At 39.3% G+C, this 72,089-nt stretch overlaps 1 protein-coding gene across 1 annotated transcript; it reads right to left on the bottom strand.

Annotated features, from left to right (window-relative positions):
- Positions 1-19,119: 19,119 nt before the first annotated feature.
- SLC30A8 (solute carrier family 30 member 8) lies at positions 19,120-50,990 on the bottom strand. The gene is made up of 8 exons (XM_032316463.1): positions 50,802-50,990; positions 42,714-42,913; positions 33,189-33,335; positions 30,733-30,886; positions 26,955-27,105; positions 25,270-25,375; positions 21,156-21,290; positions 19,120-19,822 (listed from the first exon to the last, which is right to left on the bottom strand). Exons 1-8 carry the CDS (start codon positions 50,870-50,872, stop codon positions 19,677-19,679), a joined length of 1,110 nt encoding a protein of 369 aa, XP_032172354.1. The 5' UTR covers positions 50,873-50,990; the 3' UTR covers positions 19,120-19,676.
- Positions 50,991-72,089: the final 21,099 nt, after the last annotated feature.

The following is a 72,089-nucleotide window of genomic DNA, read 5'->3' as shown; positions in this document are numbered from 1 at the left end:
ACTTTCTGCACCTATAAGACATTTTGCACTTATGAGGCTCTGCAAAAATGGGAAACAGTCCATATTTCAGCAGCTTCCATTAAGCTGTCATATACCTTCCCTGCGTTTCTGGCCTTATAGCAAGGCTTGGATTAATATTTTCTTTACTTAGTGGAAGTTCCTCCCACCCCCTACCTGCGCAGGCATCCTGTAGTCTGCACCTGATGGCATGGTCTGATGACCTTAATGTGAGATGCACAAGGTCAGACCCAGATCTTGGGCTCTTGGGTGGTTATGAGTCAGTTAGCAGCTACAACCAACCTTTACTGATGGCTACAATGTATGGAAAGTTTGGACTTTCTCTTTCCACCAAATGACTTGTACAAGAGAGCCATTATTACCCTCATATGGAAAGGTGTCTTTTTTGAAGTTCTAAAGAAAAATCTGCCTCACACAAATCCACACTATGAGAAACAAGGGGAATACCATGGACAGAGCTAATCATTTGATTTTGTTTTGCGTATTTTTGCGTACCGAAAATTCAGAGACTATAGTGTACAATTCTGCATTAAGTATATATTAATTAAGCATTTTAAGCCATTGAAGGTGATAGTTTTTCAATGTTTATTTTATAAAATAAGTAATAGGGGGTTCCTGGGTGGCTCAGTCGGTTGAGCTCCCAACTCTTGATTTTGGCTGGGGTCATGATTTCAGTGTGGAGAGATGGAGCCCTGCACTGGGCTCTGTGCTCAGTGGGGAGTCTGCTTGTCCCTCTCCCTCCCATTTTTCCGCTCACCCACTGCCCCTCCCCCCCATGCACCCTCAAGCTCTCTCTCTCTCTCAAATAAATAAAATCTTTAAAATAAGTAATATATTTACAACACAAAATACAATTTTCTACCCAATCTACTAAAAAACTATATACATATTTGTATACATATAAAATTCTAGTTCCCCATTCTTAAGTAGAATAAATTGAGGGCTTTTTAAGACCAACAAATGTCTTCTTTGGGGCCTGCTTAACATTCTCTCTCTCCCTTTCCCTCGGTGCCTCCCCACTGCTTGCATGTGTGCTCGCTCTCTCTCTCTCTCTCTCTCTCTCTCTCTTTCTCTCTCAGAAAAAAACAAAAAAGAAAAAAGGAGTCCTTTACTTTGAGTCCTCTTCTCCAGCCCCTACCTCACCCCCTTACCTTCTGTGACTACCAAGCAGTTTTGTCCCTTTGGTGCCAAATGAGCGAATTGAAGCCTAAATTCAATTGAGCCTTGTCCCTCAAGTTACATCTTCATGTTATGCATGTAGCCACGATGAGAAATAAGGAGTGCAGCATAAAGTTCTAGAGCATGTGTTTGGGAATGACACAAGCCTGGGTTTGGGTCTATGTTCCATAGTTTACTTGCTTGGACCAGTCCCCTCACCCCCCTGAGCTGTTTCCCATCTGCAACGTGGACGACAGCATATGTACCTCATGAAGTTTGTTGAGGGTTAAATAGGAAAATGTGTTTAATTCCTCATCCTGCACCTGACACCTGGCTAGCTACTGTTACCATTATTAGTGATATCATATCAACAATATATTGCTATCATGATTATCATTTATAATGAGGAAAAGGCTAGACCCTATTCTGGTCCTCTAGCAGCCAGTTCAAGAGAGTACCTGACCCCTGTCCAAGACTTCAGAAGGGACATGCCGACCTGGAGCCACTACTGCTATTTTGATGATTTAATATTCACTGAGCACTGAGAAGGTAGTGGGGGCAGCCTCCTGGCTCTGAGGAGAGCTGGGAGCTGAGAGCTGGCTGGGTGTGTGGCTGGGAACAGCACGGCCAAAAAAGACCATCTGGCCCAGTGCAGTCAGGGCTCCCAGGAAACCTGTGGGGCCTCTGACTAAACCAAATTATTTGGCTCCTAATCAGTTTAGCATTAAAATTCTCCAAGCCCTCCTGTCTAAGATGCTAATTTCTTATAAAGAGGCCTGTGATGTACAGGAGCCCACATCAATCAGGACGCTGCTTTTTCTTCTGCCCCGTCTCACTCCTGTCAGCTGGATTGATCCACTGGAAAACAAAGACTTTTCCCTTATAATAAATCAAAACTCTAATTTGAATAAACAGCCCTGCCAAACCCTCACTTGAAGAGGTCTGAACACATTTGGGAGTGTATGGCTTTGCCACTCCAGTAATACTTCCCCTGGAAGAGAGGCCACATTCTCTTTCTTGTCAGGAAAGAGGGGCTGGCTTTCTTGGGCCAAGCGTGCCTTCTAGAACCACCCAGTCCTTGACCTCCAACCCTTCCAAAAATTGTTTGAAGGCCAAGGGTGTCCTGAATCCCAGCATAACATCAAAACAGGTCTCCTCCAACATGTTAATTAGTAACAGGATTCTATTCTAAGTCACAAAATGTATCCTGTAATTGTTTTCCTTATTACCTGCTTCAGTCAGGTAAATGGCTTCCAAGAAGTCTGTGTCGACATTCACACAACAAGTTAAGCAAGACCGTCTATTAAAATCCTGTGTTATAAATTTGACTCACAGTGCCGGAGAAAACTTCTGATCAGACCCCCTGTCTCACGTCCCATTGAATTACTTTGGGTTCCTCAAATATAGTGTCAGGTGTGCAAAAGCTGCTCAGTCAGTGTTTGCTCAACAGAGTGCGGTAGTTACCACCTGAAAAATTATTTCTTGGCTTAAATGGATTTGAATTTGCAACCTCATAGTCAATGGTCATACGGGAAGATCTCAATAAGCCAATTCTCCACAATTCAGAGAAGCAAATAGTCATTGTGTACACAACTGTGTGTGTTTTAGATATGTTGAAGGTTGGGGAGCAGAGAAGGGGCAGCTATATGCCTATGAAAAGAGGAAAATCTATATAATACAATTTCTACAAGAGGGTTCCATATAGTGATCACTGCAGTTAGGAGTAGCAGTAATAATAATGACTAATAATAATAGCCCCTGATTATATGATAGTTTATAGTCTGCAAAGTGCTTTGGCCTGTGATTTCCCATTTGATCTCCGTAACAAGTGCAGGGGGTAAAAAAAGGTCAAGAAGATTCTTATCCCCATTTTACTTGTAGTGAGACAGCTCCACAGTTGGCTGTGAATGATTAACAATGACCGAGTTGGCTTTGTTGACACCTGTCTTGTTACACTTGCTACTCTCTATTCCCACCTGCTCCCTGCGGTCCACTTCCTTAAAGGCTCAGGCAGGGGTCCATGAGCCACTCCTATATTGTAAAAGTTAATATACTGCAGGGTGTCTGGGTGGCTCAATTGTTTGAGCATCTGGCTCTTGGTTTGTGTGTGTGTGTGTGTGTGTGTGTGTGTGTGTGTGTGTGTGTGTGGTGTGCATTTAATTTTTTTCAGTGTTCCAAAATTCGTTGTTTATGCACCACACCCAGTGCTCCATGCAATACATGCCGTCCATGATACCCATCACCAGGCACACCCAAAATCCTACCCCCCTCCCCTCCAAAACCCTCTGTTTGTTTCAGAGTCCATAGTCCCTCATGGTTTGTCTCCCCCTCTGATTTCCCCCAACTCATTTCTCCTCTCCAACTCCTAATGTCCGTGTTATTATTCCTTATGCTCTACAAGTAAGTGAAACCGTATGATATTTGACTCTTTCTGCTTAATTTATTTCACTCAGCATTATCTTCACTCAGCATAATCTCCTCCAGTCCCATCCTTGTTGATACAAAAGTTGGGTATTCATCTTTTCTGATGGAGGCATAATACTCCATTGTATATATACGGACCACATCTTCCTTATCCATTTATCCATTAAAGGGCATCTTGGTTCTTTCCACAGTTTGGCAACCATGGCCATTGCTGCTATGAACACTGGGGTACAGATGGCCCTTCTTTTCACTACATCTGTATCTTTGGGGTAAATACCCAGTAGTGCAATTGCAGGGTCATAGGGTAGCTCTATTTTTAATTTCTTAAGGAATCTCCACACTGTTTTACAAAGTGGCTGAACCAATTTGCATTCCCACCAACACTGTAAGAGGGTTCCCCTTTCTCCATGTTGTCTCCAACATACGTTGTTTACTGTCCTGTTGATTTTGGCCATTCTAACTGGTGTAAGGTAGTATCTCAATGTGGTTTTGATTTTAATCTTCCTGATGGCTAGTGACAATGAACATTTTTTCATATTCTTTTAGCCATTTGTATGTCTTCTTTGGAGAAGTGTCTGTTCATGTCTTCTGCTCATTTTTTGACATGATTATCTGTTTTGTGTGTGTTGAGTTTGAGCTCTTGGTTTTGGCCTAGATTGTGATCTCATGTATCAGGGGATGTAGTCAAGCCCTGAGTTGGTCTCTGAGCTCTGTGGGGAGTCTGCTTGAGGAGTTTCTCCTTCTGCTTGTTCCACCCCCACCTCTTTTTTTTTTTTTTAATTTATTTGACAGACACAGTGAGAGAGGAACACAAGCAGGGAGAGTGGGAGAGGGAGAAGCAGGCTTCCTGCTGAGCAGGGAGCCCAATGCAGTGCTCCATCCCAGGACCCTGGAAACATGACTTGAGCTGAAGGCAGATGCTTAACGACTGAGGCACTCAGGTGCTCCTGAATAAATATTTTTTAAAATTAATATATTCCATAACTATTTGTTCAGTAAACAATCCTGTGATTACTTAGATGCTAGGCATAAGGGTGGGTTCTAGGGGAGGATAAAAAGCTAAATGAGATAAAGATCACCACTTTTGAGATACTCAAAACTAATGGGGAAAGTCAAATTTGTAAATAAGGGTTGGTTGTTTTTTTTGTGTGTGTGTGGAATATGATAAATGCCCACAAAATGCTGAGTAACCAAAGTAAGGTGGAGGAACTAACTCTTCAGAGGGTGGAAGTCAGAGAAGCTTTGGAGAGAGGTGATCTTCTAGTTTTGTTGAGATACAATTGACATATAATATTGTATAAGTTTAATAATAATGTATAAATTTAAGGTGTAGAACATAGTGGTTGGGGTGTGTGTGTGTGTGTGTGTGTATAGTGAAAGGATCATCACAATAAGTTAATATCCATTACCTGACATAGACACAAATTTGTTTTCTTTTGTTGAGAACTTTTAAGATCTACTGTCTTAGCAGCTTTCAAGTATACGATACAGTATTGTTAACTGTTGTTGTCACACTATACATTATATCACTGGAATGTATTTACCTTATAACTTGAAGTTTATAGAATATGGGTTTTTAAGGAGGAGAAGAGAAGGATAGTATTTCAGATAGGGGAAATGAGCCACAGTGCAGAGCCGTGAATCAGGGTGGCCACTCGTGATGAGGAGCTAGGTGTGCTGTGAGTATAGGATGTTTGGGAAGAGTGTTATAAAATATCACTGGATGAAACTGGAAAATAAAATCAAGCCAGACGACCCAACCCATACTGAGAAGTCTGGTTTTTTAATCCTGCATGTACTGTGTATTCTCAGAACTTAATTTTTGAAAAGGCACAAGGTTTATAGAGAAGCATCATGCCTGTGTACTTGCTTAATAAACTTTAAAATTCCTCTTCGGGATGGAGGCTAAGATTGTCCCAGGTCAGGTCTGGATAGGAAATGGGCCTTGAAGTTCATGGTGGGGATGGTCTGGGTACCATGGCTTTTCCCATTTGGCTGCATGAAGGAATGGGACTGCTTCTGCAGACCCATTGGAGGAAACCATACCATCATAGCCAAAAAGGAAAGATAGCCAAGTATGGCTCTGTTTATTATTATCTTGTTTAAATAGTGATGGTAGCAGATAGGAGAAGGGCTCCAAAGAAGAGATGCATCCCAGGAGCATGGAGATAAGACTAACTAGTTATATCCTCTCCCACATCCACCTAGTGATTCTCCTGACCTGGAATATGGGCTGTATTTCTCTGAGAGTTCCCTGTGTGTGTGTTAAAACCAAAGAATTTTTTTACAAGGGGTTTTGGGGTGCTTGGTGCTTGGGTGCTCTTTGATCAATTTGTTTGAAAATGTGTTTTGCCAAAACATACAAACCTGCCAAAGAACAGCTTGCCAAACTTCTGCTGCAGTTCCCCCTTCCACCCCAGGGAGAGCTTTGCATTTACTAACATTCTAGCTCCTTACCACAGCCTACAAGGCTTTCACCCATTCCAGCCCAGCTCATTCCTCTTCCTTCAGGCTTGCTCACAATGCTCAGGCACAGCAACTTCCTTTTTCTTCCTCAAGCATGTTAGTTTCTTCATACCTTGGGCCTTTGCTCATGCCAGCCTCCCTTTACCTCTGCCCCTTCATGCTGGTTCCTTCTTGACCTTCAGGCTCAGCCCGTAAGTCATCTACACCTAAAGGATCTAGGAGACCATGCTGTGTGCCATACTGTGACCTCCTTCTAATGCATCCCCACTCATTACCATATCCTCTGGTTTGATTTTCTTCTTACCACTGCTAACTTTAAACAAAATGAAGAGTAATCTTATTTTAGTTAAAAAATGGGTTTGGGGGGATATAACAGAGGAATTACAATTCAGGAAATGCAATCTATGGAGAATCATAAAAAAGTCCAAAGAGACAATGGAAAAATCTATGGAGAATCATAAAAAAGTCCAAAGAGACAATGGAAAAGTCAGCTTTTACTAGGTTTTAGTAGAAAATTGGAGAGGATTATTCTGAACAAAAGTTTTTTGGAGAACAGGAATTTGAGGTTGTGTGACTTCTGGTTGGCTGTGGTGGCAGATCCTGTGTTGTTGCTGGCACAGGGAGGGATGGCAGTAGAAGAACTCATATGTGAAAAGAGCCCTCCCTTGGAATATTTATTTTCCTCCTGCCTGTTGGCTTTGAGGAAGGTGAGGTCTCCCACTTAGGGCTTTCTGACTCTATTTTAAATTAAGTTTTCTTAATTTATTTTCATACCATTTATCAATATCTGAGAATTTCTCATTTAAGTCTTTATTTATTGGTCTGTTGCCTATATTCCCCATTAAAGAGTGAGTGTCATCATCTTGGATGTCTGTCTTGGATGTCTGTGCCTACCACAGAGCCTAGCACTTACCAGGCAGCCACTAAACACTCATTAAATAAACAAGTGGATGAAAAGCTAAGACAGTTTTAGGGTGACTTAAATTCTGCCCTACATTATCATTAGTATTTCTGCCCATTTCTATTTGATATCATGAAACATGGAAGGAAATTCCATCTCTTCTTATGCTTGCATCATGTTATTTCAATGTCCACCACCCAGGGTGTGTGTAATTTGTGAGTCAGTTTTTCTATATTATCTCCATCCTCTTTAGCTTCCAAGTGTTTGAATTCCTATCAAACTTTTTCTTGTGGTTGAGTTCCAATTTCAAAGCATTGTGGTCTGAGAATAAGCAGGGAATAATCTCAATCTTTTGGTATCGGTTGTAATCCAGTATGTGGTCTATTCTGGAGAAAGAAAGTTCCATGTGTGTTCAAGAAGAATGAGTGTTCTGTTGTTTCAAGGTGGAATGTTCTATATATATCTATGAGGTCCATCTGGTCCAAAGTGTCATTCAATGCTCTTGTTTCTTTATTGATTTTCTGCTTGGATGATCTGTCTGTTACTGAGAGTGGCATGTTAAGAACCCCTACTATTAATGTATTCATATCAACTTGACTCTTTATCTTGATTAACAGTTGTCTTCTATAGCTGGCTGCTCCTGTATTTGGGGCATAAATATTTACAATTATTAGATCTTCTTGCTGGATAGACCCTTTAAGAATGATGTAGTGTCCTTCTTTATCTCTGACTACAGTCTTTAGTTTAAAATCTAATTCATCTGATATGAGAATCACTACCCCAGCTTTCTTTTGAAGCCCATTGGCATGAAAGATAGTTCCCTATCCCTTCACTTTCAGTCTGGATGTATCCTTAGGTTCCAAATAGGTCTCTTGTAGACAACAAATGGATGGGTCCTGTCATTTTATCCAGTCTGCAACCCTTTGCCATTTTATGGGAGCATTTAGGCCATCCATGTTGAGAGTGATTATTGAAAGATACATTTTTATTGACATTTTATTGCCTGTGAAGTCCTTGTTTCTATAGATGATCTCTGTAAATTTGTTTTATGACATTCTTGAGTTCTTTCTTCTTACCCTTCTTTCTTATCCCATACTTCATCCTCCTCCCCATTATCTCTTCAGTCTCTGAGTCTAGTCTGTTTTGGTACATGAAAGGAGAGGAATTTATACTTATCTTGTATACACTTATTTATGTTGGGCATTTTATATGCATTATCTCAATGCAAATTGCTGTAAATACCTTCCAAATATTGTCAGGTCCTACAAATTTACATTATAACCTCCTCTTTTTTTAGAAACTCCCTTTTCCCTTCTACTTTTTCCATTTCCTATTTATTTCGACCAACTCCTTAAAATACTTGTATACTCAACAGAATGAATCTAGTTTTTAAAGGTCCCCTGGTATGGGCCGAAGGTCTTTTCTTGGCATATTTTGATCATTGAATACTTCAAGTGAGTCCATTAATCTTTCATTTAAAATAAAGAACCCACACCTTCTATGATACTGCATCAGTGTGGTTACTAACAAGTTCATTGTTTTAAAAGCAGAGATCTAGTTCCCAGAAAGAGGAAACCTTTTATGTTCTCAGTCCATGCTATGTGCAGGCCACGGTGAGGATATCACATTAGTTACCTAACAAACACAACAACCTTGTGATCTAAGTGGCCGTATTCAGAATTATGAGAAACTTAGCTATTTAATGATGTAGCCAATACCATGCAGCTAGAAAAAATGTACTGGACTAGAACCAGGGGTGAATGAACCCAAGGCTAGAATATAAATATACATGCATATCTAGTGTTTACAACAAAACATACGAAAGACTTAAATGCTTCATCATCTGTAATGATGATTCATGTCTGCTGGACAAGAATATGTTACTCTGGATAAGGTAATTCACTGAATACTACTCTGTGCTAGGCCATGTGCTAGGTGTTATTATTCATCATGAATATGATAAATAGAAAGGGTTGCATATAAACACAATAGACATAATACAAAGAGACAAAAGCACAAGCACAAGCAGATATCTAGTTGTAAGGGTAGCACTAAAGATGGAATAATTGGCATTGGGTAGAATGTCAGGGAAAACTTTCCAGATAGGACCATCTAAGCAGCTTCCCCCCAGAGAAAAATAACAACTAAAATTTACTGAGAACTCACTTTGTGTAGCACATTTTGCTAAGTGCTTTAATCCTCATGAGTCATTTAATCCTTAGGACTACCAGAATATGGTAGGTGTTCTTAATCCATTTATCAGTGATGGAACAAAGGCTTACGTAGGTTGAATAGCCTTCCCATGGTCAAACAGCCACTGCATCAGTCAGAGTTCAATGAGACCATGTTCGTTATTCTCTATTATTTTATATTTCACATAAATATTTCAACTAGGTATTGAAGAACTGGAGGGCAGAAAGAGAACACTAAAATATAAAATACAGAACTGCAGAAAGCAGCTGACTCTCCTAGGACTTGGGAAAGTAATAGAAATCAGAATCTTGGAGAAGTAAACCCCCATGGAAGTAAAACTCTGTCGCATGAGGAGGAGGCACCAAGCAGTTGATGTTGGCTTCTTAGCCTGGGGTGGCCACCATGGAGCTGGGATCTAGACCTCTGAGGAAGAAATATAGATGATGCTGTGCTCTGAGTTTTGTGATGACACTGGTTCTATGAGTACTAGATAAATGGCGAACTGGAAATACTACTGAAACTGGAATGAGCTCCCAATGGCAGGCTGAAGAAGCACCGCTGGTTGACACAGATCAGGAGAAAGTCAAGCAGGACACTGACAAGAAGAAAGTCTTCTTTTCCTCCCTGTGGCCTTCTGGTTTCCCTCCAGGGCTCTGACCAGGGAGCAGCCAGCAAAGGAGAATTGCAATGAACACTGTCCCTACCCCCTACCCCAGCATCATGAAGCCAAGTGCAGAGAGCTGGGAGCTGAGAGGCAAGCGCTTAGCACAGCCACCTGGTCACACTCTCATCATTGCCCGTCCACTATCCCCTCTACTGGGTGACTCTTTCACTCTTTTTCCTCTTGCTTTAAATCCCCAATACCTCTTCCTCCATTGTCACGCTCTGCTGATAACCTTGCTTCCTCCTTCACTTAGAAAAATGAAGCAAGCAGAAGAGCATGTCAGGCTGCCTCCACTGAACCCACCCACCAACCCACAGGGTTCTGTTCTTGTAGAATCTCAGGTTTATAGATAAGTTACCCAGTCCCAACACTTGCACAATAGAATCCTTCCCCTCCTGCTTATCCATGCATACCATTCTAGCAATCCTGTCCTCTCTCTGATTTAGTGACTCTTAGTACCAATAATCCATGTGCTTACCGCTATTTCCCAGATTCCTTTCAGTTAGGCTGGACTTAATTCTGGCCAGTGGACTCTGAGAAGAAGTGAAATGTGTCCGTTAAAAGGTGTTGCAAGTGACAAGTTTAAGAAGTGGTTAAAAGCCAGCATGTCTCTCCCCTCTCTCTCCTCCTTTACAGCAGAAGCTAAATGTTCCAAGTGCCATAATACGGCCTTCATTACCTTAGACACCTGTATAACCGTGCAGAGCCTACCAAACCACTACTTTTGCAACCACAGCCCAGATTTCTCTCCTGAACTGTAGACTCATAAACACTACCTGTTTGACATCTTCACTTTTTTTTTGTTGGATAATTGACAAATAATAATTGTCTATAAGATGTACAACTTGACTTTTTGACTATGTGAAATGATAATGACGATCAAGCTAATTAACATCTCCATCGCTTCAGTAGTTACCATGTGTTTATGTGTATGTGTGATGAGAACACTTCAGACCCGCTCTCTTAGCAAATTTAAAGTATATAAGACAGTATTCTTTTTAAGACTTATTTACTTATTTATTGACACAGAGAGAGAGAAACAGCAAGAGAGGGAACCCAAGCAGGCTCCCTGCTAGGCAGCCCAGGGCTCAATGCGGAGCTCAATCCTAGGGCCCCGGGATCATGACCTGAGCAGAAGGCAAATGCTTAACGCCTAAGCTACCCAGGGACCCCATATAATACAGTATTTTTAACCATAGTTACCATGTTGTAAGTTAGATCTCTAGAACTTATTTATCCTGCAGAAACAGAGACTTTGTACCCTCTAACATCTCCCCATTAACCTACTCCTCAGCCCCTGGCAATCATCATGCCACTCTCTGCTTTTATGAGTTCAGCTTTTTTAGATCCCACATGTAAGTGGCATCATGTGGTAGTTGTCCTTCTGTGTCCGGTGTATTTCACTCAGCATAATGCTTTCAAGGTTCATCCCTGTTGTTGCAAAGGGCAAGATTTCCTTTTGTTAAGGTTTGAATGATATTCCTGGGTCTGTTTGTACGTGTGCATTCAGCATATTTTATTTAACCATTTATCTATGAACAGGCAACTCGGGTTGTTTTCATATCTTAGCTTTTGATCATGCTATAGTAAACACAGGAGTGCAGATGTCCCTTCAAGATATGGATTTCATTTCCTTTGGTTATATATCCAGAAGTGGGATTGGGATTCCTGGATCATATATACTTATTCTATTTTTAACTTTCTGAGGCTCTTTCATACTGCTTTCCACAATGGTCGCAGCTGTTTGCATTCCTACCAACAGTGTGCAAGGGCTGCCTTTCCCCCCATGTCCTCACCAACACTTGTTCTCTCTTGTCTTTTTGATAATAGTCATCAAACAGGTGTGAGGTGATACCTCATTGTGGTTTTGATTTCATTTCCCTGATGATTAGTGGAGCTAAACACCTTCTTGAATACCTGTTGGCTATTTGTGTGTTTTATTTTATTTTATTTTATTTAAACTCAGTTAATTAACATATAGTGTATGTTACATCATTACATCATGGACCCTCCTTAATCCCCATCACCTAGTTCCCCCATTCCCAACCTCCCCTCCAGCAACCCTCAGTTTTGTTTTGTTTTTTCCTATAGTTACGTGTCTTCTTTTAAGGACTGCCTATTCAGACCCTTTGTCATTTTTAAATCATGTTATTTGATTTTTGCTATTGAGCTATTTTAGTACCTTATATATTTTAGATATACTATTTTAGTACCTTATATATTTTAGATATTATATATTTAGATATTAACCCTTTATCAGATGTATGATTCGCATATGTTTTCTTTTATTCCACGGGTTGTCTCTTCATTCTACTGATTGTTTCCTTTGCTGCGCAGGAGTTTTTAATTTGATGTAATCCACTTGTCTATTTTGCTATTACTGCCTGTGCTTTGGTGGGAATATCTAAAAAATATCTCCCAGGCCAATGTCAAGAAGCTCTTTCCCTATCTTTTCATTGAGTAGTTTTGGTGTTTCAGGTCTTACCTTTATGTCTTTAATCCATTCTGAGTTGATTTTTATACATAGTGTGAGATAGGGGTCCAGTTTCATTCTTCGGCATGTAGATCTCCAGTTTTCCCAACACTGCTCACTGAAGAGACTGTTCTTTTCCAATTGTGTGTTCTTGGCACCCTTGTCAAAGATCAGTTCCTTATAAATGCATGGATTTATTTTTGAGATCTCCATTGGTCTGCACAACTGTTCTTATACCAGTACCATACAATTTCAATTACTGTAGCTTTGTGATATGTATTTGAAGTCAGGGAGTGTGAAGCCTGTGTTCTTGCTGTTCTTGCTCGAGATTGCTTTGGCTTTTTGGTTCTTTTGTGGTTCGGATCTTTGAGGATTGTTTTTCTAGTTCTGTGAAAAATGCCATTGGAAATCTGGTAGGTATTTCATTGAATCTGTAGATAACATTAGGTAGTATAACCATTTTAACAATATTAATGTTTGCAATCTCTGAACAGATGGTGTCTTTCTATTTATGTGTGTGTACTTCAGATTCTTTCATCAGTGTCATATCACTTTCAGTGTGCAAATGTTTCCCCCTTCTTGGTTAGTTCTTTTTCCTAAGTATTTAATCGTACCTGTTCCAGCACTAACATTCCAAGCTCATCTAATCCTCAAGTCACTGCCCAATATTTACTATTGTATTAGAGACACTGATAGCTCAGTAACTGGAGAAAGAACGGAAGTGAAATACTTCAAGTTCTGGAACAATCAGTAAGATTGCATCAGGAAATGTGACTGATTTCATGATTGGACTGCACCTGAGCGATACCTTTATGAAATGTATTTTTCAAGGGAGAAGCAATGCAGGTGTGTTTATACTTCTCCGAGTTGATGCCTAGCATTTGAGTATTAATTTTTTTTCAGGACCTCCAGGGTTTAGTTATGCAGCCATTTCTTAATCCATGATAGAAGTAGAAGTCTTCTAGACAAATATAAACATACAAAAGCAAGATTGTACTTCCTGACCTTGTGTCTGACATGTAGTTGATCAATAAATATTAGTAAAATGATTTGAAAAATGAATTACGTGAGTTACCAAATTAATGAGAAGTCTCAGGGTAGGGGATTAGTGGTATTCTTCAAAATCTGTATGTTGAAGGGTCTCTACTCTTGTGCAAATGTTTATATCCAGGTAAAAGATTCTCCATCACTGTAGTATAAGGGGTAAATTCCAGAGTATTTAAAAGCTATCAAAGTAATAATTATGATAAGAGGAAGGAGGAGGAAAGGAGGAAGAGGGAGAGGGTAAGGGCAGAAACGAGGGAGAACGGTAGAGGAGATGGGAGGAAAACTCTTGTGGATCCTCATCAGCTGTATTTGATCATGGCGCCTCTCGCAGAATGTTCTCTTTAGTCAGCATTAAAAGTGATCTAATCTAAGACCCTGAAGAATCTTCTTTATGGCTTTGTGTTTGTAGGAGATTGAATGGAAAGAGAATCTGCTTCTGTTTATGAATTCAGAACTTACTGAGCCAAGGAAATCTGAAGTGTCCTTTCCCGTTCCAAATTCATACAAGGTGCTGAACTCTGCAGGAAAGTGGAAACTAGAAAAGGACACTTCATCTTTCTAGGCCATTAATTATTCATAGAAAATATTGCTCTAAAGAAATGTCAACACAGGGTACTCCTATTTTTTTGACTGTAAGCTTCTGCCACGTCAAAGACAAATGTGGAGTGGAGAATGCGGCAGCAACAGAAATTCTTGTTCATCATTTGCATGTATATGCCAGATAAAACCCATTCTTCATCTCTGAAAAAAATAAAAGATGGGATGGAAAAGAAACAGGGTATTAGCTTAGTAAGTGCCTACAGATTGCCATGTGAAGAATGCAGTTCAACTTCAAACAAGACCCCAGAGTCACATCTGATTCTGATTCTTTTGTACAGGTTAACTCACCGTGGTTTATAATATCTTCAGTACAACTGGTGCCCTTTCTTCTTCCGTAATACCCCAAAACCTCCTAAATTCTACAATCTAGGGAAATAACACTTGAAGGGCCCATTGGACTGTGTACAACAACCACATGGCTTCAATGACTTCAAATAGGATAATTATGTTTTTAGCAAATGGGTATCCCTTTGAAGGAAGGAAATATAGGGCAATTATGCTGCAACATTGTCTCCTAGGGCTTGATTGACACACCTGAAAAGGGTGCAATTCAGCGTGACATCTCTCTTCACTTCCTGATCTTTATGGGTGACGAAGCACAAGTGTGTTTGTTTTTTACGACTGTCAAGGGGTATGACTGCCTCTGACCCCCATCCTTTCCTCACTGGGGTTTCATAGCAATGACCAAGATGATTTGAGAAGTGCCCCTGATTCTTAGATTATCTTCCATCTCCTTTAGCGCAATCTGCTCCCTCAGGCTCTTTCCTTCAATAAAAGATTGAGAATGGAGGAGGATATTCTCATTAGAGTCCTGATTGGTGTTATGAGAAATATTTTCTGCCATGATTTTAGTGATAAAAGATGATGACTTAACCCAAACTCTCTCTTTTTCCTGGTTTCATTCTAAACAAAATACATTAACATTTTAAAATAGAATTTAAACAGGTGTCCAGTAACAGAATGACAAACGTTAAGTGTGAAATCTGAAAGTTAGGAAACTGAGCCACATATGGTCACCTTTTTTTTTTTATTTTTTTAAATATCCGCCTGCGCTGGACTATTAAATAGTTTCATCACTGTCACATCAAGCAGGACTTGTAAAACTTGGGAGGTGGGTATTCAAAGACATTTGCTTAGTGCCTTTAATGATTTCTGTAATTAGTCATTTAAACAGATTGCCCTGTGATCCAAAACAGGGAATACAGGGAGATGAGCTCAGAAAATCATTTCCTGAAGGTACTTCAAAGCTAAATGCAGAAAATAAGTTTTTGTTCAGGCTTCTCTGGCCCATAGTTCAGCAGGTGGGGCTGGAGCTGGAGAGCCACCTTCTCCAAGAATCTATCTGGTGGTGTTTTCTTTTGTTTTGTTTTTTTGTTTTTGTTTTTGTTTTTTTTAATGGACATCTGAGTGCTAAAGGTCTTTGTTGGCCCTGCAAAATTTAACAGATAAGAAAATGGTGCCTCCATGCCAATGACAATCTAGAAGCCAGAAGAAGGAACCACATCTGGTCAGGACAAACTGTGGCTAGGAGAAAGAAACCAAGGAAGGGACCCTCGCAGGAGCAGGGGAAAGGGTCTGGGAGATCCGTGACTCAGTCTTCTTGAACTGAACAGCTGTACTTTGTTAATAAATGTACTTGAAGTGACTAACTCAGCATTTGCTTTAAAAAGTGGAAGTGTTCAGAGTGCATCAGAATGGGACTTCACTGTTTTAATGAATCCATGCCTCGCCCACTAGGCGATGCCCTCAGTAGACGTCTTTATCTCAGCAAGCCTCAATTGCTCCCTGAGAAAAAGAGCTGTTCACTTCTCACCAGTAATTCTGCCACTCTGCTGTGGGAGTTGTGCTGAAGACTCAAAACCTTTTAACAGTGGGGATGAAATAAATGTCTGTGCCCCATAAATACGCACTCACTTCGTATATAATAATCAATAAAAGTGAAGATTTACTGAGTGCCAACCACATGCTATGTACAAGCCTGACATCTTTAAATGTCCTAATGTATTAAATTCTCACACATCTGAATAGGGAGCTTTTACTGATCAGGAAACAGAGGGACAGGGCATTAAGTAACTCGCTCGAGGTCACAGAGCTAATAAAGGCAAGAGCTAAGATTCAGACTCGGGCGATCCAACTACAAATGCGATGTTCAAAGTCCATACGTTCTCTCCTTCAAGTCCTTCAACATTCCCTTTCCCATCTGTCACCGAACATATGGAACGCATCAATTTCTTTTATGGGCCCTAACATCACCATAGAGTCCTAGATAAATCTTGACTGGGTGCTGGATGACAGAGAAGCATATTAAGGATGGAGGTTGGCAATGAAGTTGGCCTGATTTCCATACTGTGAAGAATAAACTGTGTTTCTTTGAATATTGTGAAAGATGTTTTGATAGCCCGAGAGAAGGCAAAGCCATAAAGTAAAGAACTCGACTACACTACTCCAGGAATGTCAATGGCCCGGCGTTCACAATCCTGGACTCCAGGGAAGAGGCAAAGGGAGAAGCTGACTTTCAAACTTGATGCATGGTGCCTACAGTCTCTTGGTGTCATCTGCTCTTTCACCTTCAAATATTTAAAGTTCCCACGGCAGATTGCCTTACACTTTACCCCCCAGACATCTACCATCTAGAGTTTTCAATCTAGCTGACGAAAGAGGCCGAATTTCAGGGAAATAGCAGGAGTTGTTAGGGGCCATGGGGCAATTCCTTTGGGGCAATCCCCCTACTTTATGATTCCTTGGCATTCGGTGTGTTTGGTGTGTTCCTGACATAAGAGATAAATGTGATCTCAAAAAGAAAGAAGAGCAAACAATTACACGAGAACTTGTGTGTTTGCCAGGTCTTCAGGGCTCTGGCCTACGCAGAATATTGAAAAGCAAAACCATTCAATGGCCTTTGAGACAGGAGAGATGATTTGGCATGAACTATCCCTTCCATTTTGAGAGCCAGCTGAGGCAGGACCCATTAGAAATCTGAGTGGCTCTAATTCTGGTTGCCTAAACGTGCTTACTGAGGTGGGGGACAAGTCTATTTGTCTCCACCGAGCAGGGTGGATTGTCAGCAGAATGCTAAGTAGCTACTTCAGCAGAGCTGATTGATTTGCAGAGATGGCACAGATGTGACCTGCTCTGTCAAAGTCAACGTTTTTTTGGCCCTCAAAATTTCAGAAAAATACAGATGTAAATGAAAAATAACGACAAGGCTCACACAAAGCCCCACAGTCATTGCCTCGATAATTATTTAATGCCTGCTAGGTCTCCAGTGCCCTGCTAGATGCTGACGATGACATAAAAATCATCAAAGGCATAACTTTTGTTCTCTATAATATTAATAATTGTAATGTAAAAATTATATAGGTTTAAAAATCAGAGCTAAAAGTTTCCTTTGCCGCATAGAAATAAAAATAAGCAGGCAGGGGCACGTGCATGGTGCAGTTGGTTAAGCGTCCAACTCTTGGTTTCTCCTCAGGTCGTGATCTCAGGACCCTGAGATTGAGCCCTGCATCAGGCTCCACGCTCAATGTAGAGTGCTTGAGTTTCTCTCTCCCTCTCCCTCTGCCCCTCCCACTTGTGTGCGTGTGTGCGCTCTCTCTCTCTAATAAATAAGTAAATCTTTTTAAAAAATTAACAGGTAAGGGTACCTGGGTGGCTCAGTCATTAAGTGTCTACCTTTGGCTCATGTCATGATCCCAGGGTCCTGGGATCGAGCCTTGCCATCAGGCTCCCTGCTCAGTGGGAAGCCTGCTTCTCCCTCTCCCACTCCCCCTGCTTGTGTTCCCTCTCTCACTATCTCTCTCTCTGTCAATTAAATAAATAAAATGTAAAGAAATTAATAGGTAACATGAGTATAACTTCCATATACCAAGACGCTAGGATCATGACCCAAGCTGAAGGCAGATGCTTAACAACTGAGCCACCCAGGCACCCCTGTTAAAGTACTTTTAGACTCCAGATAATCTTTAGACTATCTCTGGGTTTGTTAAAAAAAAAAAAATACAAAAGTTTAGGTTCCAAAGCAGACCCACTGACTCAGGATTTCCAAGACGTAGGGCTGCACATCTTTTATTTTACCTTACTGTGTCCAGGTGGTGAGTTACAGTCAGTGCTGGAAGCATGGAATGATACAATCAATGACTCCAAATGAGAGGATCTTGCCTTGCCAACAGCACTTGCTCCTCTCTCCTCCTTCGTGTCCTCCATGTTTTTTTTAATGCATCCCTTACCCTTACACACCCTCTAGCCACAAGGGCCTTCTCATTTCCTCCCGTGCACCAAGTTCTTTCTCCTTGGTGTTCACTCATGCTCCTGCTTCTTCCAGAATGTACTTCCTCCTATAATTCACTTGGCTATCACCTACTTGCCTATTGAAGTCTCAACTTGGATGCTGTTTCTTCAGAGAGGCTCTCCACTGACTTGCCCCATTCTAAACCAGGCTCTCTTCTCTCATCACTTGCCACTATTCGTAGGACGTTCTTGGTGGTTACTGGTGGAATGCCTGTCTCCCCTACAAAAGGGAAGGAACTCCACGAACACAAAGGCCATATTGACATAATTCACCAAGTCCATAGCCCACATTGAATGAATGAGCAAATAAATGACATTGGTTGAGGTACTTAACCTCTGTGAGCCTATGTTCTTAGCTATACAATGATGGTATTAATTCTAACTTTCTAATGTTGGCATTCAAATAAAATGAGGTGACACATCTAAATAGCCTAGTATAATATCTGGGCAGACAATATTATTGAAGACCTGAGAGTTCTTAATTCTTTGACTAAATTATTTTCCAGGTGACCTGGGATAAGAACCCTGATGTTCTGTGCCTCCTTGTTTTCTTATTAGGTCACACTACAGGAAGACACTCAAAAAGCAACAATTTCATAATTTTTCATCTGTCCGGAGCTTTTATACAGGCAAGTAAAATGTCATTCAATAGTTTCAGACATTTTAAAAAATATTTTATTTATTTATTTGACAGAGATCACAAGTAGCCAGAGAGGCAGGCAGAGAGAGTGGAGAAAGCAGGCTCCCCGCAGAGCAGAGAGCCCGATGCGCGGCTCGATCCTGGGACCCTGAGATCATGACCTGAGCTGAAGGCAGAGGCTTTAACCCACTGAGCCACCCCGGTGCCCTTAGTTTCAGACATATTAAAACATAATTTGGAAGCAAAAGGGAAAGAGGACCTTTCTAACCCCATTTAGGGAATAGTGATGTGAGTAGGAAGCACAAAGGTACTGCTCCCAATCATATTATACTGCATGAGAGAGTCAATTTATAGTGTGGTCTGAGACCTCCAGAGTCCCCCTGAACTTGACTCTTCTTTTGCTTCGCACGTTTTGGGAGAATTCCCAGGGGCCAACTCCTAATAAGACTTTCCCGACTTCAGTTTTACCCACTCATCCTCAGGATGCATTATTGAAGGGAGGCTAGCTTTTTACTGCCTCCAGTTACAAACAGCTGTTATTTCAGCCCCAGTCAGGGACAGGCTATACGCACATTCCTGTAACTGAACACAGCCACCCATGAGTTGATGATCCAATTGGCTGATGAATCTCACTGGAGTTTCATTTACAGTGGGCGGAGCTCAATGAAGAAGGATGAAATGTGCACTGGACTGTATCATGAATTTCTCAAACCTCTTCCTTTGGTTCTTTCTTTCTTCTGTGTTGGGAACTGCAGAGCAGCATATAGGGGCCCGTCGAAACCGAACAGTTGACGTTGTGACTGAGCTAGTCCCGGGGGTCTTCACAGAAAAAGCAGTCGGGGTCCTGGTCGGCTGGAGATTCCATCTGAATGGTGAGTGAGTGCACCGTAAAGCTGCTGCTGAGGACTTGAACAATCTCTCTCCGAACGGCCTGGCTGTCACGGCTGGCTGCTGTTGAGAAAGAACCACGGGGAGATGGGCACTGATTGCACACACCTGGGTGACTGCTCCATTTCCCCCCCTTCAAGTACTTTGTCTTGGACCTGATGGAGAGGGACATAAGCAGAGCACTCAGAAGAAGCCATATTGGCTTTGACAATCAGCACCATTCGCACAGACAAGATGTTGAAGTTCAAGTGCAGCAAAGTACCCATCACTATGGGAACTCTCCCATAGTTCTCTCTGGGGTCTGGCACACTTAGCAGCTGAGCATAGAAGGGAAGATAAGGCCTGAAGAAAGGTAACACAAACCTGTTTATTTCTCATACATCCCTTTCCACCAGTTCCCAGAGATCTCTGGGGTTGTAGCCCTTGTATCTCATCAATATTATATTATGGGAACATTTAGAGCTCCCCCCAGATTTTTCTTAGAGCAGCAACCTCACTGTCATCTTTCCTCTTGTCCCAAAATGTATCAAGAGGCTGTCAGGTTCCCTCCATAGTAACCTGATTGTTTACTAGACTCTTCCATCTGCAGTGAAATATTGGTGTCGCGGATGCTATAAATTACTGGTAGCCAGATCTGAGCCTCTCAGCAGAGATGAGGTTGTCTAAGAAAGCAGAGTCCTCAAATGCCTGTTGCTGTCATTCCGGGGCCTGCCTCTGACTTCTTGAGTTATGTGTTAGCTGCCTGACATACCATTTCGTCTGAGCTGTCTCCTGAGGCAGGGAGGGAGGCCCTCGCCACCTCTCCCCCACTGCCTATGTCCCCAGCCCAAGGACACAGAACGAACAAATCACCTTCTACCTGAGAAAATGGTTTTTAAAATAAACCCAACATCCTAAGAATTATCTCCCATGATCACAGAATTTCTAACCATCCAGTGAGAGGAACCGCCATTAAACCCTGCTAGCACGTCTCTTAGCTTGTTAGAACCTTAAGGAGGGGACCCATGGCTCCGTCCCCTTTGTATCTTCAGTGATAGGCAGAGCATCTTAGAACAGGAGATATTCAATGAAGATTTATTGTTGAATTCAGCCGTTATTTAACTGATTGGACACCAAGTCAAACAGGTGAGGTCTAATTTTCAGAGTCTAAGACCTTGAAGTCTGGGAGGCATTTAAACCATTTATTCTACCGGCTACCCTCAGGGGGTGCCTTCAGTATTGTTGCTACGGTAACATTGACAAGAGATGTTTTCAAAGGCCTTTGGTAAAAGGAAACACTCTACTGTTGTTCTGGTAGGCAGGGGACACTAAGGGCAACTCTACAAAAAGGAGGGGAACTATTGAGCTTACAGGATGAGAACTGAACTCGGGTGGGGTGTTTAAGGAATGCACTGACCTGCAACAACATGAGCCGAGAGGATCACTTGGTTCATGGCTAGAGACCAGATGTGCAAGCCGTGCACCGACTCCACTCCGTCCACCGCCCAGATGCGCTCCTTCACTCCATCGTAAGTCAGGTTCTTGGGCACCCCTGACAGGAGGAAAGGGAGGGGGGCTGCTCCTTATTTAATGAAGTACAGCTCATTTACATGGCTAGATAGGGCCACAAAATCTGCTCCAGAATATCAATGTGCCCCCCTTTCTCTGTTTTTTTACTTCAGATGCTTACGATTCAGATTCATGTGACTCAAAGAGTTTGACATCAAAGAACGTTTGCAGACTTTACTATGCAATACCCAACCATAGTAATCATTCTCTGTTTTCAGGGTGTGTTATTAAACTAACTGAGCTTTTTCTAATGATCTTTGCATACACTTTAGAAAGCAAAATGAAGAAACGTGGGACTTGGTATCAAAGAATTTCAGGTTAGCATTCATGACTACCATGAATTTACTGAAATCTTGGAACTTCTCTGATCCTCAGCATATCTGTGATTGAAATAGGGCTGGTAAGAGCAGTAGGTACACTTGAGTTCTTTGAGGAGCAAATGGGAAAATGTTGGTTCTTTGTACACTTGGAATGCTGTGTAAATAGTGGTTATCCAATGGGTCACTTTCTGAATTGTGTTAATAGTTGATACTAACATTATATTGCCACCTTATTATTCAGTTTATAGAATTGTTATTGATTTAGGTGCATTAGTCAGGGTTTAATGTCCGGATCTTATAATAGAAGAATTTGACATCATCCTTGCTTCAAAAGGAGTGGGGTGGAGGCAGAGAGGAAGGTAGGGACCCTGTCAGCCAATCAGCTATTGTTTCAGGCCGCAGGAACTGGCAATCCTCCGGCCTTAGTGAAATCTCAAGGCAGAAAGATCACTTTTTTCAGACATTGCAAGGACTGTCATTTGGAAGATGAGAGGATATAAAAGTGTAAGTGTCCTTGCTTTGGATAGAGAGAAGCCGGGCCAATGGTGAGTTAGAATTATAGAACACAGCAGTTTAATGTAAGTTTTTTGGGGGGGGGGCGGGGGGAGATCAGCTCAACCAGCATAATACCGATAAAGCCAGTTGATGCAATAAATAAATCCCTGCCAACTAACAATGACCCAAAGAGGATGCTGTAGAAGAGATTTCTAAGGAGGTCTACCTTTTAGCTTCCACTTCAATCATATATACACAACACAAACACCTGCTATGTTTCTTAAAAATAAATATGCCTTAGCTCCATTCCAGTCATCCCGAAGAAAATGTCTATGGGTGGGGGTCTGAAATCGACACACTTTCAAAGTGGCTCTTCACCTTGAAGGCACATTAGTATCATCAGAGGAGATTTTAGGAATCCTGATTACCAGGGTACACCCAAGACCGATTAAGTCAGATCCACTGGGGATAAGATGAAGCATCACTGTTGTTACAGCCCATCTGGTACCTAACACACAGCCAAATCTGAAAACCATTGCATTAACATTTATGAACCACTGGGCAGCTCTACCTTGCAGTAGTTCTCAAGCTTGGCTGCGTGTTAAAAAAAACATCAAAGCCAGCCCCCACCTGAGTCAGTTAAATCAGAGTCTCTGTGTATGGGGCCTGGGCATAAGTATTTTAAAAAGCTTCCCAAAGGATTGAAATAAACAGATACTCAAGAACAGCTCACTTAAAGGAATAGGGAATCCTTAACCCTCCTTTTCCAGTATTTAAAAACCTTGCTCATGGGGATTTCGTTCTCAGGGCTAATACAGTTTGAGTTTAGTTTAATCCCACTTCATATTATTTAATGGAGATAGCAAAGATCATGTTCTTTTACTCTGTGAGCTGCACAAAGCCCAGGGAAACAAATTAAAAGATTTCTTAGATTAGCCATAGAATGTGTATGGAGTCATGGTTGACATTGTTGTAGTGCAATGATAATAACGTACCTTTATTGAGAAACTACCATATGTCAAGGTTTCGGCTAAGTACTGTATTCATAATGATTAGCTTACTTAATAGCTGTAAGGACTTTAATAGCTAATTATCAGTGTCACAATTCCTATTTAATTGGAAGAGAGGGAACTGGGAGTCAGAGAGGTTAAGAACCATTGCTAAGGCCAGATAGAGAAGGGGGACATCCGATTCTCATGTTCATGGTTTGAGTATGAAATGTTACACAAATGTCAGAGACTAAGTCTTACAACCCAGAGCTGACTATTAAGCCTAATGTGTCACCTCTGAGGAGTGTCATGTGACCCCCTGAAGGCCTGTTGTCATTGTCTCAGACCCTTGAGATGGAATCACAATCCCATTACCCCCTTCCCTCTTGCCTTGATTGTCTCTTTACTTTTATGGAGAACACAGATCTACGGTTAATGATTTTATTCTATAAAATAATGTTGACAAGCAAAAGGGTATGTTCCCACTGGCTTCAGTGCTCCATCATATACTAGAAATTTTTTTTTCCCCCTGAGGGAGAATCTGCAGACATATCAATGCACCCAGGAAAATACCCAAATTAGTGTTTAAAAAATAATTACCCAGACTAATAAATATATGAAACATCACTCAATATCTCTTGTAATGAAGGAATGCATATGGAATCAATAACCTATAATATTTCACCTATCAGATTAGACAAGAATCAACATTTTGGTAATACTCGGTGGTGAGGATGTGAGGCATTCTCAAATGCTGTTGGTGGGAGAGAAATTGATATGGTATCTTTGGCAGAAATGGCAATATCTATCAAATTGTAAAATGCACATAACTTTTGAAATAGCAATACCACTTCTAGGAGTTATGCTACAGATATACAAGCACTAAAAAATATATATGTATAGGATTATGATTACACTGATATTTCTAATATCCAGCAATAAGCAGGTACATGCAGACAGTGGAATATTTGTACCATGGAAAGGAATAGGGTGTATTTCTGTATGTACTAATGTGGAAAGACCTCCAATCAAAGAAAGCAAGATGCAGAACAAAATATTGTATCAATGCATAATTCTGTTTGTATAAAAAAAGACGCACAGTATATAAGTACATATATATTTCAGGCACATATATATGTAAATGCAAAATATTTCTGGACAGGTACATACCAACTTACTAGTAGGTGTTACCTTTGAAGAATGGGGTTGAGATTTCAAAGGTGGAGAAGTGGGGAAGCTTCTTGTAATTTTGTACCTTTCTTTATATTTAGAAAACTTCACTAAGTACAAGTACTCTAACAGTTATGGGGCCAACAGGACAAAACCCTTAAATGTGTACTTGGTGGTGAATGTTAAGAAAGTGTGGGCTTTGGTCAAGGCACCTGTGCTCTGAGACTGTGTTGGCCTTATATCAAAATGTGCTGGACAAAAAAGAAAAGTTCAAGCCAAGGTCTTGATATAACAGATCTGTTATATCTGTTATATCATCTAAATGCTTGATGTGATGCAAACCTCTAATTCTGATTAAATTTTCTAGTGCCCTTTAAGTAGTAACGTAGTAGTACTCATGTAGTAACCCTTTAAGTGCCATGAAAAGACTATTCCATTTGTTCTCAAGGTGTGGTCGCTGGACCAGCAGCATCAGCACCTTGTTAGAAATTCAAATTCTTGGGCCCGTCTCCAGACCTACTGGTTAGGAATATGGAGGTGGACCCAGCAGACCCCAAGTGATTCTGATGCACTGAAATGGGAACATTGCTGACCTGGTCTAACCAGGGTTTGAGGCAAGCCCTTTATAGTAGTTATAATGCTGTATGCGAGAGAAATCATTCCACTTTTCTTAGGTATTTTCCATATATTTAGTGAGGACCTTATATTTTTGCAATATCTCCCTCGATATCTGTCCTAAGCATTTGTACAAATTGTTTTTATACTGTGCCATATCATTTAATAGTTGCTGGAGGAAAGAGAAGCCAGTTCTTTTTACTTGTTCCCATATGAATAAAAATCATAATATTTGTTTTCATAAAATTCCTTATAAATGTATATCTTCCTTAGAACATGAATTAATGGTGGACATGTCTCGATGCCATTCCCTTCTGTGATTATAAGGAAGAGAAAACCTTGACCCTGGATATAATAATAAAATCACTCCTACCTTCCATGAGTAAGATGGAAAAGTCCTTTAACACAGTGACGGTGCTGGCCAGAACCAGGATGGAAAAGACGAATGTGCAGATTGGGTCAGCCAGCTTATAGTCTGGCTAGAAAATAAAAGGACTTCAGTTAACTGAATTCGGGCCTTCCGTGCAAAAAATCTAATGAATAGAATAAGTAAACGTCCCTGCTACTTTTTCACACTAGTATCCGTTCACCTCCCTGACACTTGACCTTCAACTCAGAGCCAAGACATCCTGGAGACTCAATCCTTCTTTATGCTTCAAACTATCCATGACTGAAGAAATGTCAAAAGTAAATTTAAGATGTACAGGGAAAGTATCCTTGAGTGTTCTCTCCGAAGGCCTGATTGGACTTTTCTCAAATTAATAGAAGCCCAGAGTATGGGATGAAAATATGCACAAGTTTATACAATATTCAATGGTTTTCCAGTTCTCCTCATGATGAGAAAAAAGAGTATGTCCTGCCCAGAGGTTGCATAGGACCGAGGTTCAGCTGGAGCTTGGTCTTGGCAGTCTGGGGTTCATTCCTTTCTTTCCCTCTTCAGGATGACATATATTTGCAGCAGGCATCTTTGATTAAGTCCTAAGAGTATGAGCTGAGGCCTCATTCTTGCCCTGTCTCACCACTGGCACCCTTAGCTTCAGGCTGACTGACTTGCTCTTCTGCCCTTGATGAAGTTCTGTTCCATAGAAAAGTCCATGCCTCAGTACCTCTGGGAAACTCTCAACTCCACTAACCCATACAAGTTTGATCACTTTTGCCTTAAATGTAAAGCTTCTAATGATAACGTCTTTGTAATTTTTATTTATGTGTTTCCATATTTTAGTAAAAATGATTGGTCCCTGCTAACTGGATGACCAAGATACAGATGACAGAGCTAAATGCCCTTCTCCATTCCCCCCTACCTACACCCCAACCCACTTCTATTAGTTCTTGATATAACAGATCTGTAGCAAATGTTTGTTTAGGGTCAGAGGCTCATCCAGGATCCATCCAACTTCTTATTAATACCCTCCTTTGGGGAGGAGAATTATCTTTCCCATTGTGGGTGATATTGGTGGGGCAGTCGCTCGGTCGGATGCTCTCCCTCTCCAGCCAAGCAGCAGTTAGAAGACCCAACCTTAGTCTGTGACTCTTTCCCCCAGAAATGTGAATCTCCAGCATAATATGGAGGAAAAAAATTGGTCGAATCACATTCATGTCTGCATTGGTGCCTGGGCCAGAATGTGGATAAGTTTCTAAAATCTAAAATACCCAATGTTGCCCTTATTTCTACCTTGATTTCTGTCAAGAGTACATCTAGTAAATTTCATCCAATAAATATATCTTTGCTTAAGTAAGCTAGACATCTTTTCTGCTGCATACAACCCAAGAATCCTAAGGTATCCATGGTCCCATTGCTGTTCACCTTAACTCCATGACAGAAGGAACTGCTTTCTGGAAATACTGTAGCCCTACAGTTGAAGGCACAGCACTTAGGAATTTGGAAAGGCTAAGTTTTCAGGCTTCAAATATTTGTTTGCTTGTGTAAACCCTGCAGAGCAGTTAGTATAGGCAAATATAAGCTGTCCACCCTCATTTAAGTTAATTTTGACAGGTCAGCTTCTCTACTACCTAATCTATAAACTTAGGATGACAGTAAGTAAATGCAAACATTCTCACCTTAAAGTAGATAATAAGTGCACTGGTTAACACACTGATGCTCTGAAAGAGATCTCCAAGGGCATGCACAAAAGCTGCCTGGACACTGGCATTAGGTTGCACGTCCTTGTGATTGTCACTGGGATGTCGTTGGTGCAGAATCACGCTTAGCCTGAAAGAGAGAAGGGTGTTCTTGGCACACATGAGGTTAGCCCTTGAAAACCTATGCAGCATAATGGAGAGTTGGCAAGAGCATGTATTATGCTGGGTCTCAGAGAGTTAAAATATTAATGCTGTAAAATGTACTATTTTGGACTAATTTGGAAAATACACGCATCATAGAATTTTAAATTTTTATATGAGGACAGACAACAAAATTCACCTCTGCTTTCTCTTCCATCTACCCAATGCTACTCTGGTTCACATGAAAACTGGAAAGCATCACTTCCTAGATGAAACTATTTGGCAATGAGGAGAGGAAGTATTTATTGAGGGTCTACTGAGTGTCAGGCACTAAGCTAGCCTTAAAGCTGAGCTTTGGTGGGAGCTAAATAAATGTACTGGTTTCAAATGCAAAAGCTGCAGAAAGGGGTAGGAAAAAAATAAAATCTCATCAAGGTCAGATTTTTAAAAATATTTTACTTAATTTTGTGCATTTAAAAAATAATTTAAAAAGTGTTTATAATTATTTTTAGCAACATATAATGTATTATTTGCCCCAGGGGTACACATCTGTGAATCATCAGGCTTATACACTTCACAGCACTCACCATATCACATACCCTCCCCAATGTCCATAACCCAGACACCCAATTTTGTGCATTCCTATGAGAACTTAAAATCTGAATAATTTTTTAATGGCCTGTGATGATAGTCATGTGTTTATATATATATATATATATATAGCTATTAACAAGAAACTCAAATATAGTAATGTATTTTAAATATATACGTAAATATGTATGTAATTTAACATGCAAATATATAGAGAGAAATATATACATATATACATATGTATATTTTATATGGTCCTAAGAGTATGAGCTGCAGACTCGTTCTCTTCCTATATAGAACATATTGTAAAATTTAATATTTCCTATCCAAGTCAAGGAGATAAGTATTAGGCACTATAAATTATGTACCTGATCTTATTTTGGAGCAAAGTTTTAAAAAATTATTGTTTAGTACCAGGTATCCCAGTCTATTCACCAGTAAAGTGTCTTGTAAAATGTAAGGTCATCACCATAAGGTAGAATGACTGCTATTTGATCATTACATAATGCACAGTTTTTAGACAGTTGCTGCTAAGGCAGAAATTCACCCTTAATTAATAGTTTCCACTTAAGAATCTTCAGACAGCCTGATTCGGCTGACAGTTAAACATACCCTTTTTCTAAGTCTATTCATGTGTGCTTATCATATTGTCATTCATTCTTTTACTCATTTTATTAAAAAAAAAACAACTTCCTTTGGGGCTCTTGTGTGCAGGCACTGTTAAATGCTTGAGGTATAAAGGTGAGTAAAATAGACATGGTCCCTCCCCCAAGTAGCTTTAAGTATGATGGAGATGGCAGAGATTTTAAAAAGACCCAAATAAATTTTTAAAAATTATAATTTTAGCAAGTCTACTAAGAAGTGGTGCTATAGCTAACAAAACAGTCAGACAAAGCACTCGAGTTGTATTGAAATTCTGGTTCTGATATTTCTGTATTCAGACAACGCAGCATCTAGCATTACTTGAAACCTGTAATCCCAGCTCTGGGAGAAAACATTATAGTCACTCAGTATCTTTATCCATAAATAACTACTTACTTGCACAGGGAAGTTACCACTTTCCATTTCCTTGTCTTTCCAAGTATGAGAAGCACCTGCAGCGTTAAGGTCAAAGTTCAAAAGCAATTGCAGTAAGAAGAAAATTTGGATGGTATCTATTTAGAAACTCAGACTTGATCATCAGGGTTCTCGATTTATGGGGTAGTTAACTAGGTGTGTCCTTCATATTCATGTAGCATCAACACAACCTATATGACATAGAACTCTCATGAAATTATTAATATTTTCATTTTCCCTGCTGTCTTGTGGACATACTGTTCTCCTTATACAAAGACAATGTTATTGACCTCCAGTCAGCAGCACATGTGCTCTGCCTTATCTGTCTCCTTGTGGAGATAGATTTGCATTAGTCTCCACACACTTTTTCTCCTGGTGCCAATACGAAACACATTTTCAAGTTAGCAGGATGGAAATAGGGATCTACTCACTAATAGCAGTCAATACCCCTCTCAGAGTGGTCGAGCAAATCTCAGAGATTTTGAGCGATGATTTGCACACCAAGAAGAAAGGAACTGAGGCAGGCACAAGGTAAGGGATTAGAGTGAACTGAGGAGCTTTTCCAAAATGTACACATTTAGATTTTCCCCTAATACCAGGGATTCCATTGTGCCCTCCCTTAAAAGACACTCTTTAAAATGCAATTCTTCTTCTGTCACTGTCTTCTTCACTTTCATGTATGAGCCTATCTCATTGCATGTGTCATGTTGCATTGAAAGACAGATGATACATAGTGTATGAGTCTCTTTTTTGCTGCTATAACAAGTTATCTTAAGACTTTGGGGCTTAGAACAACGTACATGTATTATTTTATAGTTCTGGAGATCAGTGGTATGCAGGACTGCATTCCTTATAGAGACTCTAGGAGAGAATTTGCTGTCTTACCTTTTCCAGCTTCGGGAGGTAACTTATATTTGTTGGCTCCAGGATCCTTTATCTTCAAAGCCAACAATGCAGCATCTTCCCTTCCCTCTGACCTCAAATGTCCCTCTTAACAAGGATCTTTCTGGTTACACTGGGCCTGTCTGGATAACCCAGACAGATGGGAGATTTCCCCATCTCAAAGTCCATCCTTAACTTAATCACATTTGCAACGTTCTTTTTGCCATGTAAGTTAACATACTCAGAAGTTCCAAGGATTAGAATGTGGAAATCTTTGAAGGGGCATTATTCTGTCTACCACAGATGATTCTTAAGTAGATGGATAGATAGATAGATAATAGAGTTTTAAGTAGCATTGCCCAGAATCAAGCTATCAAATGGGAAGGAACAAATCAACCAAAAAAGATCAAAGGCCTGGCCTCAAAACCCCCTTATCATGAACAATCAGATAGTTCATCTGGGTAAGAGAACAGCAATATGGCAATGATCACATGTCCAGTAAGACATCGCATGTCTCATGAGAACGAATTAAGACTACTTGGATAAGGGAATGGACCAACAGGTAGAAACTAAAGAGAGAGTTTAGCTAATACAGCTTAAGAAGGAATTTTCATGCAGTCACAATGATATAAAGATAAAATAAATTGCTTTGGAGAAAAATGAACTCCCTATTATTAGTTCCTTTAAAATATAGGACACTGATGACTGTTTTATAGGGATGTTGCAAAAGAGAATTCAAAAGTAGAAAAGGAACTGAAGTAAATAAAAATTTAAGAGACCTTCCAACCCAGCCCTCTGGGAACCCATAATGTGTTTGTGTAACAAAAACCTAGATAGGAATAAGTCCTATGTCGCATGGAACCATCAGCTGCAGGAGAGAGCAGACTGGTTAGGAGCTCGATTCCGGACCTGGTGGATCCAGACTCAGATCCTGCCTCCGCCCTACCCCGTTGGCAATTTATTCAATTTACCATCTTCACAAGTAGGAAGAATTAAACAAAAATAAACAACATCAACCCAAACCATACCATCTGCATCCACACAGGGTTGAAGACAATGTCGATGGACAGTGGGTGGGGAGACTTACATAATGTTGGCTGCCACAGCACAGCCGGAAACTAGGATCATCACAGTCGCCTGGATCTGGTAATCGGGGTGGAGCAGCCGTTCGAATGCCAGGTACACCAAGACCCCAGTCACCACCCAGATGCACAGGATGGACAGCAGGGCACCAAGGATCTCTAGGGATTCAAGCACACAGACACCCATACACAAAGAATTTGTGAATCACCTTAATCTCCCAAGAGTCCGAAGGCATTAAAGTTCCTTGATGCACCCTGCCCCCCACCCCAAAGAGGCTTTAAACTAGTTCACTCAGTGATTCACAAAGCGAAAGTGTGGATGGGTTTTGGCACTAAGATGAGGCACTTGAATGTTGCATTCACAAAACACCAGTGTCTGAGTTCAGTATGCTCCATATTACTAGGTAATTTCTAGCAAATATTTAGAGCATTTAATTGCTATCTGCCATTGCTCTTTTCCTTGGGGATTTTAATTTAAACAGGTGCTAAAATGATTGAAACTTATTAGGGGATGAAATAATGAGACACAAAGAGTACAATGTGTTTAGAAATTCTTAATTTCGCCATAAAACATTTACAATTTGCCAGTACTGGTACCTTGTGTGGAATAAAATAGTAACAAGGGAAGGCTTCAGAGGGCACTTGATGAAAATGAGTTTCATTTGCCAACCCAATGTATTATAAACACAGAGGCAAGCTCAGAGGTACATCAACACTTTGACTGCATTTTAAGAACAACATATGGAAAAGAAGTATGTGTGGAGACATTTACATGAATATTTAAAGATAAGGTAATGTTTAGTCTGCAGGCTGAATAAAGCACCTTTGTTCACTTAGGAGTTTTTAACACCTCACCCTGATCTTTAACTTAACCTTGTAAGTAGCTACTAAAAGCCTAGGAGGGTCTAGAAATCTCTGGCAGTCAGTGGCCAGGCACATTCCGGACTTCCGGCCTTCCCTCTTCTAAAGCAGAACAGTGTAACATATCGCTTCCTAGTGTGGGGTTATTGTTTCCCAGACTTGGGTCATTTACAAAACACAACCTTCATGATTGTTACCACATCCGCATGGTGCCTGTCTTAATAGCCACTAAATTTTTTTTAAATAAATTCGCTTTTTGTAGTTAGCTTCTTCCTAAACAAAGCCATCCATGAAATTACATGTGGACAAGCTAGTTCACTTTCACCTTTATGTCTAAAGCGGTGCTGCCTCGCATGGGGACCATCATCCCATGTGGCTGTTTCCACTTAAATTAAGTAAAATTAAAAATCCGGTTCTTCAGTAGCAGTAGCCACGTTGAAAGTACTCTATTAGGGCACCTGGGTCACTCAGTTGGTTGAGCATCTGCCTCTTGATCCCAGCTCAGGTCCTGATCTCAGGGTCATGAGTTCAAACCCCATGGTGGGCTCCATGCTGGGTGTGGAGCCTACTTTAAAAAAAATTTAAATTAAAAAGAAAAGAAAGTGCTCTATGGCCACATTATACTCTATATGATAGAACATTTCTTCTGAAGCAGAGAGTTCTAGTGGACAGCGTTTGTCTTCCAGGCTCATGGGCTTCCATTCCCAGGAGAAAATATTTGAGAAAATACAAGCAGGATTCTAAATTCTAAGTTCTGTCCATGTTTACAAAACATCCTATGTTTGCAAAACAACTTTGACCAATAGTATCAGAAAGGGGGAAGTACATGTGAAAATGTATACAGAAAAATGGCAGGTGCTCAGCCAAAGATACACATTTTCCAAACGTAGCACTGTTCAGGGACTGGAAAGCATCTTCAGATCACATTGTCACAAATTCTTTTTATTGATGTTTATTGCCTCCTTTCTCGCTCTCCTTCTCCTACTCTCTCTGAATGGTAAAGGAAAGGAAATTCAAAAAACACTTGTGATGATAAATTATTTGGTGTGAAATTAGAACTTCCTACCAGCCCAAGCTTGAAAAACCACAGCCCACACTGTCAGTATATATGTTGTGGTCTGTATCTAACGGTAGCTTTCAAGGAAGGTAGGCTCTGTCAGCCTCGCTCTGCCCTAAATTCCCCTTCACATTCTATTCTCAACTTACCTGTGGGAACTTCTTTAATTTCTCCAGCTGTCTTGGGCTCTCTGTCCCTTAGTTGGCAAAATGGTAGAAGCTTTATGTCACCCTCCCTCCCAGATGCAGAGTAGCCTAATGAATGGTATGGTGGCTGTTACCATACACTGAGACCTTGGACTGGGGTGTTTGTTAAAGCCATACAGATGTTCTTATTGTCCCATTGGAGTAGGGGGAGCACAATTTATCTTTTTGCCAAATCAACATCGAGAATACATGTTCCCACACTCACATCCTTTACATTGTGTACACCAACACGCCTCTAAGGGATTTTTGAACGAGGCTTTCCTTTGCCTCTTCTGTTTTTATCCTTGGTCTGACTGCCCAGCTCCTTGGCCATGAATGCTCAGTGGGTGAGCTGTACCTGCCCGGTGCCATCCAAATGTCAGCTGCTTCGAAGGGGGCTTTGATGACAACCACAAGGAGAAGAGACTGAGCAGGAAACTGGTCAGGTCAATTAAGAGATGGGCAGCGTCTGTGAGGACAGCAAGACTCCCGGCCATGTGCCCACCTAGGGGAGGCAGAACATTCCATGGGATTAGGGACCCAGAATGCAACTAGTGTCACATACATACTAACCCTAGCTGGTGAATGATGCCACAGTCTCACAAAACTTTATGAGAAAAAGTCTTAACATGGATTCCATCTACCTCTTCTTCCCATTTGATAAGAAATTTTTGTCTCTTCCTTCCCAAACAGGCCTCGTTGTCGGAGCTCAATCTTTGTTGCTCTTACTACTTCTCCCCCAAAAAGAGCTATTGCTGACCCACTGTCTTTCCAGCAGCTGGTTATTGCCTGCGTATGACGAGGCAACAGGGACTATCAGTCACCAGCCCCTCTATCATCAGACTCACCTTGTCTCAACTAATGATTTTTAAAAATTACATATATGGCTCATAATTGCAATAATCCCCACAGACCACTGGCTCTAGCTGTAGTTAATAACTGGTTTGTCAAAGTTTAATGGTCTGAAGCAAAGTAGTGTTCAAGCTTGTTACTGAGCTGTCAGTGCAAAAAATCAGCATGATTCATTAGCCAAAAAAGCAACATTTTGCTAACAAATCAGCTTTTCTTCCAATTTTCCTCTAATGTTGTTCTGTCTGCCAAACTCAGGTCTGATAATAAAGCTGTGTTAATAATGCATTATTTCTTCCATGAAGAATGGCTACATGCCGATGAGAAGCCGTCCACCATCTCAGCAAAGAACCATGGTGACCACTCCATGTTCTGGGCTCCAGTTGTAGCTTAAGGCAAGGAAATGGAGTCCTATGAGGGCTCTTCAACAGGCTCAGCTGAATCATGAGGCAACTGAGTGAGAAAAAGAACTTGCTTTGGAAGAAGCCTATTTATATGGAGGCCCGGGAAGTGAGAATCATTTTGCAACCATCATTGCTACTTATAAGAACAGTCCAGAAAACCATGAGCAATCATGCTGAGTCCTATGGAGAAAACTGGGTCCAAGAGATAGTTTCTGACTGAACTCGCATTTGCTTCTGAAAAGCGTGGGGTATTACAATGAACGCAGCCACCCAGCTGGTGTTTATTGAGCCCTTCTTGTGTGCAGTACAGGGATGGGGTATACAAAGATAAAGTTAAACACATTGCAGTCCCTGTCTTCAGTGCCCTCATCGTCCAACATTCGCTGTGCTGAAGACATTGGCGGTGGGCTGGAGGGTCAGACAACTGCTCTCCTCAGGAGCACTGAGGAACTTTTCACAAGAAGGAGGGGTAAGACTGAGCTAGAAGGGAAGAGTTTTTCAGGAAAGGGTAAGCGCAGAAAGAGCAAACAGAAATGAAAGAAGATGGCGCCATTGTGGAAAAACGAGAGGTGTGGCGTATCGGAGGAATAACCAGAAATAGGAGTGGAAACGTGGGTGGGGGACCCACTTGTGGGAAACAATATCAGGCTAAAGAATTTGAATGTTAAAAAAAAAGAATGTGAATGTTATCCTATGGGATGGGGTATCTACTATGATTTCGAGGCGAGGTTGTGACATACTCAGATCTGAGTTGGAGAGAGATCTTGGCCGACAATGTGGAGGCAGACCTGAAGGGAGGAGAAGCTGGAGGTTAAGGCACAACAGTAAGAGCCAAGGAAATACAAGGAGGCCATGAGGAAGGCAGGAGCTCTCATGTATGGATTATTGACAAGATGGAGAAAACAGTGTACTGATAACAAGTCAGGCGAGGCACTAAGGACTAAGTTCTGGAAATGCACTCTTCTTAGGGCCTGTGGGGTGAGAGGCCATTGGGGGAGCCATTGGGCCAGCATCTCATACTCACCTCAGGCTCAGAGAGTGGGAGTTAAGTACACAAGGCAAGCTCTGTGGAGAACAGAGACATTCTGACCAGAATGAAAGAAGCAAAACTGACAACATTAGCCTGTGTCCCGTTACTAGACGACACTGCTGTCTGCTATAAATTCATATTTTTAAAATCCTTTAACTGTCTTATGAATAGCATTATTATACTATATAATAGTATATTAATAATATATATGACAATAGCATTATTATACTATAAGAACAAAATTATACTATCAAAAGCTCAATGCAGAGAGTTATTACTTAACAAGTATTTAAAACACACCGCATTTTGCATAGATGTGTTTGGACACTTAAAAAAATTTTTAATACCAGGAACCTCAAAAAATATAATGAGCCTAAGCCTCTGAGATACTCTGATGGTAGTACAAAGTAAGCCTCCTTATCAGTAAAGCTTGTGGTTATCAAACCACCCAGCCATAGCTTTCTCTGGGAGAAGTCTTGTACTCTGAGATACTTAACTGTCTTTCCCAGGCCACTCCCAGCTCTGCTTTCCTGTCTAGCAATCCCCTGGGTCCCCCAACTCTGCTTCACACCCTAAACAATCCTCCTTCAGCACATCTTTCTCCGACCATTCTCAGTTGCTTCCAGTGCTGGCCATCCTTGAGCTGATTCTTGTGAATTCTCAGTGTCCATATGTCTGTCTTTTTAAATAGGGATACACATTTATATATGCATGTTAAGGCCTTCCCATAATTAGGAATTTTCACAAGTCATCAGAAAGATTCCCAGTTCAACAGCTCCAAAGGCCCCTTGACAGCAGACACACTAATGTTCATTGCCTTCTTTAATTACTTCCACCAGTCCGCTCTGTGGCCAATTCTCTCTCGAAACACAGCCCCATGACCTGGTTCTCCCCTGTTCTAAATGTCAGTTATTCGGCAAGGCCTGCAGAATTAATCAGATTCTCCAGCCAGACCTCATGGTCTTTCTTGAACCCAACTACCATTCTAGTTCTGCTCTTCACTCGCCATCTTTTATCTTACATCACTGACTTAGATAAGAGCTTAGAGGGGTCCAGTTGTAAGTCATAAATGCCTGACTCAAACCACCTTCAGCAACAACAACAAAATGATGATTTACTGGCACACAACAAAAACTGAGAACAAATCTGGGCAGGATTGGATCAAGTGCAGCCTAATCCTAAAGTTCAAAATACATTTGGGGGCTCTGCTCTGTCTCTATGATATTTATTGTCTTACTGGAGATAGACTACTTTGCCCTTAGCAAGGAAGGTTGGACTTGGGAAGCTCCAGGTTTATATATAACCAAAAAAAAGCTCTAGGTTTTTTTTTTGTTACAAGACAAAAATTTAATAAAAATTGGTAGATAATCCACAGGGCTCAAGAGTTATTACATGGGACTGTATTAGAAATTTAAAATAGGTGCTGAAATGTTACGTAATATCATCATCTGATTCATCTTATTCCTTCAATGGTTCCTTAGCATATTTCTCTGCCTCTTCCTTTATATCTTTTGGAACAATTTCATGTCTTCTTTTAGTTATTTCACCAACCCAGCTGAGATCTAGTTCAAAAGCTTTATCCTTAACTTCATCATGTACTATGTAAATTATTTTTGCAACTTCTTTAACAACATCACTGCAGGTCATTTCTTTCATCTGAAGTTTTTCTATTTCTGTCTTTGCAGCTTGCCTGGCTTTGCCAATGGCACAACCCCAATAACCATGTGAAACTCCTGATGGGCCAATCATGTAGAGCTGTGCACCATCATTCACACTGTAAGATCCTAACATGAAACTGCAGCCAAAAGGTCAAACAGCACTGTAGAGTGTATACGCAGCAGAATATTTGTAGAGGATAGAGAGCTTTCCCCTCTCTCTAGTCTCCCTATAAGAAAGACCCAGAGACTCTGAATAGTCTCACTTGGCATGTCATACCCAGCCTTGTCTCTGAGCATGAGTTTCTTGGTCTAAGAGGACCAGAACTGCAGTCAGCACAGTGAGTACAAGGAAGCTTCTGCAACAAGCAATCTTTGACCACTGCAAACAGTGGCCCCCAGATGAAGCTACACATCAAGAATCACTTGAATTCTTTCCAACGGTATAGATTTCCTGTCCTATTGCTAACCTACCCACTTAAAATCTGTCCAGGCAAAGCTGATATCTACTGCCTCCTGGACCACGGCAGTGATCAGGTACTGCTCATGAGGCCTCCCTCTGCAAGGACTTTTCATCTCCCTCTTAGCCCACTTTTCATTTCCTACTCAAACTTTGAGGCCTGTCTCAAATCTCACACCCTGTATGAGGACCCTCCCAGATTCCCAAAAGTGACCAGGGAATAACAGTTTCTTTCTCTGACCTGGTCAAGAATGGCTTCAGGTGAGGTCTGGTTGAGGTCTTGAATGAGGATTAGGGTTTTGACGAGTGTGGGGAATGAGGAGAGGCCTTTTCCATCCAAATAAAAAGACATAAGCAAAAGCTACAGAGACTTTAAGATACAATGGTTATTTTGCACAGGACAGGTAAATAGGTGAAACAGAAGAGTCATTAGTGACGTCATAAAAGAAAGAGATTAATGGTCACTTCGGCAGCCAGATGGTGGGATGACTTGAAAGTCAAAGTAAGAATTTTTCATTTTTTTCCCGGAACGCCAGCGCATTTGAATATGTTGCTCTCTTTGCACTTGGGGTTGCCAAGTGCCCCTAGCACAGAGAGAGCCCCTGAACCAGCCTCTCCCGGCTACAGCACGCCTGTGGGTCTACCCCAGTACAGTAATGTTTCCTGTGCTTGCCGTGTTGGGGGAAACATGGTGCAACACTGAACTAGGCAAAGTGGAACCGTTGAAATTCTGAAGACAGATTTAACATGACGAGAGCAGTGTTTGAGAGAGATCCTTTCAAAATGAGTGCAGCTCGAATTCTAAATGAGTCTGTCAGTTTCCGCTTCATTCCTTTACTGACAACATCACTTTCTTCTGGCTCCAAACTGAAGCCAGAATAGAACTTACGGACTAATTAACGATTAAGAATGAGAGAGAAGAGGAAGATTGATTTGTTCACTCCAAGTGAATAGTTTTTCATCCCTCTCCCCTAAAAGTATAAGTCATTTTAAAGCAACATGACAGGGCAAAGGAAAAGCACAAGGAGAAAAGTGAGTTTTATGAGTGGAAGACCATCCCATTTCAGACTGTTGAAGAGACATCACCTGGAGAGAAGATGCCATCTGTTCTCAGCATCTACATGGATGCTGGGGACAGCAGAGAGGGAAAGTACTGGAGAGAAAAAGCCAGTGTCTACAGCTTGCGGACCTGTGTTTGCATGCAGTGATGCCAGTATTTTATCTGGAAAGCTATGAATTTCCAGAATACCACCTTTTTAAAGCCACATTCTGGATAGGTTCTGTTTTTTAAATTTTCCTTTTTATCTATCTCCTACATGAACAATAGAATACTGTCTACGATCTTATGAATTTAACTAATAATATATATATATATATATATATATATACACACATACCCCTGGCATAAATGTTAGTGGATTTTCCAAGTGAATTTTTAGATTGGAACTAGTCGAAGTAAATTCTTTGCAACTTCATCAAGCTATTACGTTGGTTCCTTCAAAAGACTTAGCCTGGCTCTAGAAAGTATGTGGTATCAATTACTTTTATAATCTTTGACTGGAAAATTATGTGTCAACCCTGGGTTTTTCTTGGACTGCATGAGTCTAAGTTCTTTTCCAGTTTTCAGAAAGTATTAAAGTCTGAGTATGAATATATAGGTCATAAGACTCAAGAGGTTTAAGAAACCAATTAATTCTGATTGTTAGCTGTGATAGTACAAAACCAAACCAAACAAAAACAAAACAAAAACAAAAACTATAACAGGTTCTGTTTTCCTCCAGTCTTAGATTATCATTAATTTAGCCCACCTTTTGGGTAAAGGAAAATTAATCAAAAATATTGGTAAGAGTGTAACAGGTAATTCTGGTAATGGAGTAAGAATATCTTATGGTACCACGTGCCAGGGTGTTCCTAGTGTTCTTTTTTTTTATTTGGGGAGGGGGAATAATAGATGAGCTACATTGCATATAAAAACGTTCAGACTAAGTTCATAACTAAACATAATTTTATTATTAATAAAAAGAAAGGATAAAAAGAATTAGAGAAATATACAACTCAAGATACTAAAACACAATAAGACTACCACCTTGAAGAAAGAGGAACCAACAAATATTTTTAAAGCCAAAATTGTGAATTATTTGTGGAGCATAACAAATAGCATGGAGGACGTGGGGAGTTAGAGAGGAGAAGGGAGTTGGGGTAAATTGGAAGGGGAGGTGAATCATGAGAGACTATGGACTCTGAAAAACAATCTGAGGGGTTTGAAGTGGCGAGGGGGTGGGAGGTTGGGGTCAAGTGGTGGGTATTATAGAGGGCATGGATTGCATGGAGCACTGGGTGTGGTGAAAAAATAATGAATACTGTTATGCTGAAAATAAATTAATTTTAAAAAATAGAAGAAAAATTTAGATAATTTATTCTATACACACATAGACATACACATATAAATAATGTAAAGAAACTAGACATCTATCAAGTTAAATCAAGGAAAAGAAAATATATAAACAATATTAAAATGAGAAAGTAGCTAGAATAAACAAGAGAATGTTAATGTGAAACTGTCATGTTCCAATGTATGGTAATAGATTGGAAAATTTCTATTAGATGGCTGACTTCGGAAAAACATAAAAGACCAAAATTTGCTGGAGCAGTAGAAATTTTGAGTACCTCAAAAAATGAGGAGGAAGCTAATAAATATATTTTAAAAATTATTTCCAAGAATGTCTCCAAACCTAGATAGTTTGCCAGGGACTTCTTTTAAAAAAGGAAGAGATAATTACAGTGTTATATAAATTATTTCTATTTTTTTATTAAAATAAGGTACCATTAAAACTAAAGTTTTCATTTTAATATGCATAACTCTAATTCAAAAACTTAGAAAAGTAGCTCCAAACAAAACTATCAATTTCAATCATCAATAAAGATAAAAAATCCTAATGGATGTACGAGTGACCCAGATTGAGCAAGGCATTGAAAGAATGGTCCACCACAGGCTAGGCTATTTGAGGGGCACAGTAATGACAGTCCAGGAATTTGAGCCCCTGAATTAGAATGCCTGCCCACTTACAAGGTGTGTTACTCAAGTAGAGTACTTGACTCTGCATTTCAGATTCCTCATCTCTATAGTGCAATTAATAAGAGGAAGACCTACCTCTCAGGGATTTTGACAGGATTAAGGAAGGTAACACAACGGCAACCACTCATCACAGCTTCTGGCCCATAATAAGCATTGAGGAGATGATGCCAGGTGATTTCTAGCACCATAATGATGGCATTACGATGCCAGAAATGCAAAGACCATATCATATTAGGAAATCTCTGAATATGAAACACATCAACAATGAGTCAAAAAATTTTAAGAGTGTGTTTAAAAGAAAAAATACTTGATAAAAATCAATAAGTATCCTTGGTTATTTGTTAATCATTTAAAAACCTCATTCACATAATGAAAATATCCTCTCAGGAAACATTTCATTTAACAGCTAGAGAGTTGGACAGAAGATTTGATTTAGCATAAGATATTATGTAGTATCTTATAAATTATGAAACATACAGAAGAAGAGATATAATTATTGAAAAAGAAGAGAAATATGGTTTTTTTGCACAAGTGCGTGTTATCTCCTAGGAGATGGGAGGATGGTTGAGAGAGGAACAAAGGAAGTGGGTTGAGATACATTTAGAAGGAAAATAATGCAGATACACTGATGAGAATAAAATGAACCTGCAAAATGGAAAACTTTCCAGAATACACAAAGTAAAGACCTAGAAAAGAGGACATGCAAAAAAGGAAGACACCGCTCACCTCTGGAAAGAGTAAATCGAACACATCCTAATAACCCTGGCAAGAAATAGGCTGCCCCTTTATTAAAACATACAAATATGCCACTAATTAAAATCACAAAACAAATTAGAGATAAATGGATAAATTGGGATAAATGGAGAAACATACCATTTTCCTAGAGGACAAAACTGAGTATTTTAAAAAGATTTGTGTTTCCAAATTAACTTACATTCCAGTAAAATCATAATACAATTTTGGAGAGAACTGAACACAATGATTTTCATGTTTAATTAGAATAATAAACAGAAATAAATGGGCTTTTCCTTTTTTCTGTTAAACAAGGAATAGTGAAGAAAGAACAACAGATATTGTGACACGTAGATCTACGTTAATTAAATGTGTTACTAATAACAGAGAAGAACAATACAGATCAATGAAATACCTTAGAACCAAACCCTTATTCTTTCAGAGATATTGATAATTGATTAAAGAAACATCAAAAATCAATGGAAGGAGTAATTAATTTTTCCAGAAATAATGCTGAAAACTTTGTTAGCCATTTAGAAAAAGAATTTTTAGTCCTTAGAGCAAATCTAATCCCACACTGATTTAAAATTAAAGGCAAAACATTGAACAACAAAATGGTGTTTATCTTCTCAGTAGCCGGGGACCAAAGCACTAACATAATGAAAAAGCAATAAAAGAAGTTAGCTCAAAATGGAATGTTTGGTACAATTACATACATAAAATTTAAAACTTATCTACATCAAAATAAAAATTTAAAAGTAAACAATAAACTGAAAAAGTACTTAAATATAAAACATTCAATATCCTAACTATATAAAGAGCTCCCAGAAATCAATATATAGCATTATAAACTTATCTAAAAGCAAATGAATGGGAAACATTAACAGGCAAGCAGGAAATGCATCAACATAGGGAAATCTAGATTACTAATAAGCATGCAAAAAATATTTTAACGGTAACCAAAAAAATGAATAAAATAAAGCATATTCACCTATACATTAACAAAGATTTTTAAAAGATTAAAATAAGTTCTGGTAAAGATTTGGAGAATCATTCTTACATACAGTAGGCAGACATATGAATTGCTATCCAGCTTTCTGGATAGCAGTTTGGCAATATGCATCAAGAAGTAATAAAAATATTTATATCCTTCAATCAATTTTCCACTGTTGGGAATCTCTTTCAAGGGATTAACCAGAGAGGCAGGCAGACTTTTATTCATGAGTTTTCACTGCAGCATTGTCCATAGCAGGGAAAAAAACCTCCCTGAATTTCTAATAGAGAGATGGTTATGTAAATCACAGTGGAGCATATTATAGAATATTATTCAGGCATAAAAATGTTTTTGAAGAGTATTTGATGGCATAGTCAAAAGCATTCAGCATGCTCTCAGTTATGTTAAGGAAACGGAGTTATGAATAGAAAAATGTATTGTACAAAAATACTGCACAATGTTATTAGAGGTTATTATTCGAATGTGGGATGGTGATCAATTTTATTTTGTTTCCTAATATTTTCCACTGTATCTACAATGAGCTTACTCTGCACTTACTCAGTGCTTACAAAAAATAGGAAATCTTCCTTTAAAAGGGGAACTTGTATAACCCTCCTGCAGTGATATGAGGTTTTTGTTTGTTTGCTTGTTTAATCAGAAAAGTCCTTTTAAGTAATACTCACCCACGACCTCGGCAATCATGAAAACAAAGCATATTCCTGAAGCAGCACAGAGTTTCCACTTGGCGTAGACTTGCTTGTTTGCTCTGTTCTCTGTGGCCTTGGAGTTGTTGTGGCAGTGATAGATGGTTCCTGACTCCAGCTCCTCTGGCTTCTCTCCAGGACATTGATCTTTATTCAAGGCTTTCTGCTGGAGTTCCACACTGTGGATGAGTTTGACCAAAGCAAGAAGTGAGCATGGTTGCAAACAAATAAGTCGCTGTCAGCCCTGCCCATTCTCAGAACTGAGAGTGGGACATCTGCTAACTAGCTGGGAGGTTGCTGTTCACAGCTCCTTCCACAAGAAATATCCAGTGTAAGGAACAAGCAAGAAATTTCCTTCAAATTCTCAACTACTAAAGGTTTTGCTTTTATTCACCCAAGGTCTTATTCAGTCTATACCAGCAGTGACTAAGAAATGTCAGAGGAACAGGTGAAGGGAAGCAGATACACTTTGATGCATTTCCTTCCAAATTACTGGGCTTTGAAAAGATTTTGGATCCTGTGTTACAAATTAAAAAGGGGGGAGTGGGCAGCGCAATATTGGCTATGTGCATGGAAGCCAGGTTGATGATTCAAATACTCACTATTAAATGCCAAAATTCTCCCATTCTCCACAACAACAGTGTTAATAGATCATTTTCTCCTTCTCCTGCTGAATCCATGTGGACTCTCAGAAACCATCTTAACACAGCTTTGCAGACGATCTCTCTCAATCTATCAAATCTGTATTGGGAGTTGAACTTACTTATACTTCCTAAAGCAGGCAGCACCTGTCAGTTCTTCTCAAATATAAAGCATTATTTGGAACCATGTATAGAACTCTAGAATTTCGTAGATGGAAAGATTACATAGATAACATTAAGTCCAAATCACAGTGGAGCATATTATAGAATATTATATAGTTTTTTACCTGAAGTAATCAAAGTTCAGAGAGGTTAAGTAATTGCCTGAGGCCAAATAATCAAGAAACAGCAGAACTGGGATTCTAAGTCTAGTGTTTTTTCCACTGGGTTCCACCCTGCCTCCCTACCTGAATTTCAGGACACCTGAAACCAACCTTTACTGATGCCAGTATCAATGTCCATGGATCTTGAGCTGATCAGACTTTCATTTCCTTAATAAACTTATTAGAAGAGATTAATAAGATTCTTAGAATTAAGAAATTAGATTTCATGACTTTGAAAGGTATAAAAAGAAAAATAAATTCACCTCCACTTGGAGAGCTCATTTGTCTTATCACCATCTGGAATTAAAGCTCTGAAGGTTTTGGCTTAGATTATGATAATTATTATGACTCTAATTATCATTATATTTGGGTTTTTCCTGAATAAACTAACGTATACATTCATTACAGAAAATCTAGAATTACAGAAAAGCAACAAAGCAAGGGGAAAATCACTGGTAACCTTACTTCCAAAAGATAATTTTTACTGATATTTTTGTGCTTAGCTTTGTAATATATAAACACACTTTTTAAAAACATAATCAGAATGTGTAATTAGCATGTTTTTGGTTAAAAGTACTGAAAACAAAGCTCATGCTATTCAATGGGAATTATTGGTTCTGCAACTGAAAACATTGAGATGTATCAGTCTTTAGCCTGATTTAGGAATCCACATGCATCCTACTGCATTCTCAAGTATACTTTAACCGCAGGCTGGTTTTCCCCATGGTAGTGAAATGGCTGCCCCGGGTAATCAGAATTGTGCACCTGCCTTGTCTTATACAAGCAGAGAGAATGTCCATTCCCAATACCTAAGCAAGAGTCCTGGGTTGCATGCTGATTTGGCCAAATGAGAACCAACCTTTATAGCCAGAGGAATGTGGATGGGCTCATTGGCTTAGACCTTGTTATAATCAGATTGGCTAATCCCTACCATGCTGACTCCTGGAGCTGAGATTGGGGTAGATGCTACCCAAATCATACGACTGCAACTCAGTGGGGACAGGCTGAAATGGGTTATGGATGAAATGACAGTGTCACCCTAGGATCCTACTGAAGATACAGCTTTGGAACATGATTCTTAGCTAAATGTGTTGTTGCCATTTTCTCAATTTATTAAATATTCTACACTATTATTTCTAACATATAGAGAGCACTGTATCTAATAAAAATATGTCATACATAATGAACTGATTTCCTCTTATTAAACACTTCATTCTTTCCCAGTTGTTTGCTCATATAGGTGGGGCTGTTGATCTTTATGGTTAATCTTTACTCAGTATATTATTATCTTCTCAAAATGTAACTGTAAAAGGGGAATTATTTGGTCAACAGGTATCTCTATTTTTAAGGATTTTTGTATATATCACCAAATTGACTTTGGAATGTTTGTACTGATAATGTTAATAGCACTAAGGATTTTGAACATTCTAACAGTTGCAAATAATCTCCTTTGCTGGAATAGGAACCATTTGGCAAAAAGCACCTAGACTATTTGTATCTAAACATTCTTGCCTTTGCAATGTAATACATACCCTGATAATAACAAATATATCATGTAGCAGTGTGGGTCACGAATGACCATCAACTCAGAGGAGCCTGAGAACCAAAAAGAAAGCATGATAGAGGTTTCCTCTTCCTTCATGCTGAGAAGGCAACATGAGCAAGTCAGGGTCACTGATTGTTCTGACAGTATTCATACGACCACTGATTTGCTGATGTCATGTGAAGCTTTGCTTTATTTATATTTTTCATGAATCTTGTGGCCAGAGAAAACCAGGTGGTAAGTAAGGAGGAGAAAGAACTTATTCTGGAGCAGTGCAGATGTCAGACCAAGGCAGGAATCCTACTAAGGGTACAGCCTCAGGGCAATGCCATAGGAAGAAAAGGCAAGAAACCTGGCCAATTTTTTATCTTTAAATACTGTTTTGTTGTCCTAGACTCTAATATTAACTTACTTTGAGCTGAGATTGCTCCTTGAAATACTAAGCAAGAGATCCAAAGGTGGGCTTCAGAGGCTCCATAAAAATTGGATCCTGTAGGATTTTTTTATACCAGTTGATGTCATCTGCAAATAGTATTAAATTTTATTTCTTCCTTTCCAATCTGGATGCTTTTTATTTTTATTTTTATTTTTATTTTTATCTTACCTGTTTTCCCTGGCTAGAACACACAGAAAAATGGGCATCCTTGTCTTGTTCCTGATGTTAAGGGAAAGCTTTCAGATCTTTACTACTAAGTTTAATGTTAGCTTCATGGATGCTTTTTATCAGGTTGAAAAAGTTCCCTTCTATTCTTTGTTTGGTGAATGTCACCATAATGAAATGCTGTTGAGTCTTATCGAATGCTTTTTCTGCATCTAGTGAGATAATCATATGGTGGGTTTTGTCTTTTATTCTATTAATGTGGTATATTACTTTCATTGTATTTCAAATGCTAAATCAAATATGCATCACTGGGATAAATCTGACTTCACCATAGTTCATAATTTTTTTATATCTTGTGTTCAGTTTGTTAGTGTTGGGTAGAGGGATTTTTGAATTTATGTTTATTTATAAGGTGTATTGATGTATAGTTTTATTTTCTTGTGGTATCTTTTTATTTTGCTATAAATGAAATATTGAAATATAGAATAAGTTGGAAAATGTTCATTCCGTTTTCTGTTTTGGAAGAATTTGTGAAGAATTGGTATTAATTCTACTTTATGTATTTGGTAAAGACCACCAGTGAAGACATCTGGGTTTAGAATTTTCTTTGCATGGAGTTTCCTTATTACTAAGTTTTTGTTTAGTTATTTATTTGTTACAGATCTTGGATTGTCTCTTTTCTCTTGAGTTAGTTTGGTAGTTTGTATCTTTCTCTATCTTCAACATTTCATCTAATATTATATATATGCTATGTATGCAACTTACCTTTAAATCAGTTAAGAGAAGAAAGAGTAAATATGCTGTCTTTCATAATTACCTTTACTGATGCTATTTGGCTTTTGTGTGTTGATTCAAGTTAATGCCTGTTGTCATTTATTTTCAGTCTGAAATTTTTCCCTAGTGATTATGCTAGCAAAAAAAATTTCTCAGTTTTTGCTCATCTGGGAAATGTCTTCATTTTACCTTTATTTTAGAAGATAGATTTTCTGGATATAAACTGATTGGTTGGCAGTTCTTTTTTTCTTTTAGCCCTTTGAATATGTCATTCCCCTGCCTTCCAGGTACTTTGTTTCTGCTAGAAGTCAGACATTGATCTTACAGAGGTGCTTTTGAATATGATGAATCTTTTTTTCTCTTTTGATGCTTTCAAGATTTTTTCTGTGTGTTTTGCTTTCAGTATTTTCACTATAATATGTCAGAGTGTAGATCTGTTTTCTTTGATTCTTCTTAGAGCCTGTTAACCATTGTGGATGTGTAAATTAATACTGTCACCAAATTTTGGAAAATTCTAACCATTATTTCTTCGAATATTTTGAATATTCTCAAAATGTATTGCATATTTCTCTCCTCCTTTTTCTCCTCTCCTTCTGGTCTTCCCATTACATGTGTGTTAGGACATTTGATGATGTGCCACATTTCCTTGAGGTTTTGTTACTTTTTCCTCCTTGTTTTCTTCTCTGTGTTCTTATGTTGCATATCTGTTGATCTATCTTCAAGTTCACTGATTATTCTGTCAGTTCATATCTACTGGTGAGCCCCTTTAGCAAATTTTTTATTCTACTTAATGTACTTTGAACCTCAGAATTTCCATTTGGCTCTTATTTTATATAATTTCTTTCTCTTTATTGACATTTTTTGATGAGACACTGCCATCAAATCTCTCTTTAATTTTTTAAACATGATTTCATTTAATTCTTCAATCATATTTATAATGACTACTCTGAAATCTCTGAATGCTAAGTCCAACATCTGGGCTCTTTTAAAGGTAGTTTCTATTACCTGCTCTTTTTACTGTGTTTGGGTTATTTTTTGCTGTTTCTTTCCAGGTCTTATATTTAACCTGAAATTGGATGTTTTAGATAATACACAGTAACAATTCTGTATTCTGATTCCTAAAGATCCATTGCTGCTGATGTTTACTTGTTTGCTCTATTATTTGCTTAATATTGCTTATTTGTCTAATTAAGTGGACTCTCTTTCCTCTGATGTCCCCTACATGAGGAATGTCTGTTATTCTTCCCAAGAGGGTGCAGCCTTGGCATACACAGAGTCATCTTTATCTCCTCCACCCAGCCCAAGGATGCTGATCATTTTAACTATGTTTGCTTTGACTGTCTCTTCCCGTGGTCTCACTGTTAAGCTTCTGGCTGCTCTGCCTAAATAGGTATCACATCCAACTGTTGACCTACTTAATCAGTTATTGATGACTGTCTTCAGCAATGCCGTAAGGCATAAATTACTCCACAATCTGATCCAGTGAAAGATGCTCAAGTTGCTATAACAAAATATCACAGACCGGATAGCTTAAACAACAGAAAATTATTTTCTCATGGTTTTGGAGACTCAAACTCCATGATTAAGGTGCTGGAAAATTCAGTTTCTGGCAAAAGCTCTCTTCCTGGTCTGTAAATGGCTACTTTGCTATATCCTCACCTGATGGAGAGATCTCTGGTATCTTTTCCTCTTATGAAGACACCAGTTCTACCATATCAGGGCTCCATTCAAATGACTTCATTTAACCTTAACCAGGCTTTTAAAGGTCCTGTCTCCAGCATAGTCACATGGAGTTCAGGTTTCAAAATTTGAATTTGGGAGGGAGGGACGTAGCAGGTTCCTTTAAGGGGGAAAAGTTTGAGGTCATGGGAAGGAGAATGAAGACTAACCAAAAGCCATTATAAAGCTTCTACACATGTGAGTAAAGCCATCTTGGAACTTTTTCCACATCCCAGACACCAGCAGAATACAGCCCCGTGAACAAACCTCACTGACCCAAGAATTATAAATAATAAAATGATTGCTGTTGAAGCTATTACATTCTGAGACTAGTTGGTAGCCCAGCAGTAGATAAATGAAACACTCCTTTTGTGGAATTAGAGAATAAAAATTCCTTCAGGTTAAGTTTCTCAATAGCTGTTGACAATTTAAATTGAAACCTGATTATAAGAAGAAAAGAGAAGGAGTATCAGAGGACAAAGTTGTCTGGGAAATAGAGACAGAATAAAATATATGAGAAAGGTGGTTGGGGAAGATGGTAAAAGGAAGCAAATAAGAAATCAAGGTCCATGTGTCCTCAGAGAGAAATAGATTAGGGATTCAGGAGGCCACAAGGCGAAAATGTGTGGGAAGGAGAGGTGGAAGAGGAAGAAGCTGACACTAAATTCACAAACAGAAGGCATGGGTTCAGATCCCAGCTCTGTCATAATTAGACATCTGACCTTAAGAAAGACACTTCTTCTCTTTGGCATTCAGGTTCCTAACTGGTAAAATAAGGGAGAGATTGGCATAAATCATCTCTCCCAGGTATAACTCTTTCTATATGAAAAGAAAATAAAGATGTGTTTGATAGTTTCTCTCATCAACATATCCTGAAAACCATACCCATTTAGGAAGGGAAAGAGACCCTGTAACTATATATGTATATGTGCTGCCGAAGCGAGCACTAGACCCTGTAACTATAAATGGTTGGCCTTATTTGTGTAACAGAGCATTAATGGTCTATTTTAATGAGAAGGGAAATAGTGTTATTTTGATAATGTAGAGATGCTCTATTAACAGTGCCTATAGTAAAAACAATTTGTTGTCTAAAATTTGTGCCTGACCTAACATGAGATTTTGTTATTTGTGGTCTTAATAAATCACATCTAATAGAAAATAGTTCTTATAATGTGAGATAATAGATATGCTAGATTCTATCATGTATTTTTTATTAATTATTTTTATTAACATATAATGTATTATTTGCCCCAGGGATACAGGTCTGTGTATCATATATTTTTAAAACAAAATTATAAAGATCCTATAAAAAAAAGTCCCTTTGCAGTTATTCAAACATTTGATGCTATCAAACACAATGTTGCTCCTCTTCAGAATATGAATTTAGTTCCACGAAACAAACACAAACATTACACGTACTACTAATGGGTATGTATTCTCCTAAGCTCTGCTCCTAACCACGAAATCATTTTAGATTTCCGTTCATTCATCTGTACTAAGCATATCTCTCTTTGTTCCTCATTCAGATTGAATTCCCCAAACACACAAAACTCTTATTCTTAAATGTGTCTGTTTTTACCAGGCAAATTATTTCAGACTGGAAAATGTCCCCTAACTGTATTTTCTATGAGGAGTTTTCCTAACTTTCCTCTAACTCACTTTCATTTTTCAGTTCTTACTCTATCACTTCTGAAATGCTTTCTCTGACCCCTAAAGTCTAGCTAACGCCTAAGTTCCTTTGAGATCTTCTCATTACACACCTCCAGAATGACACTTCTACGGTATTTTGCAATTGCCTCTTTTCTATGTGCATTCCATGTTAGGCTCAAAGTTTCAAGAGGACAGAGATCTGAGAGTAGACGTGTTTTCCTCCTGTTACGTATTGGGTGTGTTTAATTAATAGTAGTTTATTAAGAGGAAGATGAATGAATGTGGTACTGTGCATGTTGTACTGTGGAGCTAGTAGATGGAACCAGAACTACGTAGGACATTAAACCCAGCTATATTCATTATGGTTGTGTACATCTGATTATGGCATTTCATGATTAAGAAAACAGCAATTGGTTTAAAAATCAACGCAACCCCAATTCTGTCACATAGTTGAAAAGCCTTAATTCTTTTCTAAATATAATTTAGTAAAATTTACTTAGAACTTTAAAAATGGGAAGAATTGAAGAAAAGAAAGGCAAACAGATTAGATCATGTATGTCTGCTTTCTGAAAGTTAAACTACAGATGAAAAATATATTAATAAAATATATCCTTTGTGTACTTAATAATATTTAAGGAATCAAATCCTACATTTTTCAGGATATGGATCATACACGTCAGTCAACAGCTTATCCGATTTTGCAAAATGCCCCTGAGTTGCATAGCAAAAGTTTCTGATTTTGAAGCAGTAGGATCTAAGGATTGATTGAATACTCAAGACACAGAAAGTCATGAAGCAGAAACAGATATCAGTTACCTGTCTAGGGTGAAGGCATACATCTTAGTGGCTCTGTCATTCACAAGGTAAGTTCTTTCCAGAAACTCCATGGTGGTCAGAAGGAAAGCTTCTGCTGTTGTTTGTGGTTGTTGTGGCTTCTGTTGTTTTTACCTCACTGCCCAGTTTGGGAAGCAAAGCAGCCTTACAATCATTCACATACTTTCTAAAGAAAAAAAATAAAAAGGCTTCTGGGCTTTAGAGTAACGAGCCTCCTACATCAATGTTCTTGGTAGGTGTGCCAAAATTACAGCCTTCTTGGACCATCATCAGGTCTTATTCTCTCACGCACAGAAACTCCTTTCCTACAGAGACCTGCAGGAAGGATCAGGTGAAGCCTGTGCGTGTGTGTGTGTGTGTCTGTGTGTGTGTGCCTGTGTGTCTGCGTGTCTGTCTGTGTGTATATGCGCGCAAGTGTGCTTCCGATGCTATCTGATTCCACTGTTTGCTGAGAGGTAGAGGAGCTCCTGGGCTTCCTGCTAACTGCTGATGTAGAGATTTGGTCTTCAAAACACACCTGGGTGAGCTGTAGACACCCTTCTGGGCGCTAGTCTCGTGTTTTTCCCTTTCCTTTCCTTTCCGTTTTTTGGGGGGAACCTCTCTCTCAACCTAAAGACATTTCTCCTGAGATTTAGTTCTAAGATGACCTCTAAGCAGCTGTCAGGATTTACTTCTCCTCTCCTAGGACCATTTTCGGTTTTCACTACTGAAGGGAGGACATGGGTCATTAGTTGCTATGGTCTGTAATCTGAAACAGTTCCTGGTGTGGCAGCTTTGAAGCCCTTCTGACAGGCAGAAAAAGGGCAGACTCAGCTTCTAAATAAAGTACAGCCCTCAGTCATACCTACAAGAACTGGAATGATCTGTCTTCTCCCTGGCTAGGGTATCCTTTGTTGAGGATAAAAGACTCACCCAAGGAAACCCTCTCAGGCAAACAATCACAACTCAGAAACAGCATCTTCTGATTTAATCCCGAAGGACCTTCAACCCGCAAACTTGTAGGAATTCACATTATACTTCATTATTAAGCATTTTCCTTTCCAAATAAGATAAGGGACTCTAACCTGAGGACAGCAACCCTTTGTGGTAGGCATTTGTGAGGAGGCCGAAGAGCATCCAGGACCTGTACAGATGCACAAGGGCAGACTGGAGAACAGGCCATAAATCTCTGACTGCTGAGTCCTCATTTTCTTCTCCTTCTGTCAACACTCACTTCCTAGTGGGAAACTCAGACAGAGTAGTGGAGTCCAGGAATATCCCACTTGCCCAGCATCTTGGGAATCTGCGCATCGTTCTGAGCAAAAGTCTGCCACGATGGCTTAGTGGGATGAATACTGTCTCTGAAAAAGAAAATGGGATTCGATGGCAATTCCAGCAGCAGTGAGAGGAGAGGTCACCTCTGCCCAACAGTGAGAGCCTCAGGTGTCCTATCACATCTGCAGTGAAGCTGTACCTCGTGTTTAAGGTTTCGAATAGTCTCAGCCATAAGATAAATTCTAAGGTCTTTCTGTATGACCCCATTGTCTAACCAATCATTAGCTTGGTTGGGACAGATGGAAACCAGAGAAATGGCTCTGGGAGGCCATTTTTTTCTTGCAGGAGAAATTCTGGGTCTGGCGTTACTAGAATAATCCAAAGCATTTCCTTCTAAATATCCTTACTCTTAACTTTACAAAATAATAGGTTCTTCTGTGGGTACAAAGTAGGAAACCAGAAAAGAATTACTAACCCATCTGTGCGACACGCTGCAACGCTTTGCAGCTTGAATCATTTGTGAGTTGTTTCTAGAACATAGGAGAAAAATGGAATTCAAGTGAGTGAATGCCAGAAAGTGAATTGGGCTGAACTCCATTAGATGGAAGTGCAGAGGACAGAAGATAAGCGATATTCAAATGCAGGAAAGAGAATGTATAGCGATAGCTATCAACAGGAAAAGAAAGAATCTGTAAGTTTGAGATTCTGCATCATAAGTTTCGTCACTAACACATATATAGATGCACAGACATATTTAGGTCTGTTCACGATTCTGTGAGCACAGAGATACATACTAGGTTGTTAATGTGAATTTCCTACGGGGCAAGAAGGGAGTGAGGATATATGGGAAGTGTAGGGTAGGACTGATACAGAAAAGGGTCAGGTGAAGAAGAGAGGAGAGGGGATGGGGACCCCAACAAAGGAGGGAAAAAACATGTGTTCTGTGATCTCTGCTCTTCATTTATAAATTGAAATACATAAAATTGCCATTTGGTAGACCTAATGCAGTCTAAAATCAGCCATTTCCTATGATTTACTTAAATATATATTCACACACATACACAAACCTATAAAATGTGTATGTGTGCATGTGTGAGCCATTTAAAAATAAAAAAATTAATAGGCATATTTTAAAAGTATTAAGAAATTACTTTCACCAAATTTGTGGGAATTTCCAAGTGCTGCCCTTGAAAATAACTGCTCTAGTATAAACCGAAACTTCTGGTGTAAGTGGCATAAGAGTAGCAAACATTACAGCAAATAAAACTTTTGTGTTTAAAAAAAGTAAGTTTTCCTGCTACAAATTTAAATGTAGATAAATTATGATTAAGAATTGCCTGCATGTCACATTGTGTGAAACGTTCACCTGTTGGTAAATTTGTTTGTAAATCTTACAAACTCATTCTAACTACACCATCAGCCCCTTCCCCTCAGTATTCTGTTGGGACAATGTTTATGAAGAATTTCCCATCCTCTCTGACTAACCTTTGCCCTGCTCTGGCACGTGCCACCCACTAAGGACCAATGGCCCTAATCAGACTGGCAAAATCCATCAGAAAGGATGAATACCCAACTTTTGCAGCAACATGGATGGGACTGGAAGAGATTATGCTGAGTGAAATAAGTCAAGTAGAGAGAGTCAATTATCATATGGTTTCACTTATTTCTGGAGCATAACAAATATCATGGAGGACATGGGGTGTTAGAGAGGAGAAGGGAGTTGGGGTAAATTGGAAGGGGAGGTGAATCATGAGAGACTATGGACTCTGAAAAACAATCTGAGGGGTTTGAAGGGGCGGGAGGTGGGAGGTTGGGGTACCAGGTGGTGGGTATTATAGAGGGCACGGATTGCATGGAGCACTGGGTGTGGTGCAAAAATAATGAATACTGTTTTTCTGAAAATAAATAAATTGGAAAATTTTTTTTAAAATTCACAAAATATGTACTCAGAAAGCAACATGGATCAAAGAAAAGAAAATCCTTTCTCTTTTTGACAGTCAGCTTTGGTGGGCATTATGCTGGTTTTTTTTTTTCCAGTTTCCAAGGCAACCAGCTTCTAAACCATCCTGAATTACAGGTTGTCCTCTCCGCCCACTCACCATCACAAGCTTGTAGCAACTGAAGGGGCAAAATGCAATTTATAACAGTTACTTCTGGGAATAAATATCCTGTCAGCCACAAGAACATCCCTGACATGACCAAAAAACTGGTTCAGCTCCCCAGCCCTAGCTGTCGTTGGCAACAATTTCTTTATAGGATTTTACAAACAGTAACTAATACTTGTGCAAAAATAATTTACACAGGTGTCTCACACATCATTTTGATATTTCACTCGCAGAAAGGGTGTGTTTACGGAAAACCACCGTGATCCTCCCTAGACACTCAAGTACTGAATTCTCAAGATTTGCATTCCCAAAATTTAAACCCATACTTCAGAAACACTTCATATTGCTGTTGTTTGCATGTAGCTATCTTTTAAAAAGAGACAGGAAAGTGAGCTTGTTTTAAAATCATCATGTGGGTTTTCATTCTGTTTCGCTTTTTCTTGTGTGGAGAGGCAGTATAGTAAAGTGACTTAATGCATGGGCTTTCAAATCAGATACACTTAATATCAGTTTCCAGTTTGACCATTTCCTTACATGTGTGACCTTGAACAAATCACCTGGCTTCTGTGGTTTTCAGTTTCTCATCTGTAAAATGGTAGATTAATGGAGTCCCTGTCTACAGAGTGCTTGTGAAGAGTAAAAGAGATAATGTGCATAAAAGCTCTTAGCCTAGCATCTGGCATGTATTCAGTGTTGTGTAGAAGTGAGTTGCTATGGATTCAGCCATGTCTAAGTAAAATGTCCTGACTGTCTCAGAGAAATTGACCCCAGTCTTAGCATGAGGCTAAGAATTACCCATGAGTGGAAGAATCCACCAAGGAAGTAGAAGTTATTATAAAGAAGACTGGGGGACTTGAACGTACCAGCCGCTATGACTTCAAGTCAATCCCTCAAGCTCTCTAGGCCCAATGTGTTCAAATAATGTGTGATTTGTGATTTCTGAAATGAATGTGTGCCTGCCTCGTTCTACCTGCTTAACAGTCAAGTGCAATTCAGAATGTGTCCTACATAAGGAGGACAAAACAAGGAAGGAAATAAGAACTCAATCAGTGTAATCACCTGCTTAAGATTCTGGACTTCTGTATTCCCACAAAGACTATACAGGTATTATTTCTAAGCTCAGTGGCATTTCCTTAGCAAGGTGATTTTATGGTTATTACTACAGTGTGAGTTTTTCACAAGTTGCATCCAGGAATGTGAAAATAAAGACACTGAAAATTTAATTGGATTGTATTTTAAAGAACGTTGTGGAAACTTCATTTTAATCTAATGTAAACATGTATAGAACACAAACCATTTCCTGATATTTCATACTTTATGTGAGAATGGACTGAGCCATCTGAGTTTTATTTTCTCCTTGATAAATTGGACTATATAACTCTTTCTTTTGCCACTTTTATTTTTTAAAAGATTGAGCTATAGAAATGTTTCAGTGCAAATGTAATTTGTATTTGTTGAAAAAAACTTGATAAAATATTGATGCTAAAACAGGAAATATTTTTATCAAGCTTGATTGATGCAAATAAATAATACAAAAATAAACTAGCAGTTTTTGGTAGGGGAGAATATTGGGACTAGGTGGTTAAGATGTTTATGAAGTGTATGTCTTATTGATGAGCCTCCTTGTCCCACAATTCCTTTTACAAGCACTCTGCAAACTTAATTAACCCCTAAATGCACTCTCCAGGATAGATTTGATTGACTTCATCTTGCAAATTCTGAAGTAGTTATCTGCTGGCTTCACATTCTCACAACTATTTATGTTTCTCTCTCTCTCTCTCTCTCTTTTTAAGATTTGATTTATTCATGTGACAGAGAGAGCGAGAGATCGATCACAAGTAGGCAGAGAGGCAGGCAGAGAGAGGGGGGAAGCAGGCTCCCCGTTGAGCAGAGAGCCTGATGTGGGGCTCAATCGCAGGACCCTGAGATCATGACCTGAGCTGAAGGAAGAGGCTTAATGCACTGAGTCACCCAGCGCCCCTGAGTTTCTCTTTTTTATTTTGTTTACTTTAACAAGCAAGAGAGGATTCTAAGGACCTAAGCCATGACTTATGGCATTAGAATAAGAAAGATATAAGAAAGAATAAGAAAAGAAAAATCATGATTATTTCAACAGATTCAGAAAAAGCATTTGACAGAATACAACATCTGTTTATGATTAAAATCTCTCAAACACGTGGACATAGAGGAACTGTATCTCAACATAATAAAGACCATATATATTAACCCCATTAGTGGTGAAAAGCTGAAAGCAATTCCTCTAAGATTAGCAAGACAAGAATGCTCACATTGCCACTTTAATTCAGCATAGTATTGGAAGTCCTCACCAAAGCAATCAGGCAAGGAAAGAAACAAAAGGCATTTAAATTGTAAAAGAGGAAGTAAAACTTTCACTATTTACAGAGGATATGATATTATATACAGAAAATCCTCAAGACTCCATCAAAAAACTATTAAAACTGGGACGTCTGGGTGGCTCAGTCAGTTAAGCATCTGCCTTCAGCTCAGGTCATGATCTTAGGGTCCTGAGATCAAGCCCTGCCTCGGGCTCCCTGCTCAGTGGGGAGTCTGCTTCTCCCTCTCACTCTCCTTCTGTCCACTCTCTCTCAAATAAATAAGTAATCTTAAAAAAAAAAAAATCCTGTTGGAACCAATAAACAAATCCAGTAAAGTTGTAGAATACAGAATCACTACACAAAAATCTCCTATATTCCTATATATCAAAAATGAACTATCAGAAAAATAAACTTTTTAAATACCCCATTTACAATCACATCAACAAGAACAAAATACCTAGAAGTAAATTTAACCAAGGAGGTGGAAGACCAGTATATTGAAAACTATAAAACATTAATCAAAGAAATTGAAGAAGAAACAAATGAAAAAATATTCGGTGCTTATGGATTGCAAGAATATTGCTGTAATGTCCATACTACCCACTGCGATTTATTCAACACAATCCCTCTCAAAATTCCAATGGCATTTTCACAGAAATGGGAAAAAAAATCCTAAAATTTGTATGGAACCACAAAAGAGCCCAGGTAGCCAAAGCGATCTTAAGAAAGAAGAACAAAAGGACGCCTGGGTGTCTCAGTGGGTTAAGCTTCTGCCTTCGGCTCAGGCCATGATCTCAGGGTCCTGGGATTGAGTCCCACATCGAACTCTCTGCTTGGCAGGAAGCCTCCTTCCCCCTCTCTCTCTGCCTGCTGCTCTGCCTACTTGTGATCTCTCTGTCAAATAAGTAAATAAAACCTTAAAAAAAGAAGAAGAACAAAGCTGGAGGCATCACATTTATCTAATAGAGATTAGATTCTATCTAATACAGATTTCAAACTGCATTATAAATCTGTAGTAATTAAAACTGTGGTATTGGCGTAAAAACAGACATATAGATGAACAGAATAGGGAGTCCAGAATTAAACCCACACATACATGGTCAATTAATTTACAACAAAGGACCCAAGAATATACAGTGGAGAAGGACAGTGTCTTCAATAAATGGTGCCAAGAAAAACAGACAGCCACGTGCAAAAGAATGAAACTGGACCACTATCTGACACAATATACAAAATTAACTCAAAATAGATTACAAACTTGCACAAAAGAACTCCTAGAAAAACCCAGAGCCAGTAAGCTCCTTGACATAGTACTTGGAGGCAATTTTTTGAATCTGACACCGAAAACCAAAAAGTAACAAAAGAAAAAATAAACAAGTGAGACTACAACAAACTTAAAACCTACTGCACAGCAAAAGAAACCATCAACAAAATGATACAGCAACCTACTGAATGGGAGAAGATATTTGCAAATCATGTACCTGATTAGGGAATAAAGAAATCATGCAACTCGGGCGCCTGGGTGGCTCAGTGGGTTAAGCCGCTGCCTTCGGCTCAGGTCGTGATCTCGGGGTCCTGAGATCGAGTCCCGCATCGGGCTCTCTGCTCAGCAGGGAGCCTGCTTCCTCCTCTCTCTCTCTCTGCCTGCCTCTCTGTCTACTTGTGATCTCTCTCTGTCAAATAAATAAAATTAAAAAAAAAAGATATCATGCAACTCAATAGCAAAAAAAAAAAAAAACAAAAAAAAACAGTAATAATCATTAAAAAATGGGCAGAAGATCTGAATGGCATTTTTCCATAGAAGACATAGAGATGGCCAACAATGTTCTACATCATTAATCATAAGGAAAATGCAAATCAAAGGCACAGTGAAGTATCACCTCACACCTATTAAGATGGTTATTATCAAAAAGATTAAAAATATCAAGTATTGGCAAGAACATAGAGTACAGGGGACTCTTGTGTACTATGAGTGGGAGCGCAAACTGGTGCAGCCACCATGAGAAAAAGTATGGAGGTTCCTCGAGAAATTTAAAATAGAGCTACGATAAGATCCAGCAATTCCGCTTTTGGATATTTATGCAAAGAAAACAGGAATATTAATTCAAAAAGATATATGCACCTCCATATTCCATGTAGCATTGCTTACACTAGCCAAGACATGAAAACAACACAAGTGTCCATCAATGAGTGAATGGATAAAGAAATGGTGGTATGTGTATACAATGAAATCTTATTTAGCCGTAAGAAAGAAGGGAATCTTGCCATTTGTAACAACATTATGCTGAGTGAAATAAGTCAAACAGAGAAAGACAAATACAATATGTTCATCTCATGTGGAATATAAAATATCAACTCTATCAACTTAGATTTTTGTATATATATAAATTTATAAATATACAAAAATCTAAGTTGATAGAGGACAAATAGGGGGTTACCAAAGGTGAGAAAAATGGATAAATTATGTTTATTTTTTAGTTTAAATAAATTTTTAAACTTTTTAAAAAGAAAGGACCCTTAAATATTCCTTCAAATTGTTATCACCTGGTTTCTTGGAAACTACCAAAAAATGTAATTTCTTTTGAAAAATGGCAATGAAAAAACAATGACATTAGCAATCACTTTGGCCTACATGTACCATCTAGAGATACCATTTCAGGTGGTCAGGGTAGATTGCAGATGAATTAAAGATAATTTGGCATGTTAATGGCAAAAAAGGTAAATATCCTTATTCAGTCACCTTGAAGTTATCATCGTTGGATGACAGAAAGTTAACCAGAAAAAAAAAAAAATACCCAGAAAGAAAAAAAAATGTAATTGAAATACTTGAGCAAAAACATTATAATTTCAAACTTCTGTGAGGCAGAAGATTATTACATTCTTTTGGGGCTAGCAGAGGGAAAAAACACATCATTTGCCTTTTGCAGGAGATAAAAATAAATTTTAAATAAACAAATAAATCAAATTAGAGCTTTAGCACGATTCATAGCTTGATTTTATTTAGAAGGTATTAAGTGACTACTATGTGCCAGGCATCTCGCTAAGCCCGAGGGAACAGAAGATAAAAGGCACAGTCTCAGGGAAGTGTGTGTGTGTGTGGGTGTGTGGGTGTGTGGGTGTGAATTCATTTAGATAGGCTCTGTGCCAACCCCTGATGGAATTAATGATCCCCAACAGTCTCTTCCCTAAAATGATTACGGATCAACAATTCACTATAACAAACTGTTCCGCCGGTAGGGAGACTGAGACTAACAGCTCTAATCCCAGTGGAAGGGACACGAAGGACAGTACTCAAGGCTACCAGGGGAGGCTGCCCCAAGGTGCGGAGCTTGCAGGATCTTGAGGATGCTGGTCCTTAAGAGCTCTGCGTTGAGAGGAGGATCCTGGAGCATGGCTGGCTATGACCTTCGTTTCCAGAAGGGTCACTTTCTGTCTTTTCAGCTGGTCCATTTCATCCAATTAGTTTTTCTTTCCCTTGCTGATTGCTTCTGGCACTTAGTGGAGACACAAACTGTCCCCTAGAGGGTGTGTCTGCCCATCCAGCCTGCTGCTCTCATGTCTAGGAGGCTAAATTTTGCTGAAGGATTTTAGGAGACTTCATGATTACCTCTTACCCATCTGCGTTTTGTTCTCCCTGCTCCTGTCTCTACTCTGTTAGAAGGGAAGGCACAGAGCTTGGGACTACAGTGTCGAATTGTCAAGGAAGGAGCCTACGGAGAACGGCTCCTCAGGGTGGCTAATGAGTATTTGTCTCTGACACTCCACTTTAGAACGTCAGTCTGCCTCTCAGTTCACACAGAAAACTTCAATCAAACTGGGTTTTATTCTGGTTTTGGCTTTAAGACAACAATCCCATTGGTTTGCTTTGTCGAATCACGGGAACTTTATTTCTGTTGTTACTGTTTTGGACATTTGTTGGATGCTTGATATTATTATCTGAGCATTTTTATTGTAGCTGACAAACACTCGTATTGGTCTATCTGGAAAATTACTTCCCTATTTGAGCCTTTTGAAGGAAAAAAAAAAAGGTAGACAAAAACATACTTTCTAGTGTTCCAGCTCCTTGATCTAAATATGCAAAAAACCTCACTGAAAACTAAAACATTGAATTCCTGAATTAGAGAGAGCCCCTTGTCATTATCTGGAATGCTACCATTTAATTTTTATGAGTACAGTTTACTTTAGTGAAGGCCTTGCGGGGCCTTTCGTCTTCAGAGAACGATTTTCACAGCAAGTCCCCAGATGAATGCCAAGAGAGCAAAGACATAGCTCATCTTCTCCTCTGAATCTCCAAGTCTGGATTTATTTGACTCGAGGCTGACAAGACTGCCTCTCAGGAGAGCATCCAGAAGACAAGACAAAAGCCTCCTGGAAGCTTTCCCCTGAAAGACGGAGGCGTTGCTTTCACATCAAACCCAAAATGCATCACGGGACGTCAGGTGGGTTTTCTGCTTGGAAGCACAACCACAAGGCACTGCTAGCTAATTCATCTCTTCTTTGGGTATTAACAGATTTCCATCTGGTGAGCCTACATTTTAAAATATCGCCAATCCGGGCACCTGGGTGACTCAGTGGGTTAAGCTGCTGCCTTCGGCTCAGGTCATGATCTCAGGGTCCGAAGGATCGAGTCCCCCGTCGGGCTCTCTGCTCAGTGGGGAGTCTGCTTCCTGCTCTCTCTTTGCCTGCCTCTCTGCCTGCTTGTGATCTCTGTCTCTGTCAAATAAATAAATAAAATCTTTAAAATAAAAATAAAATGTCGCCAATCCAACTGTATGAGTCTCTCTGCCACCATCAGGGAATGCGTTCTTGGAATTTGCATCCAGCACCCATGAGTGAGGTATCATGTTACCTGTTGCAATCCTAAATTCCCTACTCAGTCACTCAGGCATTGGTCAGGGGCAGAGCATGGGAGCTTGCATTTCCTTCAGAGGCAGTTACTCCAAAAGAGAACAAAAATACGTATTTAGTTGTCATGGACAAATATGTAATGTATTATTGAGAGTATTACATTTCATAAGAGATTACTTAAAGCTTTAAATACTTAGGGTAACATTCCCCCTTACCCTTCAGAATTTAAAACTAAGATTTTTCTCTCAGTCTTCCACAGAATTGTGATAATTCATCATTCACAGATAAAAATTTCATTTTAAACATTATAAATGCCCGGATTAAACCGCCACAAAAATAATATCCAAGGCACAGTGACAGTGTCCTCATATTTTAAATATTATTTATGCCACAAAAATCAATATGACAAAGCAGTATGAACAGTGTTTGATAGAAGTTGGTTAGAGTGGGATTTGGCATAACTTGCATTTCCTAGTCACAAGTTAGTTTCCAAGAAAGCTGGTGAATAAGTAATGTCAGATGCCCCTTGGCCATTTTCTCCTGAAGGAAACAGAAGGAGAAATCGATTCTATGATTAATGTAATGTCCCAATGAATACTAATTCTTCATTACTTCTTAGAATCATCATTATTATGGATGTTGCTGTCAGCAAATGAAGAATTGTTCTTTTTAATCTGCTATATACAACACAGCCATTTCTACCTTAACTTATTAATAAAGACCAACCCCCTAACTGAAGAGAAGTATGCTGATTAATCCTAAGAGGAACACATTGGATTCATTGTCTGTTTGTATATATCCTTTCCACTGTTGACTGACCAGATTATAGGCCTTTGAACATTCCACTCTACCCTCTGTGATCATCAGCTACTAATTCAAAGTCTTTGTCGGGTAGATGTGATTATTTAATTTCTACCCAATGGCTTATTAGACAATATGGTATACTTCCACATATTAAATTCTTTTCTGAGGATATTTCTCCTCAGAACTATCATATTGGACACCTGAATCCAGCCCAACCACCCATTTTAACTGAAAATACTGCCAAATTGACTATGCTATCTTCTGAAAGCACCCAGTTAGTAAATTTGGGGGCTATAAGATCTAAGTCTTTTGCTGATTTTCAGCATGTCAATCAGTAGATAAGTTTGCAGAAAATTTTGAATGACAGTACTGAGCCACCTCAGAAGACTTGTGAGTAAAAATAATCCCCGTCATCCTTCAAAAGTAACAAAACTATTTCCAAACATTTAATATTGTTAAATACATTAAAATTTGAGAAGGCATTTGTAGATAAAAGAGATAAAATGTAGCACGAGATAAATACCACATAAATAAGATTGTAAACGTATTTTTAGTTTAAAAAGTAAGATATATACACAGTCAAACATGTTGAAAATTCAAAAAGATAGACAATAGGTGATGTGTCCTCCACCAAAGATCCTAGGCTAAGATCCAGGAAATAAATCAGTTTTCAGAATATCCTGAATATCTTCATGGACTTCTTTGTGTGTTTATGGATACATACACACACACACACACACACACACACACACACACACACACACACACACTTTTTTTTCTTGTACAGTTCAATTCAATGCATATTTTAGGACTATCTTATGGGCCTGTCAACAGTTAATTACTTCCATGTTATTTTTAACTATTAATAGACTGTGTTTTCTACAGTAGTTTAGGTTTACAGAAAAATTAAGTTGAAGGTACAGAGTTTTCTCACATACCCCATGTCCCCTCCCATGCACAGCCTCCTCAGTCACTAACATCCTGCACCAGATGGCATATGTTACAACTGGCCCACCAACATGGACCCATCATTTTCATCGTTGTCATCCAGAGTGCATGGTTTATGTTAGGCTTGCCTCTTGGCTCTGTACAGTCCATAGTTTGGATAAGTGTATAATGATATGCATCTACCATTACAACGTCCTGCCCTAAAATTTATACACACACACTTTCTTAAGCCAAGTTTGTCCAGTTTTTATGAGGCTGCTGTTGAGTGAATGTTAAAGTAAGCATCAATAATGAAGCTATTTCCTTTCCTTTTGCCTTTGCTGGGAGACTCCCAGGCCTGTCCTCTACCTACTGGAGCAAGAAGATCTGATAGTTGTGGCGGCTGGTCCATAACTCCCCCATGACTCTGTAGCAATGCATTTCCACACCCTCCTCCTGACTTGTTTACTAGAAAATTGAACAGGCTAAAATTCACAGAAGTTGCTTTCACTGGGAAAGAAGAGAAGAAGAAAGCAAGAAGCCGTAAGAGAGAACTCAGTTCCATTGTCCAACCCAACAATTGGTGCATCAACCCATCCTCCTCTTCCTCCCAAGCCTTGATAAAATTCCCACTCCTGATAGCTAAGCTATAAGTTTATGCTAAGCTCCAGTGATTTAAACAGACATAATTCCTGCTGTCTGGGAATTTATAATCTAAAGGAGAACTGCCTTTGAAAAAGCAATCCGTTTGGCACTGGGTGACATATCATAGTAATCACAAGCTAGCAAACATGTCACAGTACTGCCAACATATTTATACTTAAAGAACATAACATTCATTCACAAAACCTGAGCAAAGAGCGAGGATAAAAGTGACTATCACCAGCCCAGTTACCTTCAAATGCCAACACTAGAAATTAGAAACTCCTGTCTTAGACCCTTGGGTTCCTAGATCTGGCTCCGTCAATCAAAAACAACATTACACATTATATATTATCTTACAGTTTCTCACGGCCTTAAAAGAGAAAATCTCACTCTCCAGGGCCTAAAATTACAGACACTGAAGCTTTTTAACATTGTTCTGAACAGTTAGACAACTTAAAATGAAACATTCACTTTGTCACATGAATCCAAATATTTTCCCGTCTTTCAGGGAAATGTCACAGGAAGGTGATTCTTTTCTGGCTTCGTCTAATTGTGAAAGTAATGACAGTGCCCGAGAAATAATATCTCTTCCCAACACCCTAAGGGCAAAATTATCCTCCTCGCTCTACACTGCACATCTCTTTTACAGAGAATTTCAGTTCCTCGTCTTCAGCATAATGTTTACAAACACTCAGCAACTTATTATTCAGTAGATGAGAGGAAATGGGAAGGCTCCCCCCAAAAAGTAATTTAACTAAGACATTAAGTAATGTGAAAAGACTACTTAGAAGTGTGACTTGCCCATCCGTGTCCCTAAGAACCCCCACACGAGACTTTCTCCTAAGTTTCAAAAATACATGTGGTACAGATGATAAACAGATTTTAGAGTTGTTTATCTAAACTGAACACCTGAACATGTCATAGTGGCCTTAATGTAATCAACAAAAATCCAGAGGGCAGGTCCGGCAGCCTCTCTTCTAGAGATCAGCATGTGTATAATCAATGGTAGACAGTTTCCACTGAACCAGTTATCTTTTTTTTTTTTTTTTTTTTTTTTTTTTTAAACAAGGGTTTCCTTTTTTTTTCTTTTTTTTATTAAATTGATTTATTTTCAGAAAAACAGTATTCATTATTTTTGCACCACACCCAGTGCTCCATGCAATCCGTGCCCTCTATAATACCCACCACCTGGTACCCCGACCTCCCACCCCCCCCGCCACTTCAAACCCCTCAGATTGTTTTTCAGAGTCCATAGTCTCTCATGATTCACTTCCCCTTCCAATTTACCCCAACTCCCTTCTCCTCTCTAACACCCCTTGTCCTCCATGATATTTGTTATGCTCCACAAATAAGTGAAACCCTATGATAATTGACTCTCTCTGCTTGACTTATTTCACTCAGCATAATCTCTTCCAGTCCCATCCATGTTGCTACAAAAGTTGGGTATTCATCCTTTCTGATGGAGGCATAATACTCCATAGTGTATGTGGACCACATCTTCTTTATCCATTCGTCCATTGAAGGGCATCTTGGTTCTTTCCACAGTTTGGCTTTGTTTCTGGTCTCATCCTCTCCTATGAGATATAAGTTCTTGGTGGGAATGAGTTCTGCTGTTTCACACTGTTCTGTCCTCAGTTCTGGGTAGAGAGTGTGTGGTATGCCATGGGTTAAAAATATACATTTTTTAAATCAATGAATGAAGGAATGAATGGATGGATGGACAGATGGAAAATACTGGTGAGAAATATTTCATAGTGATTTAGGGTAAACCATGAAGTCATGGAGAATTGGGTATCACTCTACTTGCTAGTGGGGAGCCTTTCTGAACCTTTTGCTTTCTTTCCTATAAAATAAGAATAATTAGATTTTTCTTGTAGTTGTGAAGATTAACTGCAGTAGTTTATGTAAGATTCATTTTACATATAAAGTTTTTTATTAAATAATGTATTATTTGTTTCAGGGGTACAGGTCTGTGAATCATCAGTCTTACACAATTCACAGCACCATTTCACATATAAACTTAGTAGTAACTGCTTAATAAGTAAAGGGTCTTCATGTTAATACTTCATAGGTAAAGCCAGCCTGTAATCAGATAGGCAATTCTGCCTGATCGAATATAAAAACAAAAATCAGAAAGTAATTTTAGATCTAGTTGTCAAGTCAACTTATAAGAAGAAAAACTATAAGAGACAGGACTTTTTGTCCTTTAAAAAAACTTGGAGTTGGCAGGGGTATTAAGCTTGAAATTGTATTGCTAACTGGCATGTCCTAGCTTTATCTATGCTTCCTTGAAGGGGAAAGAAAGACAGCAAGAGAGAAGATCATGCAAACTGACACATGGAAGCAAAAGAGACAACCATGACATTGACTAGCTAAAATGTAACATAACTAGATGCTATTTTAATTATTTTACCTTCTTAAAATATAGAAACTTTATTGTTTATTTCTCCTACTAAACTTTCAAGAATGTACTTTATTCTAGTGCTATGTAAGCTTCTAAGTACATTTGAACAGTATACATTTAAAAATATATGCAGAGAAAGCCAATTTATTATAGGACACGAGGAGCTCTGCATTATTTCTCATTGGTGCAAAACTAATTGGCTTTTCCCAGTCATTGCACAAATATTTATTTTTCCATTTTATCAGCCTTATAATTGCAGCTGAGATGAGAAGAGGGCACAACCACCTGGCAAGTTTTTTGCATTTCTGCGCATCCCACCCATGTTGGTTTCCTAAGCCTTAAGAGCCACGCAGAGAGGTTCCCCCCCCCACTCTCCACAATGCCCCCCAGTAATGTGACCAGTTTCTCATGTATATCTCCATCCATACCAACATTTGGTGAATTTTTTCCTTGAGTCAAAAAGAAATTCCTAAAGAGTCCTAAGACTCCAGGAATAGGAATGAAAATTGGTGGCATAAACTCCTGCTTCCTCCACGAACCACACTGGACACACGCAAACTGAGCTGGTGTCCCTGCATGTGCAATGAGGAAGGAACAATGCAGAAAGTATAAGAGAATGGAAAAATAAAGAAATTTAAAAAAAAAAAAACCTAAAGCCCATAAGACAATATACATTTCCAATTTTGAGGACTAGATTTAAATAATCTCAGTAAATGCAACAAAGAACTTTCTTAAAACACCCAGATTTCTTATCTGCTAAAAATCCTGGATATATGCTGATATAACCAACCGGCGGGTCTTCTGGCCTCTGAGATATTTGCCTTGAACCCTACAGTCCAGGGCCTATGGAAATCCAAGTACTTCCCTTTATTTTGGCAGTTTTCTTGAGGGATAGAAAGGAATGGAAGGAGTAGGAAGGCGTCTGATGCCAGGTTCTTCTTCCACGTAAACTATCTTCTCTTAGCAACATATTAAACCAAAAAAGACTCTCCTCCATTTTTTCACAGAAAAGAATCTATGCACCCAGCACACTAAGGAACATAGAGGAGTTAGTGAAAATGGAGGCCAGAGGAGAAGGAGGAAGTTAAACTGCAGCCAGGTGAAATTATGTAATGGGACCGTAAGCATCCGTATTCCAAAAAGATACTTCCGTCCCTGTACTAATGGGTTTAAAGATTTTTCACCTTTCACTCACTCTGCCTCCGTCTGTCCATCTTGCTGAGTTCTGGTACTTCATTCTTTTTCTGTTCTTTTCTCTTCTTCCTCTTAGAATCAGAGCAAATACTTAAACCTATCACCTTCAGAGTAACCCAAGGATAATCTTCTGTTGCCATTATGTAGCCCTCTCTCCTTACATTAAAACATTTATCAAGATATTTTCCCAAATGAGAAGCGTTCTCTCACTAAAAGGAATTCTGATGCTACAGCTTTGGTCTCTAGACCTTCTTCCCCTCATTTTATGAAATAGTACTATGTACGTGACAATCTTTCCTGCCATCCATTGATTTTCAATTGTCCTCTCTTTCTGGACATGGAGGAAGACTTCTCTGCCCTCTTGAAATGGCATGTGGTCATATTGCTAATTACCAGTGGGTTAAGGGGGAAAGTCATATAAATTGCTTTCTGGTAATTAGATTTGTAATCTGAGGAGAAATGTGCTGCTTTGTTGCTGTAAACAGTGGAGACCTATGGCTTGTTTGTTTCTGTAGCATAATCTAACTTCTTCTGTCCAACACACTAATCTTATCACAAAGGTCTGGCATAACCCTTTGCTCCCTATGGTAAAAGATTACATTCCCTTAGGTAGGTTTTACTGTCAGGGTATGACCACATAAAATAGGTTCTACCCTTTGCCAAGACGCCAAGCCTGAAAAGGGATCATTTTTGAAGAATTTGCCCACCCATTCCCCTCCCCAGCTTTGCCTCTGCTTGGACATTGTCAATCAAGGTCCTAATAAATGACACTAACCAAGCACTTGCTTCCCAATTGCAAACAAAAAGATGACAGAAGGAAGGTTTCCCTATAGCAAGTCAGTATATTGGTTAGACTAGCTAATACATTGTGCTGTTTCTTTGTTCAACTTCATCAATAGTTTACACTATCTTCAGTGTCTTTTTGTGGTTCGTACCGCCACATCTGAAAATGAATTGAGAAACCAAAATAAGCAACTACTGTGTGTGAAGTACACTAAGAATGACATGTGTTCTGCAATTAGCATGGGATGAAATTTCGCAACTGTAAATGTACTAAAACTCCTTGAGGTGCACACATAAAACAAGTGAATTTTATGTTAGGTAAATAATACCTTAAAATGCCATTCAAAATGAATCCAGTGAAAAAGGTGATTGCTTTAAGTAAAGCATAAATTCAAAAGTCAACTATTGACTTATGTTGCAAGATTTTCATATTACTCTGCACATGAAAAAAGTACCACAAACTTCCATTTCAGCATTTCAGGAAGTATGTTGATGTCCTCAGGGTATTAATGGCTAATAACAGAATTAGTTCAGGTTTCCAATTAATGTTACATTTAAAGGTTCCATTGTGTTAGTTTAATATGGATAGCCTGTTTATGTAAATGCCATCGTTAGTGTCATTCTGATGTCTGTTAATGCATTGCATAAAATCAGGTAGATCACATATTTAAAACATGAAGGCATCTGGTCAGGGGAGTAGACCTTTAGTCTGTGTCATCTGAGTAAAGGGGAAGGTTCAAGTGTTGGCACATTCTATCAATTGTCATGCATTAAAACTTAGGTCCAAGAGAGGAAGTTTCATTCCCAGTGCTAAGAAGCAAAGAGTGAAGGTGGAGGAGATGGAAACTGGCCTGAGGTACACACCTTAAGGTGAGACAGAAAATGGGGAAACTTCACTCAGCATAATCTCTTCCAGTCCCGTCCATGTTGCTACAAAAGTTGGGTATTCATCCTTTCTGATGGAGGCATAATATGGTGTGGTGCAAAAATAATGAATACTGTTATGCTGGAAATAAAAAATAAATAAATAAATAAATAAATAAAATTAAAAAAAAATTATATATCCCTAAAAAAAAAAAAAAGAAAAGAAAATGGGGAAACTTCATATTAATTCATTCAGCAAATAAGTGTGTGGTGTGCGCCTACCCCATGCCAAGCAGTGTGCCCTGCACTGATGCTGCAATGGTCGCTGAGTCTAACAGGTCACTCTCCAAAGGAGTGTACATCCTAAGGGTCGAGAGGGATGCCCAATGCAATGTCAGAGCCCATGAAGGCGAATGGGGACTGGGGTCCTCTGTGGAACAAAGGCAGAGTATTGTCATCAACAGGGCTGCCGAGGACACTGCAAGGCTCTGTGGTCCTCCACTTGTGGGAAAGGCGACTCGAGCTTCAGTGAGGGGTCAGGCATCTCAGGAGTTTGCAGTGGACACCCAGAGCTAGAATATGGTGTGGAAGATAATACTGAGTCTTATTAAATGAGAATATGAGAATGTTTAAAATTGCCCGCCTCCACTATGGGTTCATCCGAGGCCAACCGTGAACATCTGTCCTCAATGAAGAGTTCTTATAGACAGTGAGCTCAGCTGTTAGAAACTATAAGGAGTACATTGAGAAGAGGCTGTAGGGCAGTGGTTGAGGGGACCCTGGGAGCAAGAAACCTGGGTTTGAATCTCAGTTCTGCCACTTAGGAGCTAGGCAACTGGGCCTGTAGTTTAATTAGTTTTCTTATCTGTAAAAGGTCAATGATCAGAACGGTATCTAAATTACCGGATCGCTGTGATGATTAAAAGAGATGAAGTATGAACAGCACTTGGAAGACCACCTATCTTTCCTCAAACTCAAGACATGTTGGGGCGCCTGGGTGGCTCAGTGGGTTAAGCCGCTGCCTTCGGCTCAGGTCATGATCTCACGGTCCTGGGATCGAGTCCCGCATCGGGCTCTCTGCTCAGTGGGGAGCCTGCTTCCTCCTCTCTCTCTCTTCCTGCCTCTCTGCCTACTTGTGATCTCTCTCTGTCAAATAAATAAATAAAATCTTAAAAAAAAAAAAAAAAAAACTCAAGACACGTTACCTGTTATTAAAGGATACAAGGGCCTAAACTCCACAGCTGTAAATGTGTCTTTTAATCTCACTTTCCCATGGAGGATCCAACCATAAACCAAGGAGAATGAGTCTACAGGCCATGCAAAAGCCAGCCTTACTACTGCTTCTAAAACTTAGTTACTGGGAAGTAATTAGCTGGAGTATAAACACCCACTAATGCAGTGTTAGATGTAATTGAGCCCTCTAATACCCTGGTTTCTATTTCTGTAGAAGTCCACATACCAGAGACAACATTGTAGGAGCACTTCATATTCGATACTAATATAATATCGCGCCTGCCCCAGCACCACAACTTGCATCACCTCTCAAGATGCTAGGCTTCACAAGAACATTCTAGACAGGGACTGTACATGGTATTAACCATGCAGAATGGAACTTGGGCTCAGTGAGCACATTTGTGACCCAAGGAGGTGATGCAAAAATGGGGAGCAGAGAGGGTTGCTGTACAGAGGAAGGATGGATGGCTGAATGCATGGTCAGAGAGTAGGGTCCCTCTAAAGAGAATGTGTTCTTCTCACACTCTCCTTAGCTTCCTCTTTGACTGAAGTGGGCGTGGCAAATGGATTGGGAGACTTTAGCAAGCAGAACCCTGGCATTGGCCAGGCACCTCCTTTTCTTTCTCCTTTACAAACTCCGTCTGAGCTAAAAAGACAGTAAGAGGCAATGCTTCCAATGCACTCTAGCCCAGCGTCGCTCTCAGATGTCTCCCAAACACTAAGCGGATGATCTACAGGTGGTAGAGACAACAGCAAAAGCTGTGAATTGCTTCGTGAGCAGAACACAACTCTGTGATGGTTAATTAGACCTCAACCCGCCAGTGCTGGTCCCCCGTTTACCAGCTCCACGTCCAGGTTTCTCTTAGCCTGTCAGCAGAGCCTGCCTCGAACCCATTCCAGAGCCCTCTTACTGATAGAGGTAATGAAAACTTGGATCTGTCCATTCCAAATCAGGGCTTCTTTGTTCCATGGCATGGAAGCTGCACAAAAGGGGACGCCATATTTGATTTTTATCAATTCCGACTCCCCAAGGACATTAGGCCTCTCTCAGAGGCTCAGAGCCCTTTGCATTTTCCCAATACCACATCTTTGAGTGAGTGTCAACGTTTAGTGAATTGTTTGCATGATTTTCTTTCTGTATGTTCACCAAAGTTTTACTATCACCTGACAGTAATGCAAAGGTGAATGTCTTCAAATTGTTGTTCAGATGATAAAAGACCAGACTGATGAGTGGTTTCACACATTTAAAAAAAAAAAAAAAAAAAAAAAAAAAAAAAAAAAACTCTATCTTTCAAGTGAGGAGGTACAGGGAGAGAAGAAACTAGATATGTTTAGAGAAATTTTACACTTTGGATGGCTGATCTTTTTTAATATATTTGTGCAAAAAAAATAAATAAATAAAAGGGGCCCACTGTAAAATATTTCTCTATATCTACATTCGTTTTGAGCTGCTATAGACTTTCAGGTTCTGAAAATATGACTTATCCGGTCTGGTAATGCATTAAGAATGTGCTGTGGCTTAAAAAAAAAAAAAAAAAGAAAAAAAATGAGCTATTGATCTTAGAAGATTTTAATTTAGATTATTTCACTTAAAAGTGTAATAAATGGCAGGGCTCATGTTGAATCACTAAGACAGCAATTATTTTAAGAGTATCAGTCATCTGTGCTTCCATTTTAATCAAATCTCTTTATAGAGTTTTTAGACAGTATTTGAAATAACCACATAGCCTGTCAGTGAAAAGGTGTTTTGAGTTGTATGTCAAAAGTTGAAGAGAAATTAGAAAGACAACTCTTCGTTTTAAAAGACTAATAATGACAGATGGGCAGTTGCTTGTATTTTATTTGTGAGCAACTGTTGTTTTGAAAGGCTTTT

This window comes from Mustela erminea, chromosome 16 (genome assembly GCF_009829155.1).
Source record: "Mustela erminea isolate mMusErm1 chromosome 16, mMusErm1.Pri, whole genome shotgun sequence".
Lineage (NCBI taxonomy): Eukaryota > Metazoa > Chordata > Mammalia > Carnivora > Mustelidae > Mustela > Mustela erminea.
This window is presented reverse-complemented; position numbering and strand designations above follow the sequence as displayed.

Excerpts from the sequence above, each read along its gene's own strand:
- SLC30A8 (XM_032316463.1), bottom strand. The coding sequence starts at position 50,872 with ATGGAGTTTCTGGAAAGAACTTACCTTGTGAATGACAGAGCCACTAAG. Across the intron at positions 27,106-30,732 it reads GCTGTGGCAGCCAACATTAT|GCTAAGCGTGATTCTGCACC; the intron begins GTAAGTCTCCCC and ends TCTCTCTTTCAG. Across the intron at positions 19,823-21,155 it reads CTCGGCTCATGTTGTTGCAG|CAGCCAGCCGTGACAGCCAG; the intron begins GTCAGTGCATTC and ends CTTTCTCAACAG.